Raw genomic sequence first — 64,352 nt, forward strand, 5'->3', positions numbered from 1 at the left:
GATCACTGAAATTTGGCTTCAGCCGGATGGTGATGACGTTGTCTGTAGAGAATTGTCTCAGGATGGTTACTGCTCTGATAATGTCCCGATGCCTGACCGTAAATGTAGAGTACTCGCCCTATTATTCAGAAACAATCTCAGTGTCAACATGAGCAGCAAAACCCTTTCAGTCCTTTGAATGAGCTGAATGGAAAGAATGTAATCTATTGTTCATCCTCTACTTCTTTGAAATATATAGAGCACCGTTAACTGAGTGACACCCAGTGACATAGGCTATGTTCATGACAGAATTCTCTGAGTTTCTTGAACAAATTACGACCAGATCTGAGTCTTGGGTACTGTGAGGTGGATTTATATCCACATGGACAATATTAGATTGCTATACTAAACAAGTTTAGCAGTTTTTGCTATCTTCTGGACTGGTTCAACATGTCAATGCTCCAACTCATTCTGTTGATCATATTCTTGACCTAATGATCACAAAGCTAGACGACAAACGTGTGAATGTTTCAGACTATTACATCTCTGAAATATAAGAAACATATATAATCCTGAACCGTCTAGGGCTAAGGATGAGTACAACCAGAACAAGATTGCAGAAGCTGAAGGAAACATCAAAAAGCTATATGCTGTTACATCAAATATACATGGAAGGTCAAAGGACAATCCGCTCCCATCACACACAAGTGCAGCATCTTTGGCAAATGACTTCCTACGATACTTTGCTGATGACATGATCAAGTTTCGGAATGATCTTGACAATATATCAATCGAAGCACACAGCAACGGTAAATCTTCCTACACGGATCTACCTGTGATAATAGATATATTTACTGCTTTCAAAAAACTTTCCAAAAACGAAATTTTAAATATAGTATATGCATCAAAATCTACAACATGTGAACTTGATGTGATTCTGACTAAAAAACTAAAGAAGTATTTTCACAACTTGCTCCCGTTGTGACAAAAATTGTAAATCGGTCACTGCTATCTTGTGTGTTTCCTGAGCTGTGAAAAAGTGCTGTGATAAAACCTTTGTTTAATCAGAAATGTCTCCCACTTGAACGGCAAAACTATCGTCCGGTATCAAATTTAACATTCCTCTCCAAAATGCTAATGATTTTTTTGTATACCATAGATAAAAAGCAATTAGCAATCGTGGTAATGATAGACTTGAGTTCAGCGTTCGAAACCATCAATATCCAAATACTGATTCAAATCCTTCAAAATGACTTTGGTATACATAGCATTCCCTTTAAATGGATAGAATCTAATCTCACAAACAGAACAATGAATGTCTTTGTCGAACAGTCAGCATCAGACACGGAGCCACAGAGGTTTGGTGTCCTGCAGGGATCTTGTGCCGGACCTGTGATTTTTACCTTGTATAGATCGGCTCTCAACCGAGTGGTGCAGATATATCTAGTCAATCTCTATGGATACGTGGATGACCACAAGATTGCGTTAAAATTCAAGCGGCAACTTATCAAAATGAGACAACTGATCTTCAACAACTGTTGACAGTTTTCTCAATAAAATCATAAAATAAATGACAAGCTCCAAACTGAAAACGAATTTGTCTTAAACTGAAATAATTACGTATGGAACTAGATAAAAGTTAGCGAAATTGAACATCACGGGTGTAAAGTTGTAGGGTGTGACGTAAAATGTGTCGATCATGTAAGAGGCCTGGGTGAAACCATGGCGAATACACTCAACTTTGACAGTAACTTCCAGAAAAATGTGACAGATAGCTCATGTTACAAAACCTTAGAACTTTATTCAAACATCTCACACAAAAGTCAACTTAACCATTAGTGCATGGATTGGTTCATTTCAACATTGACTTTTGCAACAGTGTATTTACCGAAATTCCAGCCAATCAAATCAACAAACTAGAGCGAGTCCAAAATCACGCCGCTAGAATAGTCATGAATGCTTCCCATGAACAACTAAGCGCTGAAATTCTGAAAGAATTACACTGGCTTCAAGTTAAGGCTATAGTCATTTTCAAAACCCAAGTAAATGTCTCACGTGTCATAAATGGTACTGCTCCAGTATATCTGAGGAAAATGTTTGTACTGTTTGTACCTAGACTATGCTCTCAAAGTGGCACCAACTTTAAATTTAACATCCCTAGACGGCGAACAAAATTACCTGACAGAATAATGGAACGCTCTACCTATCTATCTGAAAGACATTCAGTCTGAAACCAGCTTTACATCAAAATTAAGATAATTTAGGTAACCACAGGACTTTGGTGTGGGGGAAGAAGGAGAATTAAAAGAAGTCCGAGTTGACCTGAATTTGGCGGAGACTGAGGGGTTGCATCTGTCTGGTTAACCTGGTTGGGACTTCTAAGTAAGTTGGGAGGGGGATGGCTACAAGATGGTGATAAATCTTGTAAAACATGACCAGTTTGGAGTCTAGACGTCTCTTCTCAAGTGTGCTCCGGCCTAAGGTGTTCTGTAGCTCCGTTACGCTTGGGTATAGTGAATAATCATTTTTGACACATCTGACTGAACGTCGCTGGACTACTTCCAGCTTGTGTATGTTAACCTGTGTGTGTGGTAGGGGTGGTGGTGGGGGTCATACCGATGATGCATATTCTTATTGTGGTCTGACCAGTGTTTTGTGTGAAAGTGCTTTGACCTCGTGTTTTGTTTTGATGTTGCGTTTGAGGAAACCTAGTGTTCTGTTTGCATTTGTTGTTACTCTGTTGATATGTGTGTTCCAGTTGAGGTCGTTGCTGTTATCGACACCAAGGTATTTGGCATCCTTAACTGGGGATAATGTTTGACCATGTAGCTGTGACAAGAAAGGCCGTACCGGCGACAGTAACCATCAAAACAAATCAACACCTTTTACAGTACTGTTTCAGCATGTTTGCATGAAACGTTTTCAACTTTCCGTCTTCATCTATCCTGTAATCTAGTCTATTTACTACCTCTACTACGTCGTATGGACCCTTGCCAATGATTTATGTTTCGTAGGTAACAAAACAAGTTACCTTACTCCTGCCTAAACCTCCTTTCTCTAGCCTTCCTTTTGTTATACCGTTCTTGTATTCTAGCATAATTTTGGTATATTGTTGCTGTGCTCTCTGTCAGGTAGAGTAAAACTTTTCTTGTAAATCCATATTATCTACGGGTAAGTTGGTTTGAATCTCTTATTGCGCAGTATTACCAGCCCTGATAATCTCTTTGCATCTGTTATCGGTCCACGGAGTGGTCTACCAGATATGGATCGCTTAGGAGTGTTTGCCACATTTACTTTCATGGCGGTACGTCTCGTTATGCATATCATACGAGAATGCTTTGTCCAATCCATATTCGCGTGGTTCGGCTTACACATATAAGTCAACATTTGCTTCAATCTACCGTTAATCTTCTCTTCTAATCATTACACATAAGGGTGATCGGTGTGTAGTAACTGACCTTAACTTGACATTAACCTTCTAACTTCGGTCATAGTTCTGGACGTAAACTGCGATCACAATCGGTAAGCATTTCCTCTGGCACTAATAATCTATATAAATATCTACTAAGCCTCTGCTACTCTTCTCAGTTCTCATTTGAGGTAGTGTATGGCTTACGGATACCTTGTAGCATAATCTACCTTAGATCAAAAATTGTACATGTTTTTCATATCAGTCATACATTTGTCGACAGGCAACTCTCATTAAAACGGAATATCAATCAAAAGGCATTTTTCCTCGGAACTTACTGTAACTTACCCATTAGCTATTGTACGTTGACATATTACTACAGGACTGACAGTTCTCCTAATACTCTGCAATTATTCTGGCCAGTAAAATTCACCTATACCCTATCCTAGTTTTCATTACCCGTAAATGACTGACAGTAACCGAATATGTGCAACTTTCATACAGTTTTCTAAGAAATTTAGGTACAATCAACTGTCTACTTGTGTCTATATTTCTGGGCGGTAATACTCTCTAGATAATTCCAATTTATTCCTTATATCTAACCTACTGTAACCTTTACCTCTACACTGTTAATCGTACATTCCTCAGCCTTCTTTCTACACAAATCTTATGTGCTATCTTTCTGTTGCTTTTCCAAGAAGTCCTCTCTAGATATATCTAAAATCTGAGACGGAACTGTAAGCTTTACTTGTTCTTAACTTTGGCTTGCGCCTAGTTCTAATGCAGACGTAAACTACTAAACTGAGGTTCTACAGCTCCTTACATAACAATTTCATAACATCATGGTAGGTTTATCTACAACCAACGCTCTAGGTACCTTGAAATACGGACAATCAATATTTTATTCTAGAGAATCTAGCCTATGTTCACTCCCAATCTAGGTATTTATCTACGGGTTTTTTCTTTAAATGACTGCTAATACTAAGTCTCGTGTCACTATCACACATGTTACAACCTGATATCTCGCATTCGATTATCATCCTACATTACAACTACCGGGTTTTGTTAGGGCATGTACTTACACTAAGCATACCTAATCCTCTACATCAATGAGTTCTATAATCTATTTCCACTCTCTGACCTATTGACTTACTCCTATCTCTATCCTCTAGTTCTTCCTCTACCTCTACTCCTAGATCGATCACGCCCTCTAACCTCTATTTTCTATTTTCCTTACTATTTCTATTAGCCCACTTTACTACTTTCCTGTTCTACCTTTACCTCGCTGCTTGCCATTAGCCACTGTTACAGTAACTTCGCTCCTACGGCATATGAACTATGCCCTATACGACACAATTTGTACACTTCAATCATTCAAAGGGTTGATAACCTCTACTCTAATTCTAGCAGCTTTGCTTACGACCTCTATTACTAGGGACCTACATTCGACTACTAGGATACTGTCCTATGAGGTATTTCATATGGTTTATGGCTACGTCCTTATTGGTTCGATTTCTCGGACAATACTAGGGACATCCACGAGTCTTGGCAAACAAATATGCATTATTCTAGCTCACTTCCCTTGCTTGAGCTATACCTCTAATACTCAAATTCTGGTTTAGTTCTTATTACATACTTCTAAAATTTGGTTCCCTATGTATAAAATCTAATAATCCTTCGTAAGTATTTCTCTCAACCTTACTCAATCTAAACCCAACCATACTTAATATCGAATTTTTCTGGCTTAGAATACATCCAAAGGTCTCTTTATCACGAGGCCTTTCAGTTCTAAACTTGTTCTTATAGCCATCGTCAGTGAGTCCGAACTGACATAGCATAGCGGCTTTCAGTTTATCATATTACGGATGCCTATCAAAAACTCTCTGTCCGTACCCTTTAGAAGGAACGGTAAGTTAAGTGACCATATCTCTTTATCCCAATCCTGCGCATGAGGTACGTGTCGTACACATTTAGTACGCATCCATGGAATAATTTTCTCATCAAAGGGAGACATCTACACCTTTACCTTTTTCTTACTCATCTTTTCTAAGTCTGTCTTAAAAACTTATGATCTGTTTCTAATTTTCTACTCTGCTTCCTCCTTCTCTGTTTCTAACTTCCTAGCTAACATTAACATCTCCTTTTCCATTTATAACTTATCCTGTTCTAACTTACGTCCGTATTCTAAAACTTATCTAATTCTAACTTCGTTCAGTACCTCTATATTTTCCTTCTGCAATCTAGCCTCTACCTCTAACCTTACTCTCTCTGACTTCTAATTTTCCTTCTCTGCTTCTAAACTACTTTGTTTTTCTTATTCCTTTCTTTTCCTTCTGTTATACTAGACTTCTAACTGTAATCTTTCCTTATCAGCATCTAAACTACTTTTGTTTTTTCATATTCTATACTTTTCTTTATGTAACCTAGCTTCTAACTCTAGTCTTTCCTTATCTGCTTCTAAACTACTTTGTCTTTCCTCACGTTCCCTAGCCTGCTCTTCCTTAGCAAAGTTACGTAATTCCTCTCCTTCATAACCTAACTCCTGTCCTACCTTCGTTAACTCTACTACACTAGTCATGTTTAAATGATTACACTAAATTAACACCATACAACACTACAGTACGATAGCTACTGTAACAACCTGAGACACTAAACAAACAATCGTGAGGGAATACTAGACTACACTAGTTTACACTAAGGCTCTACAGTTACCCCTGAAGCCAAACAAAATACTATACTCTACGTATATACTACAGAAACGTCCTCACTAAAATAAAAATATACTATGTGGCGCAACAGTACTATGTGTCAATCAAGGTTGCATAGGCAACAATCAATAATGTACAGTGACAGTAGGCTGCAGCAATACCCTAGCCTTATCAAATATCAATCAACTGTAACTAGTGTTAACACTTTAGTGTAACAAATAAAACAAAAATAAACCAAAGTGCTTTATCCTAAGATAACGTATAGGTATAACACAACTGTGTAGCACTAAAACTTAAAACTAGGTAAAAGTATATGCAAGTAAACAAGTTTGCTAACACACACAAATTAAAATACTGTATCTAGTATGTCTACAGTACACTAATACAAAATAGGATCACTGGGAGAAGTAGGGCAACGCACAAGTAAGAGTGAGTAGGATAACTCTCCTTGTCAATGGCGGTCACTCTCAGCACAGATATATGGTGGCTTAATCATAGAGTGACACAAAATAAACCCAAAAGAAAAATAAAAGGAACGAACTCACCCCAGAATCCAAGTGTCGTAAGCAACTGTCTATCAGTCTGTGACCACTAAAGCTGGTTAGCTGAAGCTATGGATCTGTCTTGTCTGAGGTAAGACGTCACTCTGAAAAATGAATAAAACTATTATATATGTACCAATAAAACAAAGCAAGAGGAATCTTTACAAATTATTGCTGCAGTTAAATGGGTGTTAATAATGTTCAAATAGCTACTGTGTCTGGTCGACCAATCCCACTTCTGACACCATTGTGACAGGAAAGGCCGTACCGGCGACAGTAACCATCAAAACAAATCAACACCCTTTACAATATTTACAAATTTATTTACATAAGATGATTATTAACAATGAATAGATGATATGAAAAAAAAACTGATTATAAGAAAGAAAAAAAAAAAAGTTCAGTGTCACCAGATACAAAGTTCGTATAGTTCCATTTTAATGTGACGTGGTACAGTTCTTTAATTTAATTGCGAACTTTAAGTAGCACAAACAATATATGACGTATCTTTAAAACAAGTCCCTTTAAACCGTGAATACGTTGATTCCGTTTTGGCTCCCTATGGTGGTAGGTGATTGCATCCCTGAGCTGACTTCAGAGGATAAGAAAAATCATCGTCTTTGCGGTTTACGGCACAACCATGGGACGAAAGCTCTGCTCTGGGAATATCACATCCAGGCGAGTGAAGACCAGTGAACATCGAGCATTGTACTTCCGGGTTATGACATCACCAGGTAAAATCGTCTGGCGGAAGAAGCTCGATCGAGCATAAATTTCTAGCAAGAAAATTAATCAGACATAGATTCGTCTATAATGTCGGAAGGTGGTCTACCCAAGGCATATCTAGTCCAGTCTATTTAAAGGGTAATGTCCCGCCAAATACTAAATTTCATGGGACTCACGGATAATCCGTGTGCTATGACTATTGTCATTTTCACGGGATTCACGATATAGCCGGGAAATCTGACTACTTTGGCGCGGATTGAAATTGACAATATGAGGCCCATTATAGTGGTTTTGGGGATAAAAACATAAATTACTGAAGTTTATAAAATATCAACTTTCTTATTACTGAACCGAATTTAATGAAATTTACATGGAAATTTAAGTTATAAAAAACAGAAAAACATTAGAGGTATTTTATGCGTGAAATCTGACATTTACTTCAATAACTCAAAAATTTACAAAAAGACTACAGATAAAATAAGGCCCGTATATCAATTTGTGACAGTAGCTTATAAGGAAACGGGATGGGCTTTCTGCTACGGATGATATGGAGAACCTGGCACTTGCTGGGGTTGAATTCCATGTCCCACATTTTTCCCAAGTTTCTAAGTTTAGGAGATCGCTTTGTAACCTTTGGCAATCTGTGAGGGAGGTGATGTCAAGGTACACGGCTGTGTCGTCTGCAGATAGCCATACCTGGGAGGTGACTGTGTCAGGGAGGTCATTTTTGTACAAAAGGAAGAGCAGGGGCCCCAGAACAGAGCCCTTGGGGACCCCGGATGTGACAGGAACTTTATCAGACATATGACCGTTGACCACGACAGACTGGGATCTACCTATTAGAAAGGACCTGATCCAAGACACAATTTGTTTGGAGACACCACGTTCTTTGAGTTTGAATTGTAATTTAATGTGGTTGACCTTATCTAAGGCTTTACTTAAGTCTAGCAGGATAAGGTCGCTTTGTTTACCTGAGTAAAGATTCCTTGATATTTCATCAACAAGTTCTATTAGCTGTTTTTCCCGGAACCCGTGTTGCAACTCATATAGAATTTGGTATTTTGATCTGTGTGGATAGTCTAGAAGCAATAATATGTTCTAGGAGTTTGCATAGAGTTTGCATAGAACACATTTTAAAATACTAACGGTATGTTTTGTTCTATGCTTTGCGTACATGTAATAAAACTCCACGAAAAGCGGTGCAAATTTAGTTATGTTCGTGTGTTTGATTAATATGTAAATAGTACGTCACTGTGCTTACATGTAGTGCTTTTTACAGTGAAAAAATATAGATAAAGTTCAAAACAGACACACACACACACACACACAAAATCACACGCGCACGCGCACACGCACACGCGCAAACACACACACACACACACACACACACTCACAAGAAAAATAAAACGAAAATATTGAATTGCTAATTTTCAAGGTAAACATTAGCAAAAGTCAGGCGGTGTTAACAAACATCTTTATTTTGATGTCGGCTCGCACCTACCACCGCAACCAAACAGATAGTTTTCGGTTTTCACTGCAAATTTCTCTCCAATATATGCACATTGTATGATTATCAATAAAGGATCTTTCATCCTAAAAATATATCTTCTACATAGTTTTTAACACTTGTTATCAGTAGAAAAGGGTACCCTTGTCATGTCACTGAAATAATGGAGAAATGTCGTACCCTACAGGTTCGTTGTATTGAGTACCATGTCATCATCCAGCAGTTTCTGTACTTTATGTGATTTTAGTATATAGTGTATCGTGAAGACGGCCTGTATGTTGTGCTGAGATTCTAATGTGTATAAGGGTTAATGATTTTAAGTATATGTATTCGCCTGAGATGTTTGTGTATATGTTTCGATACTTTGACTTCGAGGAGTAAAGATTTGGTTGGAGGTAAGTAATCTTTAAAATGTTTCATACTTCATGGAATGGTATGGACGCAAGATGCACTGCCTTTATAAAGCATGTATAAAGCCATAATGCAGATACAACACATGTTTTATATGTTGATTTACAATAAGTGCAAATCAGGGGCTTTAGTTCATGAAAGTTAGTTTGACTACACAAATGCGTCTATCAGGTTGTTCTTTTTTTCCCTTTCTGTACACTGATAGTTTACGTATGAGTCATACCAATCACTCCGAGCCTAAAATACCTTTAGCTTTCGATACATCGGCTATTTAAGAAGGTTTGGTCCTCAGACTGGATGGGTGACAGTGAAATAAGTATTAAGTATTTCTTGGCAATACGTGCGTAGTCCGTGGTATAAATAAAGGCTTGAAAGTTTAAGTAAAAACAGCTGATTTCAAACAAGCAGGTTAAGACAAATAATATTGACCAAAACAATAACCTTATAAGGCCAAACCAATTATCAAAGAATAGAAACCTTTTTATCGTCAAATGCAGAAAAAAAGCAGAAAATGTTTTTTATATTTTGAAAACTTTATTCAGAAATTAAATGGCAACACTAAAAGAATGCACACAGCTATGGAAACATGTTTATCAGTGTCATTGAAAAGATTTGCTTTCCATCCATCTTGTCTCTTATGATTCCAGATATCAACTAATGTCATTGTACTGGAAGTCGCCGTATGTATAAAGGTGATCATAGTCATCTTTCAAGATTGGTTTTTCTGTCAGTTTAAAGTGACAGTCATCATGGGCCTTGTATCATATCTGCATTTGAAAGTAGGGTTGCACCACGTAAATTACTACCTTACTCAGATACTTCGAGTAGCAGTAAAGATATAAAAGAAGAACTCATTGACAAGAGCCATGATATGTCATTCACGAAGTAAAATATAAAAAAAAAGTATCAAATAGAAAAGAATGTCTTGACCGTTTAAAACAAATAAACAAATAAGTGATGATCAACACAGTAAGAAACTGCAACACCTGGCAAGCAATTACTTTAACATCATAAGTAGAATAGATCGAAAGGCATGAAATTTCAAGACACAATATAAAGTGAACAATATCACATTCAAACCCTATGACCCTCCGTATGACATTATATACAATCTTTGCAAAACTATGATAAACTAGATGAAAGAGGAATATCAAAACAATCCCAGAAACAAGAGGGCCATGATAACTCTATATTGCTCACCAAAATTGATTGGCCAACTGACCTAGTTTTTCACCCAGTTTAAAAGTTTACCTAGAAATTAAAAAAAAAACATTCTGGCCCAGCTTCGTTGAGATCGGGTCACAACTAAAGTGTTCACAAGCTTTCCCTTTGATTTGACCATGTGATTTAGTTGTAGACACCACATGATTCAAACCTGACCTAGAGATCTTCAAGACAATCATTCTGACCAAGATTCACAAAGACTGAGTCACAACGGTGGCCTAAGGAGTGTTCAAACGCTTTTCCTTTGATTTGTCATATTGACCTAGTTGTTGACTTACATGACCCTGTTTTAAAATCTGACCTAGATATCATTCAGGCTAACATTCTGACAAATTTTCATAAGAATTTGGTCACAACTGTGATCCGGCCTAGTGACCAAGTTTTTGACCCCACATAACCCATTTTCAAACCTCTCCTAGAAATCAAAACAAACATTTAAACCAAGTTTCATTAAGATTTAGTAAAAACTGTGGCCAAAGTGTTCACAAGTTTTTACTTTGATTTGAACGGGTGACCTAGTTGTTGATCCCACATGACCCAGATTCAAAATAACATAAGGAGCATCAAGTCTAATATTCTGACTAAGTTTCATAAGGATTGAGTCACAAATGTGACCTCTACAACGTTCACAATGCAATTGTTGACTGACGTTGGACGACCGAAGACGCACGACGGACGCTGATGGACGCCGGACAATAACAGGTCACAGTAGCTCACCTTGAGCACTTCGTGCTCTGGTGAGTTAAAAAGCAGAGTCTCTTTTGTTTATCCCAAATAGAGACTTGGATACAAGTCCCATTTGACAATACTTCAGCAATGACATGATTAACCCTGCTTCAAGCAATTAAATTGTCATGCAATGGAATGAATAAAATCTGGAAAGTAGATCCCTCGGAAGCACCGAGAACAATGCAAACAGTGAAAAATTCAGACTCGGTTTGATTGAGTCTGTTCATGAGCAGTAATCGAAAATGCAACACTGCTCACGCCCCCTAGCACCGGATTAAGCAGTAGTTTTAAATTTCACGTTGCTCACCTGCATGCCAAAATCGCCAAAGTCCGATGCTTGAAGACTCAGGCAGCCTATGGTTTGCGGATCGCATGTTAGTATAGTGACCTTAACTCAATTCAAGCAGAGTTCCATAAGAATAAAATTTTCTAATTGTAGTATGTGCTTGGGACGATTCATGTTTGTATGTAATTGCCATGTACTCAAGTAAAAAAAAAACGATCATTGGAGTAAACGATGAAATATGACACATCAATCAAAGAAATATTTACAAAAGAAGGAAGTCTAATTATTGTTTCACAGTGTAGGTATCGGATACGATCGGCCTTGCGGGAAAAAGGAGTACAAATAAATCAAGACGAAAGTGAATATCATCACATAATTTGCAATTCTATGTTTTCCATGAATTCATATTAAGTGAAAGACTCCTTCTTTTAGCTAAACTATTTTACTTTTGTAATAAAAGAAATACAGATCTAATTTTTCAGTATGTAATTACAGTAGTTTTATTCGTAGATAAACGAGGTTTTCAAGACTAAAAACGTATAGAATGTGTGGATGTCATTACAGAATATTCTACAGAAAAAAATACAAGCTCCTGATAGCTGTATTATGTTCAGGTAATTATTATTATTATTATTATTATTATTATTATTATTATACCAGATTACCAAAGCGCATTTTTCATGATAAATATTTTCAAAGGCGCTTTACATATAGCAAATGCAGGCACGATGGCAGGGCGCGAAATTTATCCTCTGCCAGAACAGAGGGACAGAGTGAGCTAAAGCCCCCCGTACCAGGTAGAGAGAAATAATCTTAGAAAAGGCATGTCCGGATTACTTAGCCTAACCCTTTGCGAATAGACAGTCTTGTTCTTTAACGCGCCTGGTGTATATCACCGATACACGCGAAGCCGTTTTTTCCTGTGAAGAACAAGTACAGGCCTCTTGGTTAGGTGGGAGACACTCGAGACCATCTCAGAAATTTCCTGTGTCTGGCCGGGGATTCTATTCCCGGACCTCTTGATTGACATGTTTAAAACATTCCTTGTCTTGTGCTTGTACGTACTGACATCCATTACTCTAAATAAACTCTGCTATAAGGAGGGATAGAACGATTTAATATCAAGACATATTTATGTTTAATTAGACACTTAAAATAATAAAGATATACTTAACAGTGGGTAGAAAAACAAATATATATATATGCGAGGCTTGTTCCAGAAAATTGCAGACTTTTTTTTGAAATTATTTCGAAAACAAGCGACGCATAAAATAAGTATTTTAACTGATGTTATTTCATTGTATACTCTGCAGAACTATAAAGTTTAGAATCAAATATCTGTCATATTATTTGAGTACTTTTTAAATAATGGACGCAGTCAGTGCTAATCAGCGCACGCTCAAATTTCCCACTCCAACATTGAACAGCTTCATTTTAAATTAATGTAACATACCCGATATACATCTCACAGGATTAAAATTTATATTGTCTTTAAGAGCAACGTGTGTTGTGTAATTATGTTGTGTTTCAAAACTTTGACATCACTTAAAAAGGTGACGTAAACTTTAAAGTAATGGTCGCATGCCATTTCAGAAATGGCGACGTCAAATAAGTTTGCGGCGCAGAAAGTATTAAAGTTTTATATTGCCTTCTCTTTCAATCACTCGCCTAACCTTCCGTTAAACGATTTTGTCACGTAAAGACAAGTGTGCTGCTAACATTTGCCTAACTTCCCGAATTTTCTATTCCTCGTTTTACTAGGGAAGGGGTCAAACCGCGATCTACGCAAAATTTTATTAATATTTTTTGCGCCGCGAAATTATATGACGTCGCAATTTCTGAAATAGTGTGCAATCATTACTTTCAAAATTACGTCATTGTTTTAATGTTAGTGACGTCAAAGACTTGAAATGCAAGATAATTACGCGCCACACATTTCCGTTAACGACGATGTAAATTTTAATCCTGTGAGATGTATATCGGGTAAGTTACACGAATTCAAAAGGAAACCACTTCTTTTGGTAGTGGGAAAATTGAGCGTGCGCCGATTAGCACTGATTACTGTCTATTATTTAAGAAGTATTCAAATAATATGACAGATATTTAATTCTGAACTCTGTATTCCTGTAAAGTATGTAATGAAATAACATCAGTTAAAATAATTATTTTATGCGTTGCTTATTTTCGAAATAATTAAAAAGACTAAGATTTACTGGGACAACCCTCATATATATTAAATGATAAGTTCAAACATAGGTTGTTTACTATTTATTGTAACATATATTTGCTTACGAAACATAGTATGTTATGTTTATAACCAGGCTGAAATATATTATGTCACTTTTAGAACGGCCGTCCAGATGTCTGCCGCAATTATTTTGAGTTTTTGATATAATGTTATCGATGTACATGCTGATTTTCATGCATACTATCCAGTATACAGCGGCCGTCTGCTGTGAGCAAATATACTGTTACAAATATAAATGTTTTTTTTACATTTATATCTTACATGATTCAAATATTCGTTTTGGAGAAAAAAAAATATAATGGACATTAGATATTATGCAAGGGATTTTGCCCAAATTTCAATGCCATTTCTATAGCTGATTTTATATAATGGCTTCAATACTCATAAATAAGTTATATGAGGGAAGGGCCGTTTACTAATGTTGGCAGAACTTGTGGTCCGACCCTATTGCTATAATTCAATCGATTGTTAATATCCATATGTTGATGTAATGATATAAATACATGTATTATAAGCAATAAAATATGTTTAAACTAATAAGTTAAATTCCTATCAAACTGTCACAAAAATCTATTCATATTCGTTTTCTTGAAATTCGAACAGTTTGTGACTACGGTTCATATATTTTGAAAAATTGAAATGTGTATTTTTAGTGAAATAAGTATATACATTTCAGATTTGTCTATTATAAAATGTTTTTAAGCAATAAATGCACCTTTACCATGCAGATTATCGGTTTTATTAATAATTTTAGAAATAACTGAAAAGCATAAAATAAAAGTGGAACAAATCTTTTTGTCGCACGACTGTACTTCAGGTCTTTCCACCAGAATGTTCGAGATAACTGGTGCTTGCATTGATCATAGCCTGTTGTTTGTTTCTATAAATCTTTTGATATACTGTATTTACACAAGTACAATACTGACAGGATATTCAAGGGAGGGTTATATATTGAATGCATATATTGAATGGTGTAGCTGGCCTCAAAATTGTTGTAAAACATTTGCGTAGCTGGCCTTTTTCAGGTGGAGCGAATGGGTGTAGGAGACTGTTTAGCCATTCAGGGTTCAGGGATGCCTGGGTTTTAACCTTTAGGACACATTAGGGCACATTCTAGACGCACCGTTTGCACTTTTTAGGGCTCCTTAATTTTCCATTTTTGGTGTGTTTAGTTTTTTCAGTTTTCTATATTATATGTAGGCACTGTCCTGCTGAGTGTAAATAATAGCGGCTACGGCAAGAGTCATGCACATTTAGACATTTAAATGTGGTTTCTGCTACTTCAATGAAAAAAGATAAAACAACATAAATATACATGTATTAAAAATTCTGACTGGTCCAATATATCAATGGAAAAGAACATCACTAGATAGTATCAACATTTATGTATAGATATTCTTGGGGTGTCTGTGTTAGTTCTTTTGAAGTCCTGACTAGTATTTCGGTTGGCTTCGAGAAAGATGTTGAAAACGTAAAAAATGTTTACTGATCATATTTCAATAGAAATGAGAATGAGAAATGTGTAAAAATTCTTCATTTTCACAAACTTTTAAAATTTAGTCGAATATATCAAGAAACGGCCTTTCACTATTTTTATTATGCAATATCTGAAGTCTAGCCCTGTATCAGTCGTTACTTAATTGGATAGGCAGTCTGAATCGGAAAATTTCCGAGGTCCTTAGGTATAAGTTCTAATAAAAATGTCTACATACACGTTTAATCCAAAATTAACCAAAGAAATGGGAATGTTGTTGTTGTTTTTTTTTTACATTTTGATTTAAATGTATAATAAACATTACAATTTTACCCAATCACACAGTTACCTCCCTTAGATTCAAGTTGATTGTCCAGCCACTTGCTTACTGTTGAATTAAAGAAGCGATTCTACATACTGTTTGGCTACGTATTCAAAAATATCACTTTTCTGTTCACGAAATATCCGAAATTCTAATATTTCTACTAAATTCGAAAGGGTTGTGCTGGTTTTTAATTTAGTTTTGTGTTTTGGTATCGGCGAGTCTGGGAGTGTGTGTGTGTGTGTGTGTGTGTGTGTGTATGTGTGTGTATAGGGGGTAGGGGGCGGTTAGTTTTTTTTTGTTTTAGTCTTTTTTATTTCTCTTATTAATTAAACTATACTCTGTTGCAAAAGAAAGTGTGCACTTTTAAAATGTGAATATCTCCAGTTCTAAAAAGCGTATCGATTTCAAATTTTCAACATACTATGCTCGAGGCATATTCTATCGATTTTTTGAAAATGGTACGATAAAAGCATGGTTGCTTTAAGGTTACAAGCAATAGCGTTCTTTTGCACGATTTGCACGAGCTGGCCATGGGAAATGTACATGTATACAAACGTGTTTTGTCACTTTCCTAAAGCCGTTGGTAAAAGGAAAAACACATTAGATCTCAATTCTGTGCTGTAATAAAATGTCACGACTTGGTTAAAGGAAGCGAATCGAAGCATTAACAATGCTTCCCCGGGGTGACACCGTCACTTACGTCAACATGTTGCCCTGGTCTGTCCTCTCGGCAGATTGGATCCCTATTGAGCATATTCGAGACGAGATTGGTCGCACGGCCAGGTCGAGAGGAGGTATAAAACAACCTGAAAGATCTTCAAAACGCTCTTACCCTAGAATAGAATAACATTCCTCGTGACGTCATTCGACGGTACGTTAGTTCCATGTGCGACCGCATAAATGCTTGCATCAATAGTAGAGGCGGTCGCACACGATATTGAAACAAAAATGTCTTTATAAAATGAAAACAAATTGGAAACACAGGCAGCAATTTTAAGAAAATCTGATAAGAGAGAAATTTGCAGTTTTTGTTTTTAACTCTTGTTGTCTTTGCATAGCTAAGAATCCCCTTAAATAACAAAATTTTGACAACAACCGACGCATATCAAATTAGTCATAAACTGCCCTTAATTTTGGTACAAAAAATACAATAATTTTGGACGAAACAATATACAAAAATTGACAAAACCTAAGTGCCCACTTTCTTTTGCAACAGCTGTAGATTCGTGTAAAGGCGATTTGGCTATATGTTTATATAGCAACTGCTATTGATCGTGTTAGAATACATTTTAAAAATTGTAGTTTGTGGTTAGCTCCTATATCCTTGTACAACACCTTAAACGTAAGCATTTTGTAAACATGTTTTTTACAATGACTTAAGTTAGTTAATCAAAAGCTTTCACAGTTTTTTTCTTTTTTTTTTTGTTTCTTTTTTATAAAGTCAACCCTGTGTAACTTGTGGAATTGTATACATAAAATGTTTGTAAGTGTTCAATTTAGAGCTTTAGCTAATAAATGTCAGTTGAGATTCAAAATTCTGACTTGCCTTTTATCAAAAAAAAGAAATACTCCTTTTTACTTCGAGAATTGGATTTCTTGGTCTGATTTGGTTATGTTTCAGTTTTCGAAGTAGCTTAAATCCTACTGCAATCTTTATAGTCGTAGTAGAGTAAGAAAATCAAGATAGTAACAATCCATATTGCTTAGACTGTATTGATATAAACATTTGACAACTCGCAACTGCAAGTTATGATGTTGTTTCATATTGTTAACGAGGTTGAATTAATAAAATGTGAAAAAAAAAAGAAACTTGAAAAATACATTTTGAAAGTCGGATACCTTCTCCAATGTTAGTTTCTCAAGTTCTGGACCATTGTAGAGCATAGAAGGTCTCATTTAACTCCCTCATCTAACACTCAATTTCAAGAACAGTATCTGACTCGAGGTTTTTCAAAGTCTGGCCTTCCCCACGATTTGACCCTAGCGCGGACATTTTTATGAGCCGCGGGGATGCGCGTTTTCCTGCATCCCCGTTATATATTTTACAGTTTACACCGCCAACTAAAGCAATTAATAGGTTGCGGTGCATTACGAAGACATATCGTAGCGTATCGCGGTGAAGTGCCGGTCGTTCGTGGTGAATTGCGGTGGATCGCCGCGAATTACCGATAAGAGAATGACAATATAAATGTCATATACAGAGTACAATGTATATAAGCTGACAGATATTTTAACATTAGTCACATAGAGGAAAAATGAAAAGTAAATGTCATTCCATCATGTTTATTGATATAATTACAAAGTTAAAATAGTTTGCATAGATTTTTTCAGTTATAAGTATCCTCGTTATACAAATAATATCCACTGACAAGATTTGAAAACAACTATCTTTATATCAAATAATACATTATTTATCTTACCATTTCTAATATGTTTAGTTTGTGATTCAATGTGGCCGTATTATGTAATAAACGTAAATATATACATATAGTGAAAACGCAATATTGTTTCAGCATCATAATAATAAAACAATGGAAAATCTCATATCAATGTAATTATTTTTTTTTATGTAATAATAATGGTTGATTTTTTATCATAAACGTACCTACATGTTCCCTAGCAACAAATCTCGCATACTGCGATACCTAGTGAGATTTAACGGGACTTTACATGACCACGAATCTCTGCCTTTGCGTGTCAAAAGATTATTATCTTACTAATCAGATATTAAGATTATGTAATAACATGCAATAAGACTATTAACAGACGTATAAAGCAATTAGTTTGACACTGCAAGATGTTTTCAATGTTTAGCAAGAAATAAAACATTTCTATAATGACAGCATGTACATTTTTGTTCTTTTCAGATTATTCACAAAATTTGAGTTTTTAAATATACAAATAGTTTTTAAACATTTTAAAACAAATTATTTGACCGTTGTTAAACACTAATGTCACTGCATGACACAAGTATACAAAGCATTGAAAATGCTGTATGCATAAAATAGATCAGGCCAAATAATTATCTGTTCAGTTGAATGCACATGTATTGTTATATGTACTGAGTACTTCATGGAAAGAACAGCAAATATAGCATTTAAGAAGTCGGTGGATTGGCATTTTGAAAAAAAAAAAGCATTGTTAGGAATATTCATACAGTACAACATGAACCACAGATTATTCTATAATTTTATCAATTTACACGTAATCTTTTTATAAGAATATACGTCATAGAAATGAGTTTTTGTCTTTTTTTCTCTGTCTTTTTTTCGGGAAGTTAGAATTTCTTGCAAGTATGTTCAACACGTTAACATGTCAAAATGAATAGTGTATTGGAAACTCATAAACATGCCGTGCAATCTCCTTCAACACAATGTTAGCATTATGACGCTTATCAATTGTAATAGATATCTTATGAGCTTTCTCAGTCTACATTGGATGTATGTTTTTGATAAAGGAAGTTTATGTTTTTTCTACATTTCGTCCTTGTAATCAGTGTAAGCAAACAAGTATGTGTTGATTTATACATAAACAGATATATCTAAAGGCATCATATGAATATACCGCGTTTCTAATTCTTCAGTATGCTTATGTTTAATATATGTCCTCAAATTTTATCATATAATGTTATTTCAATGACATTGTACAAAACTCAACGTTAATATACTTCAATAACACAATATAAATAAAATATGGAAAGTAGATCCCTCGGAAGCACCGAGAGCCAGGTAAACGGTGAAAATTGAAGACTTGATTAGATTGAGTGAGTTCATGAGCAGTAATGAAAAATGTAACACTCCCCACGCCCCCTAGCACCGTCTTAAGCATTATTCAATTTTCAAATCTAAATGATTTGAAATCAATGATCCCGAATGACCAGAAAATATAATGTGTCAGGATGGTCGAACCGGAAACAGAAACAACATGACCAATTTAACACTTATTACAATATTTACAAGTGTATTTACAGAAAAAAATCATTATTTACAATAAATGAAAAGGAATAAAAAACTAAATAGAAGAAAAGAGAATCAAAATAAGAGCTCAAAATTCGATATATAAAAGATGTTCATTTCTATTAGTTAAGTTAATATATATATAAACTTGACAATGAAAAGACTCGGCACAAGATGGAAGTCTATAAATCAAATAAATAAAATGACTTCACATGCCTCTCGTAATTTTTCACCACACCCGTAATTTTCCACCACACCGGAAAAGACGACGTCCAGGAAGAAAAATAGAAAATTTAGCTCTGAAAAATCTGTGTCAAAAAAGCAAATTCTGTGCCTTACTCAGTGGAGTGTGTGTGTACTTCACACATATATAATAGTATTCAACTTTGTAATGCAGTTTCAAACAGATACCAACATAAGAATGTTGATATCTAGAGATTTCTTCATGTATGTATATCACAGATAGATTAAATTCTAATCTTGAATTTTGTAACATTTGTTACTTTTGAGTTGCACGCTAAAACTAACGAATTTTACATCGATATATCACATACCCGATTCAAAATATTTCTGTTGGACGAATTTTAGACTTTTTGGCTCTTACTAAAGCGGTCTAGGGAACGTAACTTGCAGGCATAACTTTTTAACGATACTTCGTAACGCGGAAACGTAAAAAATAGCTTTTCTTTGCACTTCATATTACGGTGTTTCCCAAATATAGAATAAAAAATTCACTTTCACTTTTCACATAACTACGCGGCGCTGCACTGGCTCAGTACACACAATGTTAATTTAGCACACATTCAAGAGGGCCAGTAATCATTTAGAATTAGTTGAAATGTAGAAATGATAAATAATTGATAGAATATATAATAACAAATATATACAGCAAATGGCATGCTTGCTGCATGACAGGAAATGCTTGACACTATATATACACAGATGTTGTTGTAAATAGAAAAGTTAGTGCAGTGAATTTATAGATTTATATTAATTATAAGTGAATTACAAGCCCTCTGAATGTTAAAAGAATTATTTGATTTACACACTTATTTTGAGCACTATTTCCCAAATCGCTCCGGGAATGTTTGAAGGCGGTACGGCCTATGACACTCAACACTAAGATTCATTCCACATTCTTCACAACCATCCTGTGTTGAGCGTCGGTTTCCTTTTTACCAACACAACTTACAGGTTTGCCTTTTTCCCAAATTAGCCAGCCAGCATATGCTGCCTTGTAGTTAAATATTTTTCTTCAGCGCGTCACTTTTCCTTTTCTTCATAAATTCCCCAATTACCTGCTTCGCCAGTTTCTTTCGAAAATCCGGTTGTGTCAGTGGTTTAGGGTTTCCTTTCTTTGTCATATGTTGGTGATTTGGTGATTCATTCATCAATATGTAGGCTCCAACTATATCAAGATCAACATAAATCCAGACAAAATATTCCAAAAACTTGGCAGATTTTAGTCCGATACTGTACATTGCCCGTAGCTGATCCGCACGGGCAACGCCGTTCATATACTTCGTGTAATTTCGTACGGTCTCCGGACAAGAACATCTTTATGGTTTCCGTTTTTCTGCCTTCGTTGAATCGTTGTCCTCGGTGTTGATGGATCGAAGTTTGTAAATAAAACGAATACGGTCTTCTTGTCCCTCCAAGCAGTCGCAACCATGTTTCCCTTCTGAATCATGATAGACGTCCCTTGTTCCTATAGCTTCTGCCGTTTTTTCGTCCGGAATCCCTCGTCTGTTGGATCTAAATGCTCCACACGCATTAGAACCTTGCTGCTGTACAGTGAAATACTTGTCACAATGTACATGATGTCCACGATTCAAGACTTGTGTCACTAAATCCATTCCCTGAACCCTTGTCTACGTCACGGTTCTCCTTACCAAAATACACTTGAATCCCAATTACGTATCCATTATGAGGGTCCGTCCTTACCCACACTTTAATCCCACGTTATGTCGACTTCAGTGATACATACGCGGTACATACTGTTTGAATTTAGACAAAATGGTATAACAAAACATAGCCTCAGCAAGTATTTCACGGTACAGTTTATAATTGGGCACGGCTTCAAGAATCGGTCGTACATGTGAAAGTTTGCCGTGGCCTTGTTGTGCGTGTGCCTAATTGCATGATGTTTCAGCTACGTGGGAGTTCTTGCTGATTTTATCATACCGATTGCGTGCTATCCTCTCTTTTATTTCACTTGGAGTAAACATAGGATCACTATTCCGGTACATATCCAAATTAGGTGTTGCAATAATCGAATAAATCTATTTCACTAAATGTAACCTTCCTCCATTTATCATCAGGTTTCTCCTGCTGCATTTTTGCTGCATAAATGTTGGTCTCGTTTACGATTTATTTAATCATATGCGGCGCGAATAATAAATTGAAAAAAAAAAAAAACTCCATTTCAGTTTTACTATAACGGTGCCCTACTGTTTTCTTATGTGTTGTTTGTTCGTTTTTCTATGTTATTCAGTTGATCGTAGTTGTGTGCTTATCTTTGGTACATGAGTGTCTGCGCTATTGTGGTTTACGGTGTAGTGTGACTATTATTAAAGAACATGACATTCCCTTGTATATTCGTTCTTGTTCAACTTTCCCCTTCGGGTTCCTAACCACACCGGCCCTTGTTAGCCCCTTACCATTTCCTTCCAGTCCATCTATGCTTAACATAAATTAATATGTACTTGTTGGATGTTTGAAGTAACCCGTCAAAATATGCTTCCATTGCAGCTTCTTTTAGTTATGGGCCTATTATACAAATGCATCGTTCTGGGACTGTGTTTCTAGTGCTCTGTGCTTCCGAGAAATCTGCCCTTACCTATTATTTATATCCAAAATCATGGAAGGTCCCTGATTTCTACTGAAAACGTTTAAATTTATCGGTTGAAACTTTGCAATCCACGCTGTACCCATCTCACTTCGTCGGTAAGTAGGTTCCCATCCTGTCATTGAATCAAATCCACTATAGACACATGGTTTGTTTGTCTGTTTTGTTTGTTTTGGGTTTAACTCCGTTTTTTAACAGTATTTCAGTTATTAACGGCGGGCAGACCTGTTTTCCGCAAGTAACTGTCAACTTGCCCTTATGAATTATCAGTGTTGGAGGACGAATTATTTCAGACGCAATGTCTTTTATCAAATCGTCACGGAGAACATACGCCCCGCCCGGGGATCGAATCTGTAAAACCTCGCTATCTGTAGACCAACGCTCTCCCTACTGAGCTAAGCGGGCGGGCTTAAAGGCACATCGTTGTCAGAATCATCGTCACTAGACACCTTTCACGGTCTCATTTAATGCCATCATATATTCCGTTTCTGTATAGTCTATATCCAAAAAAAATCATCGTCATGAAAGCTTGTCATTTTTACATTTTTTTGTTTGTTTTTCTTTTGGTTTGAAACTCCAGCATTTACATAAGAAAAAGGATATTATACTTGTCCAATCAAAATACTTTTACATCATTGCGAATTTTAAGCTTTTTTAACAGTTTAATAAACGATTTCGGAAGTAAGAGAAAATTACTTCCTTGCTATTGAGCTAGATTTTATAGCGACAAGGTGATGTATTTTTTATGAACTTATTTTACCAAACTTAACCCTTTATTTTCAGCAATAATATGTTTGCACCTACGAAATGCATTAGGTAAGTATATTTCAGTTGAACAATTGTTGTAACAATTTAGATGATGTGTAAGAATGGTGTAGATTTTTTCATCTCATTACGCACGCTCTGTTCTACATTTTTTGCTTTTCGTTTTGTATTATCATTATTTATGCGTCTTGCGGCGGCCATAATATATATAAATTTTCTGGTTTCTAGATTTGCCAAAATTTGGAAATAAACTCATTTTAAAGTAGGTGAATCAGTGTCGACATTTGAATGACTAGTCCTCTAAATTCATTACCTATCAGAAACTAGTGTTTTTTTTTAGGATTGCAGTTCTACATTTTTTCTACCACTACTACTACCACAACTACTAGAAGAGTAAAACTGATACAGACACTCTTCCAATTAAAGAATGTATTCAAAAAACGAAAAGTATTTTAAGCAGTAATTAATATGATCGGAACTATTAACATTTTGCTTTCATGGCAGTATACAAATGAACAGTACTTGTACGCGATACATGCAAACGGCCTCTCACACTAATAATAGTAAACGACCCCTTGCTTCCATATTGTTACTTCGACTATTAGGCAAAACATAAAATAGAGAATTGCTAAACAAGATAAAAAGCTAATCTTATGATTGTGTTATTACAGATAAGTACCAAAAACATAGTATGGATAGACCTAGCATAATCAGACAAAGTGTTCAGAGTAAGTACACCAATCCTTTCTTTCAATGACATACACTAAGATTGTGCCATCTTTTAAGAAATATAGAACTGCTGTCCTTTTTAATTATCCAGAAGGGTTGTATTGTATGTAGATCTTTTATGGTTGTTGTCAAGAAGGTATGATTAATTGATAAACAAATATTCAAAGTCTTGCTATCAGCTTGATTTTTTTAAAGAATCAATTTTTCCAAATGCTTGTTCATAGATTCAGTGGAGTTGGCGATACATTTTCACGAATTTGGGAAACAATACGGTATTCGTTCGGTAACCGTTTATGAAACGGCAATCGTGTGAAAAAAGGGAAACGTGTAAATGAAAATTCGTATCCAGTTACGCAGGCGCACCGTTAAACGTGAACCGTTAAACATGAACTGTGAAACGAGAGTTTATTGAGCCTACGCAGCGAGATAAAAAAAATCACCGGGAAAAATCTGAATGGTTTCATTCACTGACGTTATTACCATAAACCTTAGAATTCAACAAATTAATTAATCAACGCATACGAATGTAAAGTGTAGGTTAAGATTCGCAATTTACCTTGGAGTACCTGCGTATTTTGCTAACAATTAAGCTGAAGTAGATTAAATTTAAATCACCTGCTTTACACATACTTAAAATATATTTCTTTGCCTTAACGTAAAATGTCCCTGTGGCGTGTGAGTTGAATTTACGGTATTTAACGGGACCAAAAATAAATAATGGTATAATGTTTTCTGCATTGGAAGAAAGTTGTGCCTCACCTTTTTAGATTCTAGCTGTAGTTAGCTACCTAACAGGGGCTTGAAAAGGGTTAAAAGTCATAAAAGTGTTAGCGGATTTTGAGAGGCAATTATCGACTTTTAAACTAACTTAATTCAAATCACCAGAACAAAGTTGACAAATCGGTAATAAAATGGCAGGGACGGGGCTGGGGGCAGGGATTTTATCGTTAATATCGAAATAAGTGGAAGGGAGAGATGGGTTGAGAGGGAGTAAGGCGGCAGCATAAATACGATTTTACATTTCAGGAAAAGTTTATGTAAAACGCACGTTGACACAAATACAGTTGAAGTGTTTTCGCTTATCCCGTGAAGTGAGACTCTTAAATAATCTAGGTATCATTGTTACATATTAATTATATGCAATACTAAAAGTCAGGCTTTCAGATTTTATTCATACAAAATTCAGTCCATTCCTGCATTCGCGAGCTTTTTAAAATGATATATTGCCTTAATAGAAATATTTAACACATTTTCTGCAAAAATGAAACTTTCGAAGCAAGTTCCTGTTCAAATGATCAAATGAATTAATTCAAGAAATAGAGACGTAGGTGATTTTGGAAAATGACAGTTCATATTTTATTGATATGAATGTCTGAAAGGAAATAGGATTAATAAAATAAAACCTTACACTGGTATAACATACGTTCAAAATATACAAGAATGTGGTTATATTATTCATTTTCAACTGTCTGTGAACAAATAAAATAGTTTACTAAATAGACACATTGTTCTTCTCTTTCAAATATGTACGGACAATTATGTCAGAAAATTGAATTATTGAATAACATGTACATTGTATAGTAAGAATCGGGGGGGGGGGGGGACTGTTACCCACATTATTAAGCAAGATTCTTTGAAGAATACAGCTAAAGTAAATAAAGACGGTCAGTATTTACTTAATGACTACAATCGATATGTGTGAAAATCCAATAAAACTCAATTACGATTAATTGAATACTCGTCTTTCGTAATGCGAATAGATTTAACTTATGTGTAATTTGGCTAAAATCGCGTCTTTTCGGTATTTATTTATGACTAATATAGGAATAATTTGCAATAATTAATGTATATCAGGTCATTCCCAATATTCTTCAGCCTCTTATAATCACTGACATACAGTTTGTCTTAAATTTATGCAAAAAGAGATATTGCTCTTTTTCATTTTTATTGATAAATGATTTTTTAATGAAATAAAAATAAATATTTGAATAGTAATGAATAATTTAATAAATTTCAGGTCTTTAATATGTTGAGCCCTTTTTTCCTTCAACGCGTTTAATACGCATACTTATAATTATATTGAATGCATTTCATTTGAAATCGAAAAAAGAATGTTCAACATTTATTTTCTGTTTTAATTTTTTAATGAAATATCAAGAAAAAATCAAATAAATAATTAAAAAAAAATTTTTTTTCAATTAATACACTAAATAAAGTAAAACGAAAGCTTTCTTATGAACACGATTTAATAATTTACGTGGAATATGAATTTACGCAATCATTGATAACTTTCAAAAAGTTGTTCATCTTTTACACGAAGTAGTAAGACGAGTTTTCCTAAAATCGGTAAAAACACGGGACAATCATGTCTGACTATAAATAAAATAAAATGTAGCATTTTTTTATGTAAGTAATACCTTCAAGTGTAATGTTAAATAGAGTCAAAATCTGTTTAATTGGCACTCGGCCAGAGGCCTCTTGTTATGGGATCTTATGTTCCCTTATTTTTTTCGTTATGGCAACTGTTTTGCTGTAAAACGATATAGATATTGTCGAAATCTGGAATTGACAAACGGATTCGGCTCCAAGTAATATAATGTCTGCACAGTTGTCAATCGGCTTGCGGCAGTTGGGCATGTAGTATAATTTCAAATATACTTCGATCTGTACAACAGAATTGGAAGTCGGCTTGGCACATATGTTAATGCTATAAAACGTTGCAGTACGTGGGCCAATAATGTCTACCATGCACCCCTTCCTAAATTGTTCCACAGGACCAACTTTTTCAAAATAAAAAAATGGATTCCCACGAAATATATATAACAAAAAATGAACACCTTTGAAACTGTATATGAATTCACAGTTTCAAAGGCAACCGTTCATTTTTTGGGAAAAAAAAACAAAACAAAGCAAAACAACCATATAGAGCAGAAAATCAGTCATACGTTGGTCAGTTCTGATGATAAAACAAGAAAAATGGTATCAAAAATGGAGCTAAGACATTTGCCTTAAAACAGCAGCATTTTTTATGTTTATTAGCTAATTTTCAAAATGACAAAATGTTGTTAAAAGTAACATTTACTTTATTTTTACTTTCAAATCAATTTAAATGTACCATCAGCTTTGATCTGGTCTGAATGTCTCTCAGTGTTTTTATTTTAAACATTTTTTGTTACTCTGGTGTTTCTTTACTCAAAACTGGAAATAGTGTGCATGAAATGAACAGGTGTCACAAAAACGGAATAAAATTCTGAGACCACTAAATCGGAATAAAATGATATAATTATTTGTGGTCGATGAAATAACAAGTTTTATGTGGTCTATTTGTTTACAGACATAGAGTTAACACTTTATTGAAAGAAGAATAAAAATACAACATACATTACATATGTTACGGTATCATTTCAGCAACCGGGATGCAGTGTCTCAATTATTAAAAAAAAAGGAAAAAAGGAAGGAAAGGAAAAACATTCTAGAAACATAAATATATATTATTTTTTTTTTACTGTAATACTACATTATGTTTCTTTACTTGTCAGACAGTGTGATCTTTTTTCTATATTATTATGTTTTTGTTTTAAAAGATATTTTAGTAGAATTTCAAGCTCAAATTGTCACGTACGATTTTATTTCAACTGTTAGCGGTAAGCTTTAAGAATGTTTTCTTCTGTTATTTCAGAAATTGCCTAAGATATATCGTCGCCTGATTCTTACAGTGCTCTATGTCCATTTTTTGAAAAAAATAAGATTTTTGCATCATTTTGTTTGTCTCGCCGAGCTCTATCGTTCTGTAGCAAGAAAACGTAACTTTTGACGTCATAGACGAAGATCCCGCGTAATACTTTGCTCCGTGTCCTCAGTTTGAACGTAACAGTAACGATTAAAGTACTCTATCACCTGGACTTAAAGCACTGTAATGTTTAAAATTATTCTGACTAATCATACACATAAACTAACATCATGTGATCATCATTAGACTTTGTATCTCCAGGTAACTTAATCCAGAAATGCTCTAACTCCATTTTAACCAATAAAATACACAGTTACATGCATGTGATCACAACAAAATATGGCGGATAGGCATAGTTGTAGCATGTTTGAAAGTTTGAAATGTACTTAGAATGCCTATCTACACGACATACATAGGTGAGATTGCTTACATAGTTTATTCTATCATTTTATTACTTATACAAACACATAGCTTTGTCAAGCTATAGACAAGAAAATGCATGCAAGATTTGCAACAGACCTTTAGTGATGTGTATTTCGGATAGAAACAATTTCTGTCATTCTGAAGCTGTATTTTAAGAAATACCACTGAATATAACGGCGTTATTTGGAAACATGTTTCCGAGAAGCAAATTTGTGATAGTAAGTTATTGTCTATTAATAGCAGTAGAAATAAAACCAAAACAGAACATATTTTACTTTATAAAGTTACAATAAGGCGCAAACTAATTTTGTTGTTGACCACTTTTTTAACTATGCAAATTTTGCTGAATGCAGCATTTGTAGGACAACAAGAACTGGCAGCACAATATTCCTATTTCCTAACGCAAAAATCCTATCGTTAAACTTGCAACCCTTTTCACCAGGGAAAATTAAATACTTAAAAGACAAATATTAAAAAAAAGGGGAATGCAATGCTGAAATTCAAGTCATTAAATGAGAGTACGTACTGTGAGGAAATATAAAAAACGATTGTGTTTGTGAGAGAGAATGGATGTTTCTTAGAATTCTGTGTAATCAATACTTATTACAAATGGTTGATGTGAATCAAAACCAATGCCACAAAACTATTAAAGTATCACATGATGTAACTGTACCGAATATGAAACATGTGTGCTGTGACTGCAAATGTTTAGTTGCAAAATTAATGCTATGAATTCTTGTTATGATACTCAGTATTAAGTTGAAATGTATGCCACCACATTTGAGCACGACATGCAGAAATTAATTGAATATTACAGTACGATAAGTATGAAAGTTATGACTGGGTCATATTATTTTCTATGTTATATCTTTGAGCCTTGATTTAATTGTCAGAATTATGTGAAAAGTTAACAAGTGACCTACATGGGCCTAAATCCTTCAACTGAAGAAAACCTTAACCATCTGACTTTGCTTCTAACTAGGTTTGGTGAAAATCTTTTAAGCTGGTCATGATTTTTTTATTATCATTTTGCTGTCACACACCAAAACACATAACCATAGGAAGAAATCATTTAAAGTTATTTCTTTTTCAACTCTAGTGGCCCCTTTCTGGAGTTAGAGAGGCATTTAGTAAAAGATATCTCTATTTTCAACTCTAGCAGCCATAAAAGAGGCCACACTATTTGAATACATTTATTAAAAGACCAAATAAAAGTTTGATGAAGATCCATAAAGCGGTTGAGAAGTAGTCATTTAAAGGCATTTGTAGATTTAGGTCTAGTGGCCCCTTAGAGGACCAAACGCCTCCCCCCACGCGTCCCAACCTACAATTTAAAAAAGTGGAGGGTCCTTATAATGATGCTACGGACCGAGAATGATGACAATCCATTGACTGGTTTATTAGAAGTAGTCATTGAAGGTAGTTTTAATTTTAGCCCTAGAATGAGCAAACAACCTCCGTTTGAATGAAATTGGAAGACAGCCCTCTAATGATGCCACTGGCCATCTCTGATGAAGATCCGTCAGCGGTTCATGGCAGGAAAGTACTCCTATTTGAAGCTCTAGTTGCCCCTAAGATGGGCAAAGTGCCCTTAATCAAACAAATTGAGAAAGGACCTTATACTGATCTCTAGACCAAGTTTGATGAATATCCATTAAGTGGTTCATGAGAAGTCGTTTAAAGGTATTTCTATTTTGAACTCTAACAGACCCTGAAAGGGACCAAGTGCCCCCCAACAGAAAAATTTTGGTGAAGATTCTTATAATGATGCTTCAAATCAAGTTTGAAGAAGATTCATCGAGTGGCTCATGAGAATAAATCATTTAAAGGCATTTCTAATTTTAGCTCTGGTAACCCTTCAAAGGGGCCAATCGTCCCCATTTTGAACAAATTTTGGAGAAGATGTTATAATGATGCTACAGATTATATTTGATGAATATCCATCAAGCGGTTCATGAGAAGTTCTTTAAATATTTTTCCTATTTTCTTTCTGCTCTGGCAGCCCTTAAAGGGGCAAAGATTAACCATTTGATCAAACTTGATAGAGATCTATCCCAAAATTCTACTGACCAAGTTTTGATATAAATGTAACTAATAGTTTCAGAGGAGAATAATTTTAAGTAAAATGTTGACGTAGGAAGCTGGACGATGGACGCTGTACAATCCACCTATAGCTAAAAAGTAAGGAATTCTTTTGGGGCTATTTATAATATCGGCGTCGCGTTTGTTGAGTCGACACACGACTACGCGAGGTGACATAGCGACATTACGAAGTGACACCCGACAATCGCAAACGACGGCGACAGTCCCAAACGACAATGTCGCATATCCACTTTGAAATGTCGCCTTTCAAAAGCACGATATATCGCGATGTCACTTTGCGTTGTCGAGCGTCATATCGCATTGTCGCTATGTTACTTCGTAATGTCGCGATGTCACTTCGCGTTGTCGTGTGTCGACCCTGCAAACGCGACGGCGACATTATCAAACGACATGCGATAATCTCAAACGACGCTCGACAACACGAAGCAACATTTTCCTAATGTCATATCGTATGTCGCGTGTCGCGGGTTTGGTTGAGGGCCGACGCGCGACAATTCCAAACGATACACGACACGCGAAATGACACTCGACAATACGAAGCGACATTTTCATAATGTCGTATCGCATGTCGCCCGTCTACCGGTGAACAGGTATAATATTTCCGTACTTTTCCTTACGGAAAATGTCCGTGTTTTTTATTAAATTGAAATAATTGTAGAAAGTTCCAAACTCAAGATATTTTAATGTAATAACTTTTATATATTAAATTCAAACACTGTCTAAATGGATATGTAATTTGTGTAATTTTACGGCCGACGGATTCGTCGGAGGACCGTCTCAAAATGTATCAGTTTCCGTGAAAATATGCATACTATGTACATATATTAAATAGAGGGGTAGTCCTTTTCTGAGAAGTCACATCTTCATAACCTGATGTCCGATTTTAATAAATGATACCTTGTTGCAAAGGACAAGTCAGTACCTAGAGAAAAGAGATGTCGCTTTGTGTTGTCGAGTGTCGCTTCGCGTGTCGTGTATCGTTTGGAATTGTCGCGCGTCGACCCTCACCCAAACCCGCGACACGCGACATACAATACGACATTAGGAAAATGTCGCTTCGTGTTGTCTAGCGTCGTTTGAGATTATCGCATGTCTTTTGATAATGTCGCCTTCGCGTTTGTAGGGTCGACATTCGACAACGCGAAATGACATCGCGATATTACGAAGTGACATGACGACAATGCGATATGACGCTCGACAACGCGAAGTGACATCGCGATATATCGTGCTTTTGAAAGGCGACATTTTAAAGTGGATATCGCGACATTGTCGTTTGGGATTGTCGCCGTCGTTTGCGATTGTCGGGTGTCACTTCGTAATGTCGCTATGTCACTTCGCGTTGTCGTGTGTCGACCCCACAATCGCGACGGCGACATTATAAATGGCCCCCACAGGATTCCGTAAAAGAGATACATGAATATAACATTGGTTGTTTTTTGTAAAAGAGAACTGGTATGACTGAGAAATACACTAACATGCAGAAATTGAACATAATATAAAAAATGTTGTTTTGTGACAGAATACAGTTATGACTGAGAATATTTAGTTGCAAAGAAAATGCTATTAGGTATGCGTGCTGGGGGTTTCGTTTTGAGGAGGCTGCGTTTTTAGTGCGTGGCATTCCCTGTTTGATATTTGTCTTTGTTTTTTTTGTTATAATGCGTAGTATATGAAAAATTTAATGCCATCTGCAAATAAGTAGGTTGGTTGGGTTTAACGTCGCACCGACACATTTTAGGTCAATTGTCAATTTTCCAGCTTTGAAAATCTCAGGTGCCCCTCCGTACATTATTTCACCACGATCGGGCACCTGGGTAGAACCACCGACCATCCGAGAGCCAGCTGGACGGCTTCCTCTCATGACGAATTCAACGCCCCGAGTGAGGCTCGAAGCCACATCGATGAGGGGCAAGTAATTTGAAGTCAGCGACCTTAACCACTCGGCCACGGAGGCCCCTTGCAAATAAGTAGGGTCAATATGCCTAGTTCAATAGCCAGTTATGTCTGTAGCGTAGTAGTTCAGTTAACCCTGATCAATTTGGACAGCGTGGTAAAACAATCGGCAAATCAGTCCTAATCTTATGACTTTTGAACACTGCGTTTCACCACTGTTAGAAACGGTGCTTTTTCATGTGAGGAAGCCATCCAGTTGACACAAAGGTAGTCATATACCCAGGTATCCGCCCGTGCCAAAAGAAAATGCACCATGAGTCCTCCTCAACAACGGAAATCTTGAGAGTTGCAATATGACCTGTAATATTGTGTCAGATTGACGATACAAAAACCGAAGCCAGTCCTCATTTAAAAACAAAAATAACTGAGTACAGTGACTGTCATTTCTGTTTAAGAGCTCTTGCCCTATTTTTAATATACAATTTTAATAAATATTACCCTGCTCTATAAAATTTTTTGTCAAATTTGCTCTCCAAAGTGAAAAATGTATAATTGCAGAAAAGTAAAAACGAAATGCATTTAAAAGCATTTACAGTCTGAAAGAAAAATCCAAGGAATAAGCAGATATATTTATTTATTATTTACCGTTTTCGCCCAGATATATAGAAACTAGACAATAATTAATCTTTGGAAGTGAATTTAGCCACAGTTAAAAAATGGTAGATAGAGCATCGTTTCTCCCAGGCGACGATATTTTGAATGGAATTTCAAGAAAACATACAATAATATCCATCTTTGCATTCATAATATTTTGATCATACAGCTGATATATGCAGTCTGCCTGTGAGTATTATTTTATAAATATCATGTTTGAATTATAGTAGCATTATAGGAACATATACAACACTTGCTCGATAGGACAAATCATAGCGTTTTGAGTCAGATATCTGGATGAGGCATTTGCTCTCCATGACGATTCAATAATGACAGCGTGTCTGAAAACAATAGACTTATAATACAGAGTACTAAACACTTGCCTGTAGAGAACGGAGTAGTTCCGGTACAGAATCCAGGGACACTTGCTAGGTTCTGCTCAATATAACATGACTGCATTTCTGTTGCAAAGCGGTGCTAAACAAAAATAACAAACGTATGCAGGTATTTAATATAAGAAGTTTAGATTTAAAATTTTAACCAGGTTGCAAAACTTTTATCTTTTAGTGATACCGAATCAATATTTAAGACATATAAAACTTGATAGGTAAGACATAATGAAGACTATTGTAATCATTTTGAAACATATACAATAATGACAGTATGTAAAAGTTTTTCTTTTTTTTTGGTGTTTTTTTTTTTTTTTTTGATATTTGATACAAAATGCTTCAGGAAAAATTGTAATCAAATGTCATTCATAATACTAAAGTGACTTTTTAATCTTATAATCTTCTTTTGCCAGTTGCTTTCCATTTTATACATAATATGTTATAAAGCAACACATTATTCATAATAACTAACCAACAAGAGAGCAAATATGCTACATTAAAGTGAAAATATCGTAAATCACATCCTAATCAATACATGCAGAATGTGATTTTCGTAGCACTGCTGCTTTAAGTTGTGTGCAGCTCATAATTTTCAGACATTTCATCTGATTTTAGATTCAGAATTTAACTAATGCATTAAATTTACTATAACAGAACACTGTTTAAGCTAGTGGTAGGGGCGTCAGGGCAGTTTCACAGCAGACACAACCAGATCAATGCTTGGTTGTATTGTTATGCCTCCAAAGGATCATCATTTATAACAAAAAGTACCATGTAATTGTTGTAAAATGTCTCCTCGTACTCGGTTTCAGTGTTGGTTATATTTTCTCGACCTTTTGAGTTATGTTTACTATAACCGAATTCCTCTTAAGCCGTGCTAGGGGATGTAAGGTATGTTTCACATTTCATTACCTTTCAGAAACAGACTTGACCCACCTGAGTTTGCTATTTACTAACAATCTTTGCGGCTTCTAAACATTCTTCATAATGTCTATTGCAAAACGTGAAGCGTCGTTCAGAAGGCACTCGGTATCTTCCTAGAAATTTTAAATAGCATTAAGTATTTGTTTTTCTTAACAGTTTTGATTTTCAAACACTTAAAATTGTTCACATTCTTGATAGTTTTTTTTGCATAAATCAAAAGATTACTTAAATCACCTGAATATTTCTTTCCTTTTTTTTAGTTTTTGTTCTGTGCTGCATTTAAACAGTGGACATTTTATTAATAAACCCATAAATATCTCAATAAAATGCACGTGTTTCTGAAACTCTGAAACAAAATGCTTTATTTAACACAAAACAAATATAAATATTCTATTAAAAACACATTTTAACAAAAGGCAGACCCAAACTGTAACCCTATTTTCAGTGTCTGGATGTAAGCAGGGATGTACACATAATTAATATATACATACTATATACATGAAAATACATAATGTAAAAATGTAATTATTGACAGCAATATTGAAAACATCAAATGAAGGAACAACATCATGAAGAAACTGATACTAGTATAATTAAACTGATATATGCATGAAAGGAATATTGAATGTGTAATGATTTTTTTTTTTCAGATGATTTCTTTATTGATTAAAGTAAAGAACGGATGTTAGAATTAATATTTTAGAGGATATTTCTGATTACGGCAACATTCAGTAGTAACGAATTTTAAAGCCCCCTTACAGAAAAAATCTAATTGCAGAAGATATATGGAACTATACCACTTTATAAGAGTATAAGATAAATTGATAACGTAATATTTCTGTACTATTATAATAGAGATACAATAATACAAGATTACTTGAATCGTAACGTAGCATGTGGAAAGTATGTTACAAACAGATTATTCCTTCAAATAAGTATTTACACTATATTCTTTATGATATATATATCACAGTTTATTTCACCATGTTGTAAAGACCTTTGTTATATTTTGTTTCCAGAGTCTGTTTTAACATAGATTCATTTTATGCAAATTAGCTAAAATACTTTATCTAGTAAAATTATTTACTTCCCGCTTAACAAAATACTATTCTAGAAAAAACACTGAGAGTCATCAAGATCAGATCAAAACAGTCTGATCTATATTTTCTAAATAATGTATGTAATAAAACAAGGTAATTGAAATGATAACGTAACACGTGTACAGAATGTTACATACTGTTTCATCCTTCAAATAGGTGTTTAGACTATATTTCCAAACAATATAGCTCACACAATTGTTATTTTATTGATAACAAGTAGTTATATCATTTTATTAAATTTTAGTGGTATCTTCTTTCTTAAAACGTTGGTTGTGTTAGTGCTTAATTTTATGCAAATTAGCTAAACATACCTATTTTTGAGTAAACAAAATACCATCAGTGTTACAAAATACTATTTAAGAAAACACAATTATACTTTCACAACAGATCAAAACTATTTGGTACATTTGAATATATATTTAAAACTTAGAACATATTATATTCTAATATAATTGTGTCATTCCGTAATATTCTCACTAATGTTCATGAACATGCAAATTAGCTAACTAACATAAACGTGCTGTTATTCTAAGGAAATGTCTTAGCTCAATTTTGTATACAATGTCTACTGTTTTATCACCAAAACTGACCAAGATATGACTGATTATCATTTATATGTTTTCCCTTTCCAAACCTGACATGGAGACAGTGAAATCATATATAGTTCAAAAGAGTTATTTCATGGGAACGTTTTTATTTTGAAAGGATTGGTCCTGCCGAACAATTAGTACTTTGAAAAAAGTCTAGTGGCGCGGGTGCATGGTAGACTGACCTTACTACCACCACCCATTAAATTCTATCTCGATCTGCCGTATTGAAACTTCTGCGAGAAGGTATATCAAAACCCGCTTTTTATAAGGATGTGGTTTACAAGCTTCGTAAGATTTTAGGTCATGGCAATTTTCTAGTTTTATTGTGTAAAGTCATTAAAAGTTTTATGACAAGGTCATGGCCAAACTGTTTTGAGACACACCGCATGTCTGGTGTTCAAGACTTTTACAGTTGGACGCTACGCTTTCCTCCTTGATTGTGTATGACGGAACAGGTGAATGACCCTATGATTAGTAGTTCTTATATCACACTAGGACTGAGCTATTGATATTTCCGTCGTCTGGCCTGTTTCGTCAGGCCCTTAAAGATGTACGAGCGTATATTTCAGGATATCCGCCATTTTGAAAAATGTTTCTTCAAACATTGGTTTCTAACAAAAGTTTTGCCAAACAAAATAATACTAAATGATTGAAGTATGACTTATAATGTACCATTCATCCAAATATATTCTGCATTTTGCAAAAAAAAAAAATCACCCTTATTTTTGGCTGGCATTTGTCTAAAGTTGACGTAAGATTTACAATGGGGTAGGGGTAGGTAATTTCCAATATCTTTTAAAGTAGATCAGGTTTGGCTTTGATATTTTCCTGACTTATACATATAATGTTAAGGTATAAGTAAAATAAAAGTTTTTTAAGAAAGCACTATATTATATCTAGAAAATACAAATCAAAACAAAAAGAACAAAAAATATCAAAATTCCCTTGTTTTTAACCGTTTTTTCTTAATAAATCTCTTAGATGCACGGTGACCCCGATTTTTTCTTTCCATTTTGAAGCAACTTTGTGTGTCATCAAAGCTACAAAATATACTGAAAATTTTAAGGTCAGATTATTTTATAGATCTAAATACGTTTTTTCCATTGAAAATAATGTGGGTTGTGTAATAATGTCATCATGTTATTATAACGAAAGATAAATGTTATTGACATTTATGCTTATATTAGTCTGACATCACCGTATATTCATATTAACCTGTAACACTTGAAATCCCTATAAGGTTAACTGGGATATTATATGTTTTATAAAGTACCACCATTTTTTTTCAATTTTACAAATGTTCAGTGCGCGAACAGTGGGTGGAGAAAATGCCCTATTAAATTTAAACAAGTTCGGTAACCTATTTTTTTCTTCTCTTGTTTGTCTTGGAAACTAATGTTCTTCAAGCTTACAGAGTATGAAAAAAATCTTAAAGTTAGAAAAAAATCGATCCTACATCCTTCAGGGTGTTTTTCTTCATGCTCTGTCTTCTGCAAAGGCATTGAGTACATGCTGTTTTAGCTTCTTAAGGATTGCATATATATATATATATATATATATATATATATATATATATATATATATAAAACTTTATGTTTACACTGTCTTGTGACTTTGGAACATGGTGGGGCTAAGAGTGAGGTTAGGTGCACCATAAACCGGTTTAAGCTCCCCAGTGGTGGTTTTGCCACTGACGGTTCCAAGGCTGTGCCCCACTGTATTACTTTATCTGTTTGTTTAGTCCTTGTGTGCTTCCTTTGCTTTATATTATGTGTGTGTTTCATACGGCCTGAGAGTTCTGATCTAGAACAATGATGAATATTTTCTCAAGCTTTAGAATTGGCGTTCGATTTAGGGCCTCTGATTATGCAATTAAAAGATAAATTTATCCTTTATCTGTCGAATTGGGTTTCGACTTGCTGGTTATGTAGTGTCATGTTAAATTTCCTCGATCCGTAAGTTAGGCACCCGGCTTCCAGCAACTTTACCCTCTCTGCTCATGAAGTATAACATTACACTTATCTTTGGTATGTCGACATTGCACTGAGCTTGCAGCCTTAGTGTGTTCTACACCTCTAACTTATTCTAATATTCGTAATTGTTAAAATTACGGCTGTGGTTTTCTGAACCGCCTTCTGGTTTATAATGTTTCCCGTTAGATCTTTTCCAAAACTTGTTTGGTTGACACACTTCCCGTTATAAGTTTTTTTTTCTATTAGTGGTTGATACTTTATGAAATTAAATCAAATAAATTAATCAATAAGGTTTACTAATAGAATATTAATTGTGAAATATGTAACGTGTTAAGTAAAATTTTATAATCCATATAAACCAGCTACAATGTGGCGGCCGGTGGTCATTTGCATTTATCTTTAAATTCTTAAAGGACTGTTAAAGCACTGCCGTTTGCAACAATAATCTAAATGTATTAATTTCACCAATAAAATCACATGTTCTCAGAAAAATACAGCCTCAATACATCTGCATTCAGTGTCAAATTGTCATTTTGATTGGTGCATGTGTTGCCCTCATTTTAACTGTAACTCGACAATACGCTTTTCTATAAAACAAATTTCAATAAAAGTATTCATACAGACGTTTCTTGAAATTCCTCTGATGTTATCAATGTACATACACCGAAATGCACATAGACAGTATGTTGGGCAGACGAAATGACGTCCTTAAACCAGATTTCCTGAATACTATTAAAACTGCGTATAAACAATACATTTCGAAATTTCATATACATTTGTATCATTATTTTCGTGGAACCGGACATTCTGTGAAAGATTTTGCTATTCAACATGTTTGCTAGCACTTTGCTAGCGTCTTCAAATAATAGTAGTATAACATTTAGTATTTTCTATATTTGTCATATTTCCACCAGCCTTGAAACCTCTTATCGTGTATGTAAATGCAATATATTTTAGAGATCTTGCGAATCGGTACTCGCCTTGGAGTATCTGGTCATGTTCTATAATGTAAAGACAATGTATAAAAAGATCCTTTGAAAGCAAAGAATGCAACCAAGAAGACTAATAGCATACTCGATTTGATTGAGTTTGTTCATGAGAGGTAATAACATGATTTAACTAAAACTTCCGATTCATTCATGGTTGAAATAAATTGACACAAGAAACTACGTCTTTTAACACTTGCATTCATATAAAACGTTTGGAAGGGAATGACATGAACAGTCAACGACGCTGTATAATAAACTATTTAAAGCAGGTCTTCACTTTAACATAACAGTAGAACATATATAATAAAATGTTATAAAACAGGCGTGTGTGCTTAAAGACGATACTGGCATACTAGACCGTATTTAACACTTCTTACAGAATGCCAATATCGCCATTAGGGCACATCAGCTTTGTATAACACCCTCTATACAAATCATCGAACTGATTAATTTGCGTTCGACTTACGACTTAGTTTAGTGTAAGACATTTCATCGACTTGTCGAAAGTGGACCCTATGTTAGTGAAGTAAAATGTTAATTATGGTTGTTATCAATTGCCTCGGCACTCGGCCTGCAGCCCTTGGCCCTGTAGCTTTATGTTTGATAGTCACAGCTTTGGTCTCGAGAAGTTTCACGTTTAATATATCTTTGAATGTGGTATAAGCGCTCGGCTATTGCCTTCTTGTCATGTTGTATGATGCCAAATGTATACTCGATCTGTAGAAATGGAACTCGGCCTGCGAACTCTCGTAATTGAGAAAAATGTTCAAATCCTCCTTGATCTGTCTTATTAGAGTTCGGCTTACGGCCTCTGATTATATATTGTATTGTTCAATATAGCTTCTTATTGTCAAATAATCACTGTTAAAATATTCCTCGATCGGTCTTACTAGCATTTGGCTTACGGCCTTTGGCCATGCAGTACAATATTCGATATATATCTTTCGTCTATTTTATTCCGATTATCTTGCAGTCTCTAATTATGCACTTCTGACTTAAATATACCCGCGATATAATTTACCATAAAGTAACTAGTTTTAGGCCTCTTGTGGTATTGTCATTCAGCTTATTAGTACTGGTCATACAGTGAAATGTTAAAAACATCCTCGATATAGCTAGCTGCCTCTGATCATAAAGCAAAATATTAAATATGCCATCTATTTTGCCGTACTGACACTCGATTTGCCTGCTTTTATTTATGTTACGCGTCAATATTGTTAATATATTAACCAGTAAACAAAATGTGAGCCATTATTTACATGTTTACATTATTTCATGTTAAGACAAAGAAAATACGCACATAAACAGATATGTAGTGACATATTTCATATGGATATATAATTTCGTTCATTTAATAAATAACAAGAATGAACTGACATTGTTCATGTTTATATATCAAACGGACATCGGATCTTTGTCTGATCTATATGCATTATATGAAAATTTATTTATCCGACGATTAATTTATGGCGGTATCGGTATGCTCTTTTTTATATATTTCAGTAAAAAAGTACGACGTTCTGCTCAGCAGCTACATGAGAAGCGGTAGTACATTAATGGGTATTATTCTAGGCTGGAGAAAAGATGCGTTCTATCTATATGAACCTCTCTGGAAGATATCAATGTGGTCTTACTGGCATGGAAACGAGACAGTGTGTCGGTCTAATCGTTTTGACTGCAGGTAATGTAGAACGCATGTGTATCACATTTTATTTAAAATCAGTATGTGCATAATGTATATTACACTACGGGCTTTAACATACTTTTCATTTGGAATAAAAATGTTCTTAACAAAAGCTATTTATATCAAGCATGCAACATTTAGTATGTGGAAACATAACATGTTTAATGCTTCCGAGAAGACCTTTTAAAACCTTTATAAACGGCGTACTAAAAGTTACGGGACCAAACATTTCATAGCTATCAAGCCCTACGAAGAAATCTATCTGGCAGTGGTATTAAAATACCCTCATGGCAAAGTTCTATGAACTATTCGTTGATTTTTTATAATTCAAATTATATGTTCAAATTACTTTGAAGTCGCTATTTGTCATAAAAGTGCCGAAATATATATAGGACGTATAGTTATTTCTTCGTTTTTCCATTACGTCAAAAAGAATTACCGGATGTAAAGTCTCAGTCACACTACACCGTAAAGCGTTAACGGACGTCCAACGTAATGCGAAATTTTCAATCCGTTTGTGTCCGTTCGCATGCGTTTCTTTTCCGTTTCTCATGCGGCGCCTGTGCTCCTTGTCCGGCGACATTCGTTCCATCCAGTGGAAGGTTTTGAGTATGTTCAAAATTTAGAACGTACGCCACCGGACAAAATTGTCCGTTAGTTGTACGGTAGCAATGCGCTGATATGCGTTTTGTTCGTTACTCGTGCGTTCCATATGCGTTTTGTTCATTACTCGTGGGTTTTCTATTCTGTACTTGTCCGGTTCGCATCCGTTCTTGTCCGGTGGACCTGATTCACGGCCGGACTACTGCCGGACTTGCAACGGATGTAACGTATGTTCAACCGACGATAACTGACAAGAATGTTTTGTCAGTTTCTCATGCGTTTCGCTTACGTTTTACGCATTACAAGTCCGTTACTAGTACGGTCATATCCGTTAATTGAATGGTATTCGTCCTGTATATGTACGTTAATTTTACGGTCATTGTGCGTTTTATGCGCCCCATACACTGATAGCGAAAGCACCGAGTAGCAGCGGGGGATGACTTTCGTCACCGGATAACTATCTGTCGCATTTTTTCTATACGTTTGGTGTCCGTTATCGCTATATGGTGTAGTGTGACTGACACATAAGCAGTCAACAAAAGAGACTGCAGTAGTTTTGACATCTCCGTGAGATTATTTGATTATTTGACTATATTTCAGTTTATGAAGTGTTAATTACTATACAGCACAATGAAATTATTTGTGCCCAAGGGCCCTAAGACACAGTTTACATCTTGAAGAAGATACCTTTGAATGCGCTTAGGCTAACTGTTTTTTTTTTTATTATGCTTATTGGCATAGACGAAAGTAAGTTGTTTCGTAGTAGTTCCCTTCGACATTTTTGAAAGCACGCCGGAACTTCTTAATGTTAACAAATGGAACATGTTTTTATGAAAAGCAGCTATAAAATCTGTAAAACCTTATAAACATGTTAGTGTAACATTCAGCAAGGATAGGTCATTGCATGAACGTATCACTATTATTATCTGCTTCGAAAGACTTATGATCCATGAAAAAAGTAAAGCCAAGCGACCTTTGATCAAATATACATATCCTCCTTTTGAAACGTGACAATACACAGCTTCTAGATATAATGGGTTTAAGAAGGTCGGTAATAATGCAAAATTATAAGAATTTATCGGATGGGTATCTTCTGCGGAAAGAATAGAAATCCAAATGTAATTTTAGCATGGAAAGAGAAACATCATAAATTGCCATTATACGTATGTAAGTTGTTACAGGCTTAAAATACTTCAGCCCTGACAGGGAATCGAACCCGGGACCTCTCACACCCAAGGTGGACACTCTACCAAATCGCAATAAAAACTAGGAAGGTAGTATAAGTGCACCATGATACACTACCCTATTACATACACTCACTCCATTTGAGAATTCGTCCTCGAATTCCAGGAGTTTGAACCTCTGTGGGACGTTCCATGGTGTCAACTGATATCTACTCGTGAGTTATTTACGTTGAATAAGTAAGTGAATATTGACTTTGTGAAAGAGCAACTTTAGGGAAACATTTTTTACGGAAAGCTAGTCTTCACAAACCTTGGTATCTTGCATTTAGATAGATGCTTGACAATTCAACAAAGAGAGCTTCAAAGAAATAAAGATAGTAAGGTCAATAGAACCAAATATGATTATCATAGGACAAAACCAGTCAGTAGATACAAATTGTTATGCAGATAAAGAGTTGGAATTCCATGACACTTGTGCAATACTACAAGAAACAGAGGACACTTCATTACCGAACTTCCTTGACATAACACCGTCCGTCATACACATTTCATACAAGAAAAACAATGAAGTCTTGGTCAACATCTCTAATGTTACAACAAATTCTATAACAGTATCACCAAAAGCTATCCTTTGTGAAATTCAACCTGTGACTATTAATGACTCAGTCTTTCAAAAATTAGCAAATAAGCAAGATTTAAAGATATTTGAAGATATTCATGTCAATTCCGAATTAAGTGAAGATCAACATATCAAGTTACGGGAACTTCTAAAGAAATATATGGATATTTTTTTTCTAAAAGTGACACAGACATCTGCTACTGTGACTTAATAAAACATCGCATTGATTTAGTCGATGAAGTCCCATTTAAACAAAGACAACAACGTATCTGTCCTGAAATAATAGACGAAATACATGCACAGTTAGAACAGCTGTTAGCCAGTGGTGTTATTTCCAAATCAAAGTTTCCCTGGGCATCGAATATAGTGCTAGTACGTAAGAAAAATGGAAAACTCAGAATAGATCATCGCATGATCAAAAAAGGATGGTTCGCGGTGCTTACGCTTTGCCACGCATAGAAAAAGTGTTTGATTGCCTTGGTTCTTCAAAATTATTTAGTGTTACTGACATGAAATGTGGGTGATATCAAGTTCCAATTGAGGAAAGACATAAAGTGCGCACTGCTTTCACCGTTGGACCTCTTGGGCTATATCATTTCAACAAGATGCTTTTTGGACTTAGTAACTCGCCTGACGCATACCAGAGACTCATGGAAGAGTGTTTATGCGACTATAAGATGAAAGTTTGCGTCATATACCTTGATGACTTATTAATATTCTCCGACAGTTTTGAGCAACACATAGAAAGACTCGATTTTGTTCTCACTCGGCTACAATGCAATTTGAAACCATCTGCCAACAAATGTTATTTTCTTGAAAAAACGTGCTAAACTTCTATGTCACATTGTGACTGAATTTAGTGTGGAAACAGATCCTGAAAAGATTAAGAAAGTAAGGAATAAAAGAAAAAAAATGAAACAACCTATTGTTCTTTTATTTTGCAAGTTGAGAAGTAACTATAGCAATTTAAACTCTGACTTATATAATAATTACCGTATTCTAAATCTTGCATGAGACTGTTCTTCTTTGACAGATAACGCCGAACATTATCTATTTTGTTGTCAAAAAATAACCCTTAGTGGGAAATACGTTTTATAAGACTCAATCCTTTCAGCGCAAAATGTTATCTTTCCGTATAACTATTCTGAACAACACATGGAATGGACACTCATTTTGAAGGATTATAAGGGAACGAACTTAAATGTTTTTGATACCTTTTTTGTCAGTGGAACCTGTCTTATCCGAACATGCTCTGACCAGAAAAATGTTCGGATTAGAGCGGTGTTCGGATTAAAAAGGTTTCTATTTTAGAGCAAAAATTATGCTGTTTGTTACACTTGATGTGTTTACTCATCTATTTGTGAACAGACTGATAAGACATAATTAAACTATAAGCAACATTTAAATTGGTTTAGTGAAATGCCAGTTTTCATGTTAGATTTAACATCCCTACATCACTTTTAAGCATCCTACATTCCCAGAATGTAGCTAAAAGGAGAATATTTTTCTTGTCTGACTATTGTAATGATCCGATTTAGTATTACTTTCAGTAAATCAATTTCCTGTTTTAAATGAACAAATTGGCAAAAATATGTGAGGAAGGTACAGGACAAACAAATTAACATGGATATATTACAATCTCAGTACTTATTGCACATAAATGTATTCATAAAAAATTTTGTTCAAACAATTAAACTTCTTGTACATGTAACTTTCGAACCTATTCTAATTGCATGCATCTACAAACTAAAAATCTGACATGACATGTGATTACCAGTGTTGACGGCCTATTGTTTATAAAGAGTAATAGTTAAAATTGTAAACGGTTTCAAGAATGTAAAAAAGAGAGCAAGATTTACATCAGAAACAATGACTAAGGTTCGGATTAGAAAGGTATAGTTTAATGTAATTAGATAATACAAATCCCAAAATTTGTTCGGTTTTCGGAGTAGAGAGGTTTCGGATCACAAGGGTATTTTTATAATAAAGAATGAATTAGAAAAATCGGGACCAAATAATTCATTCAGTTTAGAGAGGTTTTTATTATTTTTGTGATATTAACTATTCATATATTGAAATAGACAAATAAAAGCATCTATTTCTTAAGGAGTAGGGTTTAACCGTTTTGTTTAGTTGCAATTGTGTGTTTATGTTTGATCACGGTGTGTATGTGTAAACAGTGCATAAATATATGCAAGGACATATGATTAAAATTGAATAAAGTCTCTATAAAATGTAATTTATATGTTCTTTTTGCATTTGCATATAAACATGTTAAACTTTAGAAAGATTATTTATTTTTCTTATATACAGAAAGGTAGCATCTTGGGAGGCAGTTCAGGACAAAGACAGGTAATATCTTACATCTTTATTTTATCAAAACCACAAACATGTATTAAAATGTTTCAGTTCATTTAAAAAAAGAGAGATGACAATGTTCTGGTTCTATTATCTGTGTTTTTAAGCTATTTGTTTTAAATTTTCAAATCTTAAATATAAACATGAAATACGAGAAACATATTTTCTGAAATAATCAGCATATGTTCTTTAATCCATGCGTAACAAAGAGAATAGTTCCTATCCGACATCTTTACAAATAAATCAAGCATTTGTTCTCTTCCACTCGTTTTCTTCACACAGGATACAAAATTTTACTGACTGAAACCTTTATATGCAGTCTTATAGCATGACCACTGCAACCCTTAAAGCCAGTACAGAGCATTTTTTTTTATATTTCAAATAACCCTTGTCACATTTCTTTTATTTTAAAACTTAAGGTAGATTATTAGTGATATAAATCTGTTGATTTTTATCAGACTTGGAAAAAAATCAAACACCTTAAAAAGCAATAAGTTACAGGTTTGTTTTTCTTTTAGTCCGGCCACTGGTTCGTTAGTTACTGCAATGAAGATACTAAAAGACATCTATGACTGTCAGTTTAACGACTTTGCAACGACAGTTTTTCATCAAAACGTAACTGCTATATATGGAGGTAAGGGTCAATGACATATTACTGTGTATGCAGAACATGAAGGTCACACTTTTAGGTTAGTTCTTCTTCCTCTGTTTGGTCCGCAATTCCATAAAGAATTTTTGATATATACTAGGCTAAAATATTATTTATAACTAGACAATATGTCACGCACAATAACCAAACCACTAGCTCAATGTTCAAGGTCATACTAGGATATCAAGGGTCAAGATTGATCTCTTCCTCTCAAGTCTGTAAAATATCGAAATGCATGTATACATGAATACGCTTATGAGCCTTTTTGACCCATTCCAATAAAAATGTTGGCTTTGTTTTATAAGATTTATTTACCTTCATTATGATGAGTTATATTTTCCCACTAAATTAAAATTTAAAATTTATGTGTGTGTTTGTGCGTGCGTGCATGCGTGCGTGTGTATGTGTGTGTGTGTGTGTGTGTGTGAACGCAGCCAACTGGGTAATTTCGTATGAATACACACCAACAAACCGGGGATACGCCACGAACCGGGGGATTCCCCAGTTCAATCTAACAATGCCACGTTAATCCTGACCTTGAAATTAGTCATCTCTCGAAATTTGAGCCTATTCTGAGCGATAGAAATTTATTCCCCGGTTTGCAGGTTCTAGTCATACACATATCTCACACACAATCAAAATTTTACCAGAGTGTGTATCCTTCGCAATTTTCTGCAGTTCCCCAGTCTACCTGTATACAACCCGTAGAACATACACAACAAGGTTTAACTGATTTAACACATGTTTTCTTCATTAAAGCTCATGGGTGAAATAATGATGTTGATAATTAATTAATTACCAATTATATATGTTTTCACCTTGACAACACGATATTATATATCTATGTTTCGAATATCTTGTCCGGCTTATCGTTTCACCATTTCGCTGTTATTGCCATGTTAATTAAATGTTTGAAAATAGAAATATTGAATTGAAGATATTAAAATATTCAGGAGCATCACTCAAAATATACAGTTTAATAATGATCTATCAAGATATATTCATTTTACAAACTTTCAACTTTAAGATATGCATTTCTTTTTCCGAAAATATCTGTCAGTATTAGATCTATAAAGAATTCACAACGGTTAATGCAGTATGTTAACAGATGACACCACAAAAGCTATATTTCAAAGCCTATTTTTGTTTAAAAGATCGTTTGAACCCGCTCAAAGAAAAGCAATATGAACGTTCAGAACAAATTTTGTTCGAATAAATATACTTTTCCCACTTCATTTGCATTTCGTTAACTCTTCTAAATTCTTGATATCATATATATCTTTATTTACATTTCGTAAATTCTTCTAAATTATTGATATCATTCATTTCTTCATTTTAAATTTACTTATGGTAATTCATTTGGTATACAAACGGCCTATTACCGGTAAACTGAAATTTACGACTTGCAACTTAGATCCTGCATGGATATTTATTTTCAATGAACTTGCTAAGTATTATTTATAGGATGCAGGTATGGGCACCCGAACAGTCACTGGTATTTCAGCGGGATTCACACGGCTCCTGTGCCCTGTTTTGGGATTATGTCCGATTTCATAATTAAGCCAATTCTTTTTAAATTCTTCAACATTTCAAACCTTCATCTATATGTAAAACAATTGCGTGGTATTTATCATATCAATAGCTATCGAATAAACTTAATTGTTTCCTGTACAAGTACAGCAAATAGAAAATAAACGTTTCACTACAAATTTTTTAGTGAAAAAAAAGGTTGTCGGCCAAAACATTTCTCTTTATTTGGTCATATAACACTACTAACTGAAAATACTTGTTCATTCACAAAGCCAGCACCTTATTTTTTTTTTTTGAAATGCAATAACTATATTTTTCAGCTATGTTTTATTCATGTATTTTGTAAATATTCGCACTAACTTATATCTGTCTTCGCAAAATAACGGTTACTTCGAGTACAAAGTTGATTTTTACATTGCATATGTTGCATTTTAATACAGTTTAATTTAGGGTCTCGGGTTTATTCACCTTCGGCCGACATAGGTGCTTATTATTGTTAAAAGGCCAAAGTTTGCATGTCTCTCAAGGCTTCCTTTTGTTTAAGGGAAAGAAATAAGTTGCATACCTCTAACTTCACTCCAACAGTTTAGCAGTAAAGTACAGAGTTTTGGTCTCCCAAAGTAAAGTAGATACTAATACCTCTCAAATTACTGTGCTGCATTTGCAAAACGGCTGCATTTTTTATGTTCATAATCTCCTACGATGTTTATATAATCAGCTGTCTACTAGTAATGCAATTATCTATGTCAACAGTAACAAATACTACAAAGCCGAGATATTTTAACAAAGTTATATTTCTGAAGTGTTTGTCAAATTTGGAGACCACATGAATCATAACACTAGTACATTATCTTACTGATATTATCTACTACACATCAAAGTAAAGGTCACAAGGATCCGACTCCAGTACGTTGTTAATACTGTTTAGACAAGCCTAGATCATAGCTAACTCGAGCAATTATCTTAACATGGAATTGTTATGCTATTTTAGCGCGATTTTTGTTAAGCTGCCGCCATGTATAGAAATTCATGTTACAAAAATGTTTCAGCAAAGCATAGGCTACGAAATGTGCTGTACATGTCCGAAATATTTGTAGTTTCTATCTAATAAAATGATAATGCTGCGGATGCACGTGTTTATTAACATTTGTCAAAACATGGAGATCGTGAGACATCAACTAAACACATGGAAAACAATAACAAAACAATATTTGTCTTATTTTTTTATGAAAAAGAAAATAATAAAAGTAGATGTTCACGTTACGGACAGATATATCCTGTAGAAAAATTGTCACCAGAATCTGCAACCAGAAGTACATTATTCTAATACTTATAGTTCCACAGAACCGTCTATGATTTGCTGTATTTTAATAAGCATCGTACTTTTGTAAACTATCGCTTTTAGAATTATACAAACAAAAAAGTTGTAACAGAAAAATGAAGGTTTCTGTTCGTCGAGGCCATTGATATATCAAGTGTTATCATTGACTGTCTCGAATATGTGTATGGAATCTCAAAGTCTCAGTGCGTTACACATACTAAGGTAATTTTTACAATATATATGCTCATTAACAAAAAGGAGAATTTTTCCTGCCACTGAAATTCCTATCATTCACCTAAAAGTATGAATGTGGCATATAATTATCTGCACATGATATTTTTCTTCAACTTCATGTCCATAGAAAAACGACGTTTTAAGAAATTTTGTTTGATGATCAGTTTTGTACATTCAATGATATATCATACCGTTTGTATATTGCGTTAGCACTTAATGTGGTATTTTTTGGGAACGAAGAGCAAAAATGATCGGTGACTGAACTGACAGTGCTGATGAAATACAAACAATAACAGTAATCTACAGATGAGTTCCCAAGATGTCAGAAAATACAATATGTTATGTATTGAATAGAATCCGATATCTTCATAACTTATCACACATGTACTAATCGTTAATGTTAACTTGAAAACAGACATTTTATTGCCAGAGCTGTGACAAAAAAAGGATTTTTATTGCATAGAAAGCTTTCAAGTACATAACGACATTATTCATTGTTACATATAAGATTATTTCATACTTTATTCATGTAACTGGTCAATACAAAATAAGACAATGTCCTATTCGATGACACACTTACGCTGTATTTATTATGGGTGCAAGTACATTTATTTTAGTTTTGACAGTGGCATACAAATGATTTATTGGTATTTATAGCATTGAAATACTTCCTTTTTCTGGGAAACACAAATATTATCATAATCATGAAAATACTTAGGACATAAAAGTTAAGATAAAACAAAAGCAATATCAAATGCATTTAAATTACCTATGACTGATTCATTTTACTATTTCTTGATCAGAATTATTTTATACGAGCATTACTACATGAAAGTGTTATATACGTCTGCATTTGATGGAAAATACTAATATACTTTGTATTGCGGTAAATTCAGCTATTTCTTCAGTTTTCATTCTTCTACCTTTGTAATTATACTATGTATACATTTTCGTGATTGAAACTCTAGTACGTATTGCTTGCAATTAAATCATGTTCAGTTTCAAAAAGGAAAATCGTCACAAAGTTGGGAAAAAGATTTTCCCAGTGTGGGATCAGAAAATTCTAAAAGATTAGCTGTGTAAACTAAACGTACTAGAGAAGCCTGGTTTTCTAAATATAAGACAGAAACAGAAACGTCTTATACGAAAATATATAGGTAACCAAAAATGCTGTTTCTTTAATTCTTTGTTAATATTAATTGCGATTTTCTCATGGAAGAAATAACGATTGTCATGCAAAAATCAGGGACTGCTTATCATTGCGGAGGTTGAATGAATGATTCCCCGATATTTGATTCTTGTTTTCACATACCAAACCTGAAATTTTAATTTGCAAATATGCACAAAAGTCCTTTTCTTAGAAAATTCGATAGCCTGTTATGGGCTAAAAATAAATGCTTTGGCACTGTTATTCTTCCTGCTTTAAGTTTATGTGCTATCTTATTCAAATTAATTACCTTTATTGTTTTCGTCTTAATTTTAACACAAATTTGCCATCACTCTCAGCGAGGGTCATCATTGGTTCATATCCTACTCTGGGAATGTCATTTTTATCATTTTGTAATACCTTACTTTTTGAAACGTATCATGATTAAATAGCAAACAGCACTAGAGTTTAAATCCATATAATGTATACAATGTATGTACAGTTGTATAATAATACAATATTTCAAAGGTGGAAACACAACGACTGAAATATATGTTTAATATTATATTGTAGTAGATTGGGAGGTAATCTCAGTGGTAAGTTGCCTGTTATTTTTTGTTGTACTCGAATATACATGATTTTCCTTATTTCCTGTATTTTTTATGTACGCAACTTTCAATCAAACCGTTGTTGTCCGGTTTTGGTTGTTGGCGTGAGGCGTATATTCATCGTGGAAACTAGTCTTTTTTGTTTCCTTATTCTCTTGTTTGTGTATCTTTCTTTTTGTAATTCTTATTTATATTTGTTTCATTGTATACCTTTTATACCTAAATCAAAATTACACCACATAACATAACTAAAATTGCACCGAATTTCGTCAAGCTTTATCACATGTACGCAGGTATATATGATTAACCAAAAAAAAAACACAAGTATTTCAATTCTTACGCTCGGCAAGCATAAGCATTATCCAAGACCCATTCAAAACCAAACAAGTCATTAATACTCAAAGGTATATATGTATTGGAAACAAATTGAAACTTTTAATAACTTTAAGTTACTGCCAAGTTAGCTCTCTCTCTCTCTCTCTCTCTCTCTCTCTCTCTATTGCAGTAATTATTTTATCAGCGAGATTTAAAAAAGTTATAATAACGCGACACAAGACAAAATGACACCAGATCGGACAATTTGACACTTTTCCGAGATTGTTTTCTTTTTGATGTAAGTAGTTTTTATTTTGTCTATACACGATGTGAATCAGTGGTTGCAAATCAGATTCCTACCAGGTTTTGGGGATAGATAAAGGCATCTAAAGGAATATTTTCTTAGTTAAAAAGATCACTAAATAATCACAAAGATGACTAATACACAGACAGGTTTTCATTGTTTTTAATACTGAACCGAGAATATTTTTTTCACATTTATGAGGCAACAGGCTTGGCATTCCCTTCTTTTAAAACCCAAACACTGTCTCTTTGTCTTCCAAATATCTCGGCAAAATCTCAATTACATAAACAAACGAGGTGTAAAGGTCGTGTAGATAGACTACAAATGTTCTGTCTGACACCATCTGATACGCAGGGAAGGTTCTGACTGACACAACATTTAGATTATGAGATGTTCTGTTTGTCATCAACATTCAATAATGCGTTTTCTTGTCTTTATTTCGCTCGGTTTGCAGTATTTTATCGAATTTACGCGTGCTTTTGGGTATAACAGGTCGTTAAATTCATTATTCAAATCAGGGTTTAGGTTATAATATAGCAATCTACCGTGATCGACGGTAACCCTGTTGTAACAATTTCTTGGTGATACGAAGATTTCTGTCATTAAAATCATCTATCTTTGAGCAAGCTCTTGCAAAACAAATAAACTGTGAAATATAGACACCGTATGATGTTGCTTGAGGGACATCTCCATTAAGATGGGGAAAGTGGACAAATTCAAAATTCAAATCGTCCCTTTTATCATATATTTTCGTTTCTAGATTATTATTTACAAGTCTTAGTTTTAAATCCAGAAATCACGCTTCTAAATCTGAAGTATCAGCCTTGTTAAGCTGATTAGTTATTCTTTAGTGTAAATATATTTTACCATTCCTGAAAAATATTGGTTGTCTATATTTAAAATATCATCAAGATACCTTGAGGTTCCATTAAAAGCTTCAATAATTTCAAATTGCGTCTCAACGGATAAACTAAGCATGAAATCTTGTTCATAAGAGTATAAGAATAAATCAGCAACGAAGGGGGTGCAGTTGGTTCCCATCGGGATACCAATTACTTGTCCGTAAGTTTTATTGCCAAATTTGATAAATATTTTATCTAGTAAAAACTTTACAGCTTCACAAACCTGATCACATCTCCATAGGTTGTATATCTTAAAAAGAATGTTCTAGTTTCATTGCAAGCAAGATAATTAACGTTTTCTCTTGCAAATGTTTTCTCAATTAAAGCTACTAGTTTATCTTTAATAAAATTATGTGGTAAATTAGTATAAAGAGTAGAAAAATCTTAAGTACTTATCTTCGAACATTTGAAGTGTTTGTTTTTAAGCTTTTTGATAACATCTCCAGAGTTCTTGATGGACCAAAACAGATTAACACCCGAGTTCTCATAAACCTTGGAGCAATACTTCTGCACGTGGTCTTTTATTGTAGTTAGAGAAGAAATCAAAAGTACAGAAATGTTTGTGTAGTGCTTAAGGTTGAATTTGCATTGAATCGAACTTTATATGGAGTTTTGTTAAGTTTAGGGATCCGATAAAGAGTAGGGAGCTTCATTTGACTGTCGTCAAGTGCAACATTAAAATTTATACAATGATTTGCATGACTTTTTGCAATAGTTTCCTCATCTAGTTGTGATAACTGGTAAGTTTTTGTATGTTTCAGCTCATTTTGTAATACCTCGGTGTAATAAATGTGTCATATAATAATATTATTATTTGAAGCTTTGTCTGCAGGAGTGAAAACAAAATTACCTTGGATAAAGCTTTTTTTAAACTTCGAAGTGAAACCTTGGGTTTAGGAGGTAATAAGGATGGATTTGATTCAATGATTTTAAATATATTGTTTTTCCATTCAGTGAGATGGTACTGACCTGCATTTTCCTTCCGATACCTTTTTTTAATATAGTCATCAATAGATCAAGTTATTTCAAAGAGACATCTTTCAAAGTTAATGGACGAGGGAATTCTATATTTTGGACCTTTGGAAAAAATATTTCTGATTCTTTTATCAATAAAACTCTTAAAATTACCCGTTATGACATGGCCAGCTGGTTGGTAACAGTATTTTGATTCTTTACAGTTACAACTATTTGGAACATTAAGTTCTATATCTAAATCCGAGACAATTTGATTGTAATTAAATATAACGTTTCTAACTGGTTTATTATATTTGTAATAGATAATAGGTTTTTCTGAATTCTTGAAATATTTTAATTTTAGGAATAGAGTTAACTACAGATTGGTCTCTCAAAATACTAATTCTAACATGACTCGATTTGGTTTCCAGTTAAATAAAGAAGGAAATCAAGCTCTGTATATTCTGCGATAAACAACGGTTGACGCGCGGACCGGTAAGAGAGCATTATGCCGTCAATTATGACGTCAAATTGCCACATGACGTCCTATATATTACTCCTCGGGTAAATGAAGTCCAGCATAATATTTATTAAAATATGTCAATGAGCATGTGAGAATGAAAACAATCAAGGCCTTCTTGTGATTTATTGTCTGATTTACCACGATTCATCGTTCAGATGCTTCAGTATTTAACCACTCGGGCTAACGCCCTCGTGGTTCAATTCCTACGCATCATCTGAACTCTGAACCGTGGTAAATCAGACGATCAATCACTAGAAGGCCTTGATTATTTGTTAAGTAAACCAATAAAATCGATTCCTTTATTTATGAAAGATAATTTTAGAAAGTTTCGTTTATGATCAGATTCAGAATCAATATGAGGTCTAAGAAAATGTTGTGTGTAAGTGTGTATCAATGAAGCAGTGTTGTAAAATGGATGTGTACGCATATAAATATTATCAGCTTCTTGATCAATTTGCCTCATTTTTTCTGGAATTTCTAACATTGAAGTGGATTCATCTTATCCAAGCAAGTAACACCCGAACCATATGTTTTTTAATACATTTGTATTTTAAGGCATATGCTCTTGCATTACATATGGACTCAAGTATAAGAATATGTCACATAAAATTGATCAATAATTCTTCCCCTACTCCAAATTTTAAGGTAAAGATAGTTATGTTTATAGACAGACACATTGGAACTGCTGCAGCAAATTCGAGGCCATTTTTGACCCAACCAACAATTTTTGTTATTTCATTAAACAGACTATATGACTATATATATATCTAAACGTTCCAGGAAAGAAAGAAGGGATTTATTGTAGTAGATTATCTATAATTGAGATTGGCCTAAAACTGCATTGGTTACGTAATTTATAGTCTTTTAAATTTTAACAACATTCAGCTTTCTTATAGTAATGCAACTACTTTTATAATGCATTCTAAGTGCTTAAAGAAAATAACCACTAATAACACATTACAACCATTTAGAAACATTTATCTGTGTGAATTTTTCCCATACCCCAAGTTTTAAGGTTAACATGGCTACGCTGGGGAAAGGAATCTCCAAACATATGCGGCAACGCCATGTCAATGTTATTTTTGTCCAAACAACCTGATTTTGTTTTCTCATTCAAAAGGGTTTTAAAATTCAAGCTGGAAGTATGGATTTATGGTGGCTCATTTAGGTCTATTAGGTTTGGTATGTACATTTGTATTTATTAATCATTTTTCTGGAATTTCTAACATTGAAGTGTATTCATCTTATCCAAGCAAGTAACACCTAAACCATATGTTGTTGTTGGTTTTTTAATTATACTAACAACTACAACATAATATTATAACACATTTCGAAATTTCTATGAACATGTTTTTGAGAAATTATTTAAAACTCCCAAACATTTGTATTTTATTTGACACAAACAAGGGATCAAATTATCTCTATAAACTGCAATAGTATGCATATTTCTTTTGTGTTTTTATGAAACGATATTGTTAAATCCATCATACATAACAGAATTAAACCAAATATTAAAGACAAGTGCCTGTTCTTGTAGTAAGAAATAAGTAAACAAATAGTTGGTCAAATATGCAAAATTCAAAGAAAATATTCAGTGGCGACCCCAACGTTACATACATGTTGTTTTTTTGTTTTTTTTGCAGAATCGGGGCTCTATATTCTATTTTCTTATATTTGAATTAAGCGCACTTCAAACTACAACAAATGGAAAAACAAAACAATACTATAAAATAAAAAAATGTAGCAATCGTCTTTAACACAGTCTATTAAGTTGGCGAATACTTACCATAAAACCACATTTGTAAAGGTTTCTTGGTTGATAAGTTAATACAACACCGTCACAGTCCATCCAAATTATGTGCATAGTGTATTCTAAATGCGTTTAAAAGTGTAGTTTTGTTGATGACAGCATCATTTTTTTTCTAAATTCAATAATGTTTACTGGGTTACTGGGTATGTCCAAAACTACACTTGGTCAAATTTACCAATCAATTGCTATAATGTAGACACTTCTAGTGTATGTTCACACAAAAATATGTCATTAAATATACGTATCTTATTAATTCCATGCAGAGGAGTAAATAATTAGGAAATAATTGATAGCAAATAAAGTGCTTTAACACTATTCATGCACGATGGGCGGTTATACGTCTGGGGTAATAATGTTACGAGGGCGTAGCCCGAGTGAAGTTATTTTTACAACGTCCAAGTGTATAAATAGTGTTAAACACGGTTTTGCTTTATTTTCTTCTATTCTAATATGCCCTTAATCTAAAACAGTACATAAAATATAGAAGCGCTCTATCCTGTTCGCAACAAAACCTTCGACATCAGCGCATGACATCAGCTACGTGACGTAATTCTAGCGTGAGAGTGTTTTAACAGAGACAAGCATTATATTAGAATTGTTATTTTTCAATGATAAACAATTTAATTTCTTTTCACATCCACACGCTGACAGTGGCGCAACCTATAATTTAGCCTTTCAACGAGTACATAGAATCAACACGTATATAGAAGTCAAAGATTGTTTTCATTTGATTTTTTTTTCAAAGTCGGTTTATTAGCACCACTTACTTTGATTTCTGCTTAGGAATTGACAACTATAATAGCTGTTATAAATTATAGTAAATCAGGCTTGCCAGTAAGAGAATGCAGCGTCTGAAACGGCACAAAGTACTTTTGGTCCCTAGAACTTATTTCATATTAATACTGGAAATGGTTTAACATACAAACTACATAGTCAGGTAGTTAAGGGGTTAGAGTAATGAAACTGTGTTTTATTTTTTATTTTATTTATTTTTGTTTTTTGCACAGTTGTCGTGACTTTTATTATTAAAAACAAATTGGGCCATATGCCTATATAAATCATACGTTCGCCTTCAACTGTTCCCAACATGCATGTTTCTCTTATTGGTCTATTACTTGCAAATGCACTAAATGCATGCTTTTTGTGTATTTTAGCTCATTATTTTTTTCAATTTAAATACTTTTTTGCTAACAAGATGAGACCTTTGAGTGAGGTTTGGGTTATTCTGATCTTTCAAAAGTAGTGCCCTTTTATGTCTATATTTGATTGTTTTCCTAGTTGCGTGGTTTGTGGTGTCAGCGATCTTTTCTACTGCAACTTTATCCTTGTGTGAGTCATTCATAGAGAATAACTCTTGCTGTAACAGCCAATATATTCACAGTTTAAATGGAGATAAGATAAGTAAAATAAACATTTCATTGAAATCCTGAATATTAAAATATATTATTAACTTAATGCATTTAAGTTCTATTTCTGTCTGTTTCTTTCATAGGTCCGAGTTGGAGTCAGACGATTCCTTGCAATGGACACAAGAGGAATAATATCGCGTGTCTACAAAAGTATATTCCTGAAAAATGTAAGAACGCTACTCATCGTGTAGCAAAAGTACTGAGGCTGTCAACGGATCTTCTCGAAGATATACTCCGCGCACGTGAAAACCTGAAGGTCATTCATCTGTTTAGAGATCCAAGGGCAATCATCAATTCAAGAATTAAGACGCGTTGGTACCCAGCTAGTAAAGAAAATGAGATTATTGAGGTCGCAAAATCTTTGTGCTATAAAATGCTGTATGACTTTCAAGAAGGTCAAAAACTTCTAAAATTGTTCCCAGATAGATTTAAGTTTATTTACTATGAAGATTTAAACGAAAATCCATTCAATAAATCGGAGGAATTATTCAAATATTTGGGTATGGATTTAGATAAACATAAATACCCGGAATTGCGTAACTTAACTGCATTTAGCAATGTCACGACTCGAACTGAACGTATGAAAAACACAGCATTCTGGTGGAGAAAGTCTTTAAAGTGGGACATTCTGCAGAAAATTGACCCTGTATGTAAAAATGTCTATACAAAACTAGGGTATAAATGTTTCACAAATTTGCAAGAATATAACAACCTTTCAATTGCAAGTGTTAATATACCAAAAACACATTTAATCGTGTAGTTATTAGACAATTTATTCCGTCTGATAATTTGATCGTTAAATATCCATCTGAAGTGAGATTGCTACAGTATATACTATTTTCAATATCATAATGATCCGTTTTATTATTGTCTTGCATGAAAGTATATGAATTATCATATCGACCGAATGACAACAATAGTGCTATTATCGTAGCTGAAGAAAAGGGAAACAAAATCTTAACACTCATATTGGTTGATCTTTTTTATAAGTATGTATATCCATCCACTTAGTTTAACAGAAATAATAAAAATCTACGTATATCGGAATCGTGAGGATGTTCCCACGGCAAGGCGCATGTTTTCCTGGAATAATGATTGAAAACGTTAAATCAGAAACAATAGACTGTATAAACTCCTGAATAATAGTAGGAAGTTACCAAGTACTTGAGGAAAACAGGTGGCACACTAGGCTATCGTATTTGTTTGGCACATGATGCTAAGTTCGACGCAGGATCGGTACATTGTACATTGATTTAGTGAGGTTGATATTCTCCTCAATTTGGTCTATAAAAATGAATACTCGGGAAAATCACAAAACTTGTTTATTCATTCAATAAAACTGATTTAAAGTCCAAAGAATATTCAAATAAAATGGAAAACGGTGAAGTTAAAAAATGACCTTAAGCTTATTTCAGCAATCACGAAACTTATAGCCACATTTGTTTGTGAAATGTCTTAAAACAAAGACAATTTCTTTACTGACTATATTAATGAATCTTTTCCCCGTAAATCTTCCAAAAATAATTTCAAAATCGTTGTTCTATCGGGGTTTTAAATTTAAAATTCGCCATTACATGATTAGATTGTTGTAAACTTCTCCCCGCAAACTCAGTACGGAAGCTTATATGGGACACATATGGACAGTAATTTTGCAAATGTACCATATGAGTCCCATATTAGTAGTATTAGAAAGGATGGTGCGAAGACCTATTTAACCCCCCCTGACCCCTTGTCCCTATTCTAAAAAATCCAATGCTGGACAATTAAAAACCCACAGGGTTTTATCAAAGATACAAGCTGAAAATCTTTTAAATCTTTAGTTAAACCGAATGAAAACCTTTGGTTTAACCAAAAGAAAAGATTTTGAAACAATTTAACCTCACTTAACCTCTTATCCCTATAAATTTTAACGACACCGGTGTCGTTTTCTTTAACAAGTTTATCAATCAATATCGTTTGTGAAGCGACGAGTTTAAACAAATATTGGCTCAATGTAAAGCGACACCGGTGTCGCTTTATTGGTATTTACTTTCATTCATAAAGTTAACCGATATGTTTACTTTGTAGTACAATCCCGTTTAAACTTCCCTGTTTTGTTTGATTTTAAATTTGATACGTTTGCACTTTTACTATTAAACAAGTATTACAAGATTTAAGTACAAACAACTGAAATCACTCAACCGTTTGAGTATGCCATAGGCATATGCATGATTGAACATACGCTTTTTAGAGTAGTTGGAATATTCCCATTATATTAATTATTCTAGTTAAATAAAAACACAGTAATTAATTAAAGTTTTTAACTCAAAAGTTTGTTTTCATTAGGCAATACGGATTTATATGTATCCAATACAGGTTCATCCGATATGTAGAATCTAATGTAACTATCCCTCATAAGTGAAAATGTTACTTCTGTAGATGTTGAATCGTCATAAGGATGAATGTCAAACATTGTCCCTTGTTTTAGATAAATTTTAATTTTTTTCTTATACATAGATATTAACTGATCAATGTCAAAGTCCTCAGCTGCCTCAGCTGCTATATTTACATTATCAAATATATCAAAAAATAAAGCATCATCCTGAAGCCTATTATTCCGCCACCTAAATATAAAATGTGATATTGGGCTTTTAGTCGGTTTATACGATTCACCTATAGGGATTGAACCCGTTAATAAAATCTTAATATCTATTATATAAATTCCAGGTTTTTTAACTATAAACACACCACTCAAAAGCACATCTAGTACATCTATTTTATATTTTTGGTCTATGAGTATAAAATCTCTATAATCTACGATAATTCCATATCCAACTTCAAGTTCATTTAAATAGTTCAAACCGGCCATATTTTTATATGTTGAATATATCCAGGCACCACGACGGTCAAAATACTTTTTTATTTGTATGTACACTGCGAAAAAAGGGTCAATATACGGGAGTGTACGGTCCCGTATATTTCGAAAATACGGGAGTATACGGGATGTATATTACAAATATACGGACCTAATATACGATCCCGTATTCGGAACATCTAGTATACGGGAAGTCCGTATATTTGTCATGCATATACGGGATCCCGTATACGCCGAATATACATAAATGTATATTTCCCGTATATATGCAATATACGAATTTTAAAAAAAAATCCCTAGAAATGGTGTTTATTCGTGTCCTGCTTTAACATAAGTTTCATTTTCATGTATTCGAAGGGTCTTGAGACTTTTTTTCCCGTATACTTTCCGTATTTTAGAATATACGGAACACGTATACGAGCCTGTATATTCCGAATATACGTAGTATACGGATCCCGTATTTTTGTCATATACGGACTGTGATTGCATCTAATATACGGGGCATATACGGACTTGTATTTTCTAATATACGGGCTTCGGATTTTTTCCGTATACGCATGATATACGTAGTATACGGATCCCGTATTTTTGTCATATACGGACTGTGATTGCATCTAATATACGGGGCATATACGGACTTGTATTTTCTAATATACGGGCTTCGGATTTTTTCCGTATACGCATGATATACTAAGTATACGGATCCCGTACTTTTGTCATATACGGGGCATATACGAAACTGTACTTTTTGATATAGGGCTACGGACTAGTCCCGTATATGCATGGTATACGCAATATACGGATCCCGTACTTGTGTCATATACGGGGAAAATACGAAACTGTATTTTTTACTATACGGGCTACGGACTAGTCCCGTATATGCATGGTATACGCAATATACGGATCCCGTACTTGTGTCATATACGGAATGTATTTGCATCTGATATACGGGGATATACGAACCTGAAGTTTTTGATATACGGGCCAGGTTTTTCCCCGTTTATGCATGATATGCAGAGTATACAGATTCCATATTTGTGTTACATTTAGACTGAATTTGGTTTTCGTATTCGGGGAATTCACGGACCAGTATTTCTAAAAGATACATTTACCAGACTTTTCCCGTATATGCATGTGTAGTATACAAATCCCGTATTTTTCTTTTATGTGAACTGATTTTGTATATGGGCACACACTGAAAGATGACAAAATGAATGTCGGTGATACCTACAGCAGAATACGGTATGTTAGAAAAAAGCAAGACAAAGACAGGGTATGAGAAAAAAATCATATTGTTATTAATTGGAGACATGTCAGATTAAACTAACATTTTATTCAACTTAAATACTTTTTAAATCAGTTTTAAATCAAACGGTTATGAATCATTTTCATTTCTTGTCCAAATGAAATAAGCAGAATTAAAATGTGAGTAATCAATAACATCAAGCATTTCTTAATATTATTATGTTCATTTCTAATTGAAAAACTAGCAATTCGCACATTTAATTCTGCGCGGTTGACTCAACAAATCATTTGAGTATCACTTCTTTTACTATTGTCTGTACATGTTTTCGTTATTCACATGAATGCTGATTACCGCTATAGGCTTTTCGATTTGCCGTCTTCTAAAAAGAGCAGTACACCCCTCCTAATGTCCGAAGGTGTACTTTAAAAAGACGCATGTTGGTTCTGTACTGGAACACGATATGTAAGCAGGTTACAAATGATGAACCACATGGAAATAATCAGTTTCCTGATCTCAATAAGTATAAGCTTTTATCTGTTGTTACGAATGTCACTGAGAACGAATGGCTCATCCGGGCTGTCTGTCTGCATCTGTTGATCAAACTAGCAGAAACTTCACACATAAGTATATTCTCTATCGTGAAAATAAATAGTCGTCCCGTTTTCTGATTCCAGTAAGCAACTCTTGTGTCAACCTGGAATTAAAAAAAATGCACGCATTAAAAGTTATAAAAAATGGACTCTTGCAATTCATAGATACTGATAATTATATCTATTAAATGATGTGAAAATTATGACGAATAAAATGACATGTGGGATGACGACATCATTAAGTGTCAGAACGCCCATACTCATTTCGTCGCGAAAAGAAATTAGATATCATTAAACGTGCCTGTTGATATTTAATACAAGTTATCTATGTAGTGTTTTATTTGCATTTTATGGTTATATTACGTTAAAAACTATCTCCCAAATTATATTTAATATAAAATGCATGGTGTTCATAGTGCCGTCACACGTTGTCCGGTCAATCCTCACCTCATTTTGATGGATTGTCTTCAAACTGACATACAGTAATAACATAAATACGGGAGAGACTTTTTTCAAGAGAGATTATTATTACGATAGGTCGCACGTGCTCGTGGAATGGAAAATTACCGGCATGATGTTTTTGTATCTTTACGACTCCCGGGTAAATTCCAGTCAATCCAAATAATAAGTTTGTTGACGTTTTTCGCGATGTAATATCTGAATTTTGGTAAAGTTACAACGTAAAAACACTTTTCCTAAATTTCCGGAGTGGACTGGAATTAATAAAACTGATTTTACCAAAATAAGGAATTCTGTAAATGAAACACTGAAAAAGTATTTAAAGGAAGACTATTTTGATAAAGGAAAACGACTACGATACCCGAGACATTATGATCAAGACTTAGTGCATCCTGGAGAGAAGGAAGGAGGAATGAAAATGTTTAAATCTACAATACATCGCTGTTTTAGCAAAACATTGAATTAGTATTGATACGTTAAATTCAGTCAGTAAGGGAGTCAAGCTGGTGAGAAATGACGTAGATTGTGTTATGTGGTTAAAACTTGACAGAACGTATTTTCATAATACGGATGATATATATTTATGTATAACCTATATAGCACCTGAAAATTCGCCTATTCATCAAGTATATGGCTTTGACGTGTTCCGTAAAATAGAGTCAGATATAAGGTATTTTCAGGAAAAGGGGCAGGTGTATTGTTTTGGCGATATGAATGCACGTATTGGATCAAAATGTGATTTCATAGAAAATGATAAACAGTTACATGATCACGATTGCTTTAATTGCGATTTGTATTTACCGCGGGCGACGTCTGATCGGGGAACAAATCGGTTCGGTGACTTATTACTTGACATGTGTAAATCTTTAAATTTGCGTATTGTAAACGGTCGCTTGGGAAATGATGCGAATCTCGGTAAGCCTACATGTTTCACGCATAATGGAATGAGCACGGTCGATTACCTTGTTACGGAAAACTCTAATTTTTGCAATATATCTGGATTTCACATTCATGATTTTACAATACATTCTAATCATGCGCCGTTAGAATTCTCATTAAAGATCGGTACGCTGCCGCGTGAAAATATAAAACGCGAACGCGTGTTCTATAAATGGGAACCGGACTCCAAAGTGGATTTTTTAAATGATATTTCGCGCGATATTGACACACTTTGCAATGATTTAAATAATAGCAAGGAAAGTAACAGTGATCCTGATGTCATGGTTCAGATTTTTACAGACTTTTTATGTAGCAGAGGTAACAAATATTTTGAAAATCGCCGTAAAATATCAACATGTACATATTTTTCTGATAACAGGGTTCATAATAAATGGTTTAATGAGGAATGTAGAGACAAACGTGATAATTATAAGCAGGCACTTGCTCAATTTATTGCCAATAAAACAACTGAAAATAAAAGAATATTGTTCGATAAGAAAATTGATTATAAATATTGTTGTAGAATTGCAAAAAAGAAATATAATAGACAAATTGCATCGAAAATGAATGATATGAAAAGGAAAAGGCCAAGGGATTTTTGGAAAATGTTTAAGCATAAGAAAAATACATGTGTTGGAGACGACATTAACTTAAATGATTTTTATGAACATTTCAAAAAATTAACAACAGGATTTAGAATAGATGAGGATGTAGAATGCCAAGAATTTTTGGACGAATTTGATAGTAATGTAAATGTAGATGCAACTTTTGAAGAGTTAATAAAAATTCTGTTCTGTTCTGTTCTGTTCTGTTCTATAATTCTTTTGAAAACTGATATTTTTCGTAATTTATTTTCTTCTTAAATTATCAAATTAAACATGAAGAAATAATTCAATTAGTTCCAATAATAAATATACGGCCGGTTCTTTCCGATCAGCGCGGTTTATGCACTGACATGTGTTTTGTGTATAATTCATTTAAAAATTGAATATTGATATTTTTTCTTAATTAATTTTCTTTTTTATTTGTTAAACGAAATGCGAAATATGAAGAAATAATTAAATAATTTCCAATTATAAACATGTGTCATGCCCTTTCCGATCATGTTATGTCCTTTCCGATCAGCGCGGTTTATGCCACTCGTATTTTGTCTATAATTCATTTAAAAATCAAAAATTGCTATTTTATCATTCATAGTTTATTTTCTTTTTTATTTGTTAAATGAAATATGAAGAAACAATTAAATAAGTTTCAATAATAAACATGTGACATGCCCTTTCCGATCATGTTAAGCCCTTTCCGATTCGCGGGGTTTTATGTCGGGACCGTATTTTGTTTATGATCATTTAAAATTGAATATTGATATTTTTTATCTTAAATTATTTTCTTATTATTTGAAGAAACAATTAAATAAATTTTAATAATCAACATTCCTGTATCTTGTCATAGCGACGTAAGCGTAAAACATTTCCGTAA

General features: G+C 34.1%; 1 protein-coding gene across 1 annotated transcript; it reads left to right on the forward strand.

Moving 5' to 3' along the window:
• The first annotated feature begins 12,019 nt into the window (after positions 1-12,019).
• LOC123523228 (carbohydrate sulfotransferase 1-like) lies at positions 12,020-58,248 on the forward strand. The gene is made up of 7 exons (XM_053535417.1): positions 12,020-12,135; positions 23,156-23,188; positions 23,809-23,865; positions 40,138-40,315; positions 45,038-45,076; positions 45,601-45,716; positions 56,872-58,248. The coding sequence occupies exons 1-7, from the start codon at positions 12,066-12,068 to the stop codon at positions 57,546-57,548; spliced, it is 1,170 nt and encodes a 389-aa protein (XP_053391392.1). The 5' UTR covers positions 12,020-12,065; the 3' UTR covers positions 57,549-58,248.
• The last annotated feature ends 6,104 nt before the right edge of the window (positions 58,249-64,352 follow it).

Source organism: Mercenaria mercenaria, unplaced genomic scaffold (genome assembly GCF_021730395.1).
Source record: "Mercenaria mercenaria strain notata unplaced genomic scaffold, MADL_Memer_1 contig_4789, whole genome shotgun sequence".
Classification (NCBI taxonomy): domain Eukaryota; kingdom Metazoa; phylum Mollusca; class Bivalvia; order Venerida; family Veneridae; genus Mercenaria; species Mercenaria mercenaria.

What these genes read in the sequence shown, in the direction of transcription:
- LOC123523228 (XM_053535417.1), top strand. Translation starts at nt 12,066, where the DNA reads ATGTGTGGATGTCATTACAGAATATTCTACAGAAAAAAATACAAGCTC. An exon ending in GCACCTACGAAATGCATTAG is followed by an intron (nt 23,189 to 23,808) that starts GTAAGTATATTT and finishes GTGTTATTACAG; the next exon opens with ATAAGTACCAAAAACATAGT. An exon ending in AATCAGACAAAGTGTTCAGA is followed by an intron (nt 23,866 to 40,137) that starts GTAAGTACACCA and finishes TATATATTTCAG; the next exon opens with TAAAAAAGTACGACGTTCTG.